The sequence below is a fragment of the Triticum urartu genome, chromosome 4 (genome assembly GCF_003073215.2).
Source record: "Triticum urartu cultivar G1812 chromosome 4, Tu2.1, whole genome shotgun sequence".
In the NCBI taxonomy this organism is placed as follows: Eukaryota; Viridiplantae; Streptophyta; class Magnoliopsida; order Poales; family Poaceae; genus Triticum; species Triticum urartu.
This window is the reverse complement of record NC_053025.1, coordinates 349,333,150-349,405,238: the sequence shown is the minus strand read 5'-3', so window position 1 is coordinate 349,405,238 and position 72,089 is coordinate 349,333,150. Positions and strand designations below refer to the sequence as shown.

General features: G+C 48.7%; 1 protein-coding gene across 3 annotated transcripts; it reads left to right on the top strand.

The window, feature by feature from the left end:
• The first annotated feature begins 43,747 nt into the window (after positions 1-43,747).
• Positions 43,748-58,202, top strand: LOC125551650 (E3 ubiquitin-protein ligase At3g02290-like). Of its 3 annotated transcripts, none has more exons than XR_007302984.1 (6): positions 43,748-44,055; positions 44,202-44,477; positions 45,013-45,418; positions 45,771-45,880; positions 57,209-57,323; positions 57,832-58,202. XR_007302984.1 is itself a non-coding variant. In XM_048714921.1 (6 exons), the coding sequence occupies exons 2-5, from the start codon at positions 44,358-44,360 to the stop codon at positions 57,315-57,317; spliced, it is 705 nt and encodes a 234-aa protein (XP_048570878.1). In that variant the 5' UTR covers positions 43,748-44,055; positions 44,202-44,357; the 3' UTR covers positions 57,318-57,323; positions 57,832-58,202. The 3 variants fall into 3 exon arrangements, 2 of the variants coding, with proteins under 2 accessions (XP_048570878.1, XP_048570879.1); XM_048714921.1 differs by having other exon boundaries at positions 57,249-57,323; XM_048714922.1 differs by lacking the exon at positions 57,209-57,323.
• Positions 58,203-72,089: the final 13,887 nt, after the last annotated feature.

The window sequence follows — 72,089 nt, the reverse complement described above, 5'->3', positions numbered from 1 at the left end:
AAATATTAACTTCAATTCCTGGAACATCTCATATGGTCCATGACGTTCAAAATGTCTTTGAAGTCCCGATTCTAAGCCGTAAAGCATGGCACACTGAACTAGCGAGTAGTCATCAGATCGAGCTTGCCAGACGCTCATAACATTAGCATATGCTCATGCAGCAGGCCTTTCACCTAACGGTGCATCAATGACATAATTCTTCTATGCATCAATGAGGATAATCCTCAAGTTATGGACCCATTCCGAGTAGTTGCTACCATCATCTTTCAACTTAGCTTTCTCTAGAAACGCATTAAAATTCAAGGGAATGGTAGCACGGGCCGTTGATCTACAACATAGATATGCAAAAACTATCAAAACTAAGTTCATGATAAATTAAGTTCAATTAATCATATTACTTAAGAATTCCCACTTAGATAGACATCCCTCAAGTCATCTAAATGATACGTGATCCAAATCAACTAAACCATGTCCGATCATCATGTGAGATGGAGTAGTCATCAATGGTGAACATCTCTATGTTGATCATATCTACTATATGATTCACGTTCGACCTTCCGGTCTCCAGTGTTCCGAGGCCATGTCTGTACATGCCAGGCTTGTCAAGTTTAACCCGAGTATTCCGCATGTGTAAAACTGTCTTGCACCCGTTGTATGTGAACATAGAGTGAGGGAGTCCTGGATTAGGGGGTCTCCGGACAGCCGGACTATATCCTTTGGCTGGACTGTTGGACTATGAAGGTACAAGATTGAAGACTTCGTCCCGTGTCCGGATAGGACTCTACTTGGCGTGGAAGGCAAGCTAGGCAATACGGATATATATATATATATCTCCACCTTTGTAACCCTAGCCCCCTCCGGTGTCTATATAAACCAGAGGGTTTTAGTCCATAGGACAACATACAATCATACCATAGGCTAGCTTCTAGGGTTTAGCCTCTTTGATCTCGTGGTAGATCAACTCTTGTAATACTCATATCATCAAGAACAATCAAGCAGGACGTAGGGTATTACCTCCATCAAGAGGGCCCGAACCTGGGTAAACATCGTGTCCCCTGCCTCCTATTACCATCGGCCTTAGACGCACAGTTCGGGACCCCCTACCCGAGATCCGCCGGTTTTGACACCGACATTGGTGCTTTCATTGAGAGTTCCACTGTGTCGTCACCGTAAGGCTTGATGGCTCCTTCGATCATCGCTAGCGATGTGGTCCAGGGTGAGGCTTTCCTCCTTGGACAGATCTTCGTATTCAGCAGCTTCGCACTACGGGCCAATTCGCTTGGCCATCTGGAGCAGATCGAAAGCTACGTCCCTGGCCATCGGGTCAGATTTGGAAACTTGAACTACACGGCCGACATCCGCGGAGACTTGATCTTCGACGGATTCCAACCCATGTCGGACGAGCCGCACAGTCGCGACGAGCGTGACGTAACTCTGCCGTTGGACAGTGTTTGGGAGATCGCATCCGCAACTACTCCGGCCGTTAACCCGGAGCAAATCGCGCCATCCGAGAGCGGAGGGATATACCCCGCCATGAAGGCCGCACTCTCAGTGGCGATAGAGCCAGATACTGACTTCACCCCTTACGAGAGCCATGTCGCCGAACCACTGGATTCATCTCCGGCCACGGACTCTGAGCCGCTCACATCCGTGCCCGTCGAATCTGACTGGGCGCCGATCATGGAGTTCACCTCCGTGGATATCTTTCAGCACTCACAATTCGGAGATGTGCTAAATTCGTTAAGGTCTCTCTCTGTCAGCACCCCGATTCTAAGTCACACTGATCTAGCCTGTAACACCTCATATCACTTTGCGGCCTCACGCACGGTATTCCCACGGGTGTCGCCTTACCATGGCCCAGGACCGTTTGCGCCTTTTGGCTCACGTATATGATAGTGTCGCTAGCATCCATATGACAGAGAACCCCGGGCCGACATGACTAGTCGTGAACCCAAAGTGGCACTAACTTACGGGGATAGGCATACATGAATCAACATCAAGCATGTTGATCAGCAGCGTGTGAATTCGGGTTGTAGCACTGGGCTAACAGGACTCCGGGAACCCGGGCTGTAGCAGGCTAGACAGGACTCCGGATGTCACCGCGTGACATTTCCCCGAAGGGACAGACACAGGAATGAAGTGAATCACATGCCGGCCAGTCAAGTGTTCCGGAGCAGTAGTGCTGGGCTAGCAGGACTCCGGTGAACCGGGCTGTAGCGGACTACTATGGCTTATGGAAGCACAAGACTACATTTCCCCATAAGAGAGGCTACCAAGGATAAACAACTAGGTTGTCGGATCCACACATACCAAGCATTTCAATCATACACACAATATGCTCGATATGTGTAAATACAACATGGCATCACAACATAACTCTACAACTCAAGTATTTATTCATTAGTCTCCGAAAAGCCAGATAAAACAAACATGGGTCTCATGACCCAACATTCAGATCATACAAGTCAAAGCACATGCGGAAGCTTAATATGTCTGAGTACAGACTTCTACAAAAGAAAAAGGTCGAGAAGCCTGACTATCTACCAGATCCTGCCGAGGGCACAAGATCGTAGCTGAGGTAACAAGCTAAACGTCGAAGTCCACGCGGGACTACTAGCAAGACTGAAGTCTCTCTGCAAAACATAAATTAAGAAAACGTGAGTACAAATGTACCCAGCAAGACTTACATCAGAACTAACTACATATGCATCGGTATCAACAAAGGGGGTGGTGGAGTTTAACTGCAGCAAGCCAGCTTTGACTCAGTGGCTAACCTGAACTACAACTGCAAGTAACTCTTTTGAGGTGGCGCACACGAGTCCACATATTCACCATATCAATACTCCACTATGGATCCGCTCCCGTCTCCCTACGAGAGCGCCATCCATAGCACTCACGCTTATCTTGCGCATTTTAGAGTATCCACTTTCACTTGTCTATGAACTATGCAAGGGGTCCAAGTTTCCATATCCGAGGAATCCGGCTATTCGAATAGATAATGATAACCCTGCAGGGGTGTACTTCTTCACACACGCTCTCGCCACTTATCGCCCTGTACACATCATGTACCTCGGCAACCTTCAAGCGGAAGCCGGGCGAGGGAGTCGGCCACGACCTGACTAATCACACAAGTCTCTCGTCCAGGTTTATCGCCTATTCGGGTTCCATCCACAAGGAGATCCGGCCGGGGTGTCGCTCACCGCCCCAAACGATGTGTACAGGGTTCCCAAGCCCACCATCCGGGTGCCACTTGGTACACCGGGCCACTATGCCTAGTCTGTCCCAAGCCCACCTGTACCGGGTGCCACTTGGTAGACTACTAACACTACCTACAAACACCAGAAACTAGTTGCAACTCCTGGACACAGATCGAGTGGATTAATAAGTCGAGAGGGGTCGAGTTATCGGAACCCAATGTGTGGTAGTAACTGTTCATGGATCACAAACACAGAACTCAGTTCCTGAGGACGGCTGCAATGAGACAACCCACCATGTACTCCTACATGGCCTCTCACCGCTACCTTTACCAAATCGTGTTCACACACTTAGCTCTCAACGGTAGGACATGTTCACCACATTCCAATTCATCCCCGATGAATCAGACCTGACTCAACTCTAAGCAGTAGCAGGCATGACAAACAAACATGAATGAGTAGGCACATCAGGGCTCAAACAACTCCTACTCATGCTAGTGGGTTTCATCTATTTACTGTGGCAATGACAGGTCATGCAGAGGAAAGGGGTTCAGCTACTGCAACATGTAACAGTTGAAACGTTGTTGTCCTAATGCAGTAAAAGAGAGCAGGAGCGAGAGAGTGGGCTTGTATCGGAATGAACAAGGGGGTTTTGCTTGCCTAGAACTTCTGAAGATAGTATAGCTCTTCATCGGTGTCATCGAACTCATCGTCGAAACATACGTCTACTGAGGGGGGAACCACCACTGGCAAACACAAAGGAACCACAATCGATGCAATGCACATTCATATGAATGATATGTCATATTAAAGTACTGAATTGACCTAGTGCAACAGTTATTCATATTCATTAAAGTGGAATTCAAACCTATAGCAAATTCCAACTCCAAAACTAATTACCATTTATTCCATAATCATGAATTGTCCTATTCAATGAGGTTAACTTGTTCAAACATGCATGAAAATGCCATATTTAGATTCTTTGGATTTTTCTGATCATTTTTCATATATAATTTATTTCATTTGGAGTTACGGTTGAATTACTATGAATTTTTCAAGTTTTGGGCATTTTCTGAAAATAATAAATCATTTAAGATTTATTTAAATTCCAGAAAGGAAATATTGCATCAACCTGACATCATCATGACGTCAGCAGGTCAACGGGGCACGGTCCAGGTCAAACCTGACCAGTGGGACCCACTAGTCAGTGACACAGTGTCAACTACAGAGGCTGACGTGTGGGTCCAGTCGAATTAGATTAATTCTAACTAATTACGTTAGCTGGTTAACTAAACCGATGGGGCCCGTCTGTCATTGACCCTTGGGGTTAAACTAATATGTGATTAGTGCTAATTAAGCAAGTGCCATGTCAGCCCGCCGGAGTTTGGCAGGCGGCGACCAAACCCGCGGCGGACGCTCGCCGGAAACGCTGCTCCGGCGTCCATTCGACACGCGGATGGGTGCTGAGGGTGGCTAGCGCTCGCGCGCATCTAACGGAGCAGGTGGGAGGCCGTGGGGTGGACGGAGCTCGCCGGAAGTGAGCTCGTGGCGGCGCCGGAGTTCGGGTGAGTGCGGGGTTGCGGCTGCAGCGCTTGAGCGAGCAAACGGAGTGGCTAGGCGGCCTCCTGGAGGCGCCTGGAGCGTGTCAGTGCCCCTGGTGCAAGTAGGAGAGGCTCTGGAGCGCTGGCTCGCCGGCCATGGCAGACGGCGGCCTCGGTTTCATGGGCAATGAGGGTAGAGGAAGGAATCGAGCAGGGGAGGATGGGGGAAACGACCAGTAGCTCACAGCGGTTCTTCTGGTGCTGCTGGCGAGGCAGGGGAGGCACGGGATCCGGCGAATCGACGGCAAGCATCACCGGCACCCGAGGACGGAAACGACGGCGTTGGAGATGCAGCAGAGCTTCTGGCGCCACGTGACTTGATGGAGAGGACGACAACGTCGTGGCGGAGCTCGGGGTCATGTCGGAGAGGCACGGGGAAGGCTGTGGCCGCGGTGGTGCACGTCGGCGGCGACGGGGCCGCTCGGGTGCGTACGAGGGAGAGAGCAGAGGAGGGGAGAGTGAGCTGCGAGAGAGGGGAAGGACCAGGGGGGCTCGGGTGTCTCCAAGCGCGTCGGATCAGCGTGGGGAGGAAGCAGAAGGTGGAAGCAGGAGGTGGCTTCGCCTCCTGTGCGTGCGCCACGCCGTCGTCCTCCTGGCAAAGGAAGGAGACGACTGGCGCCTGGCTCTGGTGGGCTGGGCCGTGCTAGGCCGTGTCAGGTGAGCGCCAGGTAAGTGCTTTCTCCCTCTCTCTCTTATTTGTTTCAGTTTTCTAATTTCTGCTACTGTTTTGCAAATAAAATACTAACCAAAACACTTTGGTTAATTCTATAAATTTTTGTGAGGAATATTTGAATTATTTTCAAACCACACAACAAATTTCAGAATATTTTGAGCAACCAATATTTAATGGCAAATTTTAAACTCCAACTCAAATACCATAATGATTTAATTCAATGACCAAAATGTCCTGGAAAAATATGCATCATCTCTGGTAGAGCCTTTCACCTTTTTCCATAAATCATGAACATTTTAAAAGGATATTTTGAGGTCATTGAAAATATTTTGGTTGAACCTATATTAATTGCATTTGTGCTAGGGTTTATCAGTCCCCAATTCAAATTTCTTAAATTTAAACACGATGACATGAATGCTTTCATGCAACTAGTTACAAGCAAATCTAGGGCCGTGACACTCTCCTTGTCAGGAGAACCTTGGCCGAACTATGTCCAGCTAGAATGGGATGCGGATGACAAAGAAATTCGCTGCCCACCCACCAGCTACTTAGTAGCCACTGTCGACGACTTAACCGACATGCTCGACTTCGACTCCGAAGACATCGACGGTATGGACGACGATGCCGGAGACAAACAGGAACCACCGCCTGTCGGATTTCAGGTTCCGGCAGACCCTTGAGGTTCGAACACTGGGGTGCACGCGGAGATCTCTCCCCTACCGATCTACGTCTGATCCTCTCGTGCTAACTAAGATGAAAATGATGAACAACACAAGAGACATGAGGTTTATACTGGTTCGGGCCACCATTGTGGTGTAATACCCTACTCCAGTGTGTGGTGTGGTGGATTGCCTCTGGGGCTGATGATGGACAGTACAAGGGAAAAACAGCCTCGCGAGGGGTGTTCTTGAGCTGATGCGGTGTGTTCTACTTAGTCTCTACTGGGTTTTCCCCCTTCTCTCTCTCTCTCTCTCGCTTTTTCCTTCCTTTTCTCCCCCTTTCTGCCTCTCGCCTCCTATGGAGGCTAGCTCTATATATAGAGGCCCTGGGCCTCTCCCCGAATAATTGAGCAGCAAGGGCGCCAACAATTGGCCATTTTGAAGGGGAGCATCTAGTACAAGTTATCCTGACCAAAGGTGGTCTTCGGCTGCCAAAAGCACTGGTGATGACGCCGTCTTGGGCTCCACGGTGACCTCCGTCCGGCCGTTTGGCTAGTCTTGGTCTCATTGCACCGGAATGGTAACCTTTGCCTGATACCTTGGCCTGTGCTTGCCCCCTTTGCACCAAAGGGGAAACAAGGACCCTGCGCAGGCCGGCGCCCGCCTGGCGCCCTCCTGGCCTTGATCGTCATGGCTTGCGTCATGGGATCCTCGCGAGGTACCCTTGCATTGATCTCTCCGCCTCCTCGCGAGCCTGCCTGATGAGGCCGCTCTTGAGGAAGCTTCCTGTCGTCCGCCCCGCGAGGGTCTTGAGCTTGGGCTGATGAAGATGGGCCGCCCTGGGCCCCCACCTGAGCCACGCCGCAGGCCGCAGGCAGGCAAGTCTGGGGACCCCCGTTCCTAGAACACCCACAGTAGCCCCCAGGCCCAAGGCGCACGCGGACTTGGCTTAGCAGAGAAGCGAAGAGGCAAGCGCGAAGCGTCGCGGGCCCTAACAGCCTGCGGCCTTGGGCGTCGCGTGGCGGTTGATTGGACGTGGGCGTCCGCACTTCCCACGACGCCTCGGCAACCGCATGACTTGACAAGTCCCTGCATGCAGAGATATGGGTCATGATTACCTGAGGTCATGGTGCCCGGCGGTTGGCCTTCCCCGGCTATAAGTACGGGGCTGCGTGAGCTCCGCCAGTTCACCCCTTTCCATTACTCCTCCTCTTCTTCTTCCTCATCCTTGCTTCCTCTTGCACCAATGGCACCGATCCGCCGGTTTTTAGCTGAGGAGAAGGGAAAGGCCCCCAGGGAGGGTCCTGCCCCCCTCCCGCCGAAGAAGCGGCCAATCCTCTGTCACCGGGACGAAGGCGCCTGGCAGGAGGTGTCGAGGCCATGGTACGAGCGGCCGCCGCCTGGATTTCCGCTGCCCTTGTATGCCCGCGTCGTAGGCCCCAGAGGGGAGGGCGCCGAGCAACACCGACAGCGTCGCCGCCGACGCCGGCGAGTCACAGTGGTGCGCGTCGTCCCCCTGGAGTCCACGCGGAGCGCTCCTCTCGCGAGCTTGTGCTCCACGCCGCCATGCCTCCAATTTCGTGAATCCGCCTTCCTCCCTCCTTCGCCTTCGAGATGCCGCCGAGCGGGGCCCTGGAGCTCTGGCTGCAGCACGCCGACTGTGGCACCCCTGCAACCGGAGCGAAGGTCGCGGTCATCGCTCCGGGCAAGGTCTTCATGACCCGGGGCTGGGGTGAGATTGCCCGGGTCTGTCGCGCGGATGGAGCCTTGGTGATCCATCTTGAATACGATGGTGCCTCCTTGATGTTCTTCAAGGTCTTTGATGCAGAAGGACGCCGGCTGGAATGCTACCCTAAGGGAAGCGGCAGGGGTGATGAACTGGCGAGGACCAGCCCCGCCCGTTGGTCCTCCTACAGCTCCTCAGGCAGCAGCGGAGGGACTGAGGGCTTCAGCGGCTCCCCCGAACTCCTCACGACCCCGGAGACGAGCGATGACAGCTACGAGCCCCCGAGCTCGCGCCGCGCTCGAAGTGGGGCAGCTGCATCGGGCCGCCGACGCCACTGATCTGGATGGGATTGGCGCCGTCACTGGGCAGCCCACTGTTGATGATGGCGTCGCTTGGGGAGGTGCTAGCAATTAGCGTCCCTTAGGGTTAGCACCTTTTGTTCCCTGCGAGGAATTAAAGCAACACCCCGCGGGGGTATGTAAGGCATCTGCCGTGCCTTTTGTAAATACTATATCCTTAATATGAATTGGCGTGAAGTGTCCGTTCTGTTCCGTCTAAGCTCCCCCTTTCTATCCTCACGAGGACTTCGCGCTCTACGCTGACAGGTCCCAGTCCCCAGGCAAGCTTCAGCCATCGCTGGTATGCCAGGTCGCGATGTTGTGGTCAAGGCCAGGAGGTGAGCGGCCCGAGGTCCGGTAAGAGCCCCCGAGTCGCGATGCTCGGGAGGTCGCCTTTAGCGCTCAAGCAATCCTTGCTGGGCGAGAAAGGAAGGTAGCGTCGCCGTGACAGAGTTGCACTGGGCGGGGATTTAGCGCTGCGTTGGTCTAGCTATTGCGAGGGCGCGACTTATCTTGTGCGTCTGACGTAGTTCCTCGGAGAGGCGCCCGGCCCGAGAGGCGGTGGTCGAGGTACTGCTGGGTTAGGCCCTCGCGAGCTTCTTCCCACTCCCCTGCACTTTCCTTAACGCTCTACGTCCTCAGGTCCCGGCCCTCGAGTGAGCTCAGCCGCCGCTAGTATGACAGGTCGCGATGCCATGGGTCAAGGCCAGGGGGTGAGGGCTGGAGAGCCAGTAGGAGCCCATGAGTCGCGATGAAGGAAATATGCCCTAGAGGTAATAATAAAGTTATTATTTATTTCCTTATATCATGATAAATGTTTATTATTCATGCTAGAATTGTATTAACCGGAAACATAATACATGTGTGAATACATAGACAAACAGTATGTCACTAGTATGCCTCTACTTGACTAGCTCGTTGATCAAAGATGGTTATGTTTCCTAACCATAGACATGAGTTGTCGTTTGATTAACGGGATCACATCATTAGGAGAATGATGTGATTGACTTGACCCATTCCGTTAGCTTAGCACTTGATCGTTTAGTTTGTTGCTATTGCTTTCTTCATGACTTATACATGTTCCTATGACTATGAGATTATGCAACTCCCGTTTACCGGAGGAACACTTTGTGTGCTACCAAACGTCACAACGTAACTGGGTGATTATAAAGGTGCTCTACAGGTGTCTCCAAAGGTACTTGTTGGGTTGGCGTATTTCGAGATTAGGATTTGTCACTCCGATTGTCGGAGAGGTATCTCTGGGCCCTCTCGGTAATGCACATCACTTAAGCCTTGCAAGCATTGCAACTAATGAGTGAGTTGCGGGATGATGTATTACAGAACGAGTAAAGAGACTTGCCGGTAACGAGATTGAACTAGGTATTGAGATACCGACGATCGAATGTCGGGCAAGTAACATACTGATGACAAAGGGAACAACGTATGTAGTTATGCGGACTGACCGATAAAGATCTTCGTAGAATATGTGGGAGCCAATATGAGCATCCAGGTTCCGCTATTGGTTATTGACCGGAGACGTGTCTCGGTCATGTCTACATAGTTCTCGAACCCGTAGGGTACGCACGCTTAAAGTTCGATGACGGTTATATTATGAGTTTATGTGTTTTGATGTACCGAATGAGTTCGGAGTCCCAGATGAGATCGGGGACATGACGAGGAGTCTCGAAATGGTCGAGACATAAAGATTGATATATTGGACGACTATATTTGGACATCGGAAAGGTTCTGAATGATTCGGGTATTTTTGGGAGTACCGGGGAGTTACGGGAATTCGTATTGGGCCTTAATGGGCCATACGGGAAAGGAGAGAAAGGCCTCAAAGGGTGGCCGCACCCCTCCCCATGGGCTGGTCCGAATTGGACTAGGGAGGGGGGGCGCCCCCTTCCTTCCTTCTCCTTTTCCCTTCCCTTTCCTTCTCTCCTACTCCTACTACTTGGAAGGGATCCTAGTTCTACTAGGAAAGGGGGAATCCTACTCCTGGTGGGAGTAGGACTCCCCTAGGGCGCGCCATAGAGAGGGCCGGCCCCTCCCCTCCTCCACTCCTTTATATACGTGGCCAGGGGGCACCCCATAGAGACAACAATTGATCCCTTAGATCTCTTAGCCGTGTGTGGTGCCCCCCTCCACCATAATCCACCTCGGTCATATCGTAGCGGTGCTTAGGCGAAGCCCTGCATCGGTAGAACATCATCATCGTCACCACGCCGTCGTGCTGACGAAACTCTCCCTCAACACTCGGCTGGATCGGAGTTCGAGGGACGTCATCGAGTTGAACGTGTGTAGAACTCGGAGGTGCCGTGCGTTCGGTACTTGATCGTTCGGATCGTGAAGACGTACGACTACATCAACCGCGTTGTGCTAACGCTTCCGCTTTCGGTCTATGAGGGTACATGGACAACACTCCCCTCTCGTTGCTATGTATCACCATGATCTTGCATGTGCGTAGGAATTTTTTTGAAATTACTACGCTCCCCAACAGTGGCATCCGAGCCAGTTTTTATGCGTTGATGTAATATGCATGAGTAGAACACAAGTGAGTTGTGGGCGATATAAGTCATACTGCTTACCAGCATGTCATACTTTGGTTTGGCGGTATTGTTGGATGAAGCGGCCCGGACCGACATTATGCGTACGCTTACGGGAGACTGGTTTTACCGCCGTGCTACGCACACAGGTGACTAGTGGGTGTCAGTTTCTCCAACTTTAGTTGAACCAAGTGTGGCTACGCCCGGTACTTGAGAAGGTTAAAACAGCACTAACTTGACAAACTATCGTTGTGGTTTTGATGCGTAGGTAAGAACGGTTCTTGCTCAGCCCGTAGCAGCCACGTAAAAACTTGCAACAACAAAGTAGAGGACGTCTAACTTGTTTTTGCAGGGCATGTTGTGATGTGATATGGTCAAGACGTGATGAGATATAAGTTGTTGTATAAGATGATCATGTTTTGTTGAAGTTATCGGCAACTGGCAGAAGCCTTATGGTTGTCTCTTTATTGCATAAGATGCAAGCGCCAAATAATTGCTTTACTTTATCGCTATGCGATAGCAATAGTTGCAAGAGCAATAGTTGGCGAGACGACCATGTGACGACACATTGATATAGATCAAGATGATGGAGATCATGGTGTCATGCCGGTGACGATGGAAATCATGACGATGTTTTGGAGATGGAGATCAAAGGCACAAGATGATGATGGCCATATCATGTCACATATTTTCATTGCATGTGATGTTTATCTTTTATGCATCTTATCTTGCTTTGATTGACGGTAGCATTATAAGATGATCTCTCACTAAATTTCAAGATAAAAGTGTTCTCCCTGAGTATGCACCGTTTCCAAAGTTCGCCGTGCCCAGACACCACGTGATGATAGGGTGTGATAAGCTCTGCGTCCATCTACAACGGGTGCAAGCTAGTTCTGCACACACAGAATACTCAGGTTAAACATGACGGGCCTAGCATATGCAGATATGGCCTCGGAACACTGAGACCGAAAGGTCGAGCGTGAATCATATAGTAGATATGATCAACATAAGTGATGTTCACCATTGAAAGCTACTCCATTTCACGTGATTATCGGTTATGGTTTAGTTGATTTGGATCACATGATCACTTAGAGGATTAGAGGGATGTCTATCTAAGTGGGAGTTCTTAAGTAATATGATTAATTTAACTTAAATTTATCATGAACTTAGTCCTGGTAGTATTAGCATATCTATGTTGTAGATCAATAGATCACGTTTAGCTCCCCTGTTTTATTTTTGATATGTTCCTAGAGAAAACTAAGTTGAAAGATGTTAGTAGCAATGATGCGGATTGGATCCGTGATCTGAGGTTTATCCTCATTGCTGCACAGAAGAATTATGTCCTTGATGCACCGCTAGGTGACAGGCCTATTGCAGGAGCAGATGCAGACGTCATGGACGTTTGGCTAGCTCAATATGATGACTACTTGATAGTTTAGTGCACCATGCTTAACAGCTTAGAATCGGGACTTCAAAGACGTTTTGAACGTCATGGATCATATGGATGTTCCAGGAGTTGAAGTTAATATTTCAAGCAAATACCCGAGTTGAGAGATATGAAGTCACCAACAAGTTCTATAGCTAAAAGATGGAGGAGAATAGCTCAAGCAGTGAGCATGTGTTCAGATTGTCTGGGTCCTACAATCACTTGAATCAAGTGGGAGTTAATCTTCCAGATAAAATAGTGATTGACAGAATTCTCTAGTCACCATCACCAAGTTAGTAGAACTTCGTGATGAACTATAGTATGCAAGGGATGACGAAAACGGTTCCCAAGCTTTTCATGATGATGAAATCGATGAAGGTAGAAATCAAGAAAGAGCATCAAGTGTTGATGATTAACAAGACCACTAGTTTCAAAAAAAAGGCAAAGGGAAAGAAAGGGAACTTTAAGAAGAACGGCAAGCAAGTTGTTGCTCAAGTGAAGAAGCCCAAGTCTGGACCTAAGCCTGAGACTAAGTGCTTCTACTGCAAAGGGATTGGTCACTAAAAGCGGAACTGCCCCAAGTATTTAGCGGATAAGAAGGGTGGCAAAGTAAACAATGCTATATTTGATATACATGTAATTGATGTGTACTTTACTAGTGTTTATAGCAACCCCTCGGTATTTGATACTGGTTCAGTTGCTAAGAGTAGTAACTCGAAATAGGAGTTGCAGAATGAACAGAGACTAGTTAAGGGTGAAGTGACGATGTGTGATGGAAGTGGTTCCAAGATTGATATGATCATCATCGCACACTCCCTATACTTTCGGGATTAGTGTTAAACCTAAATAAATGTTATTTGGTGTTTGCGTTGAGCATGAATATGATTTGATCATGTTTATTGCAAAACGGTTATTCAGTTAAGTTAGAGAATAATTGTTGTTCTGTTTACATGAATAAAACCTTCTATGGTCATACACCCAATGAAAATGGTTCGTTGGATCTCGATCGTAGTGATACACATATTCATAATATTGAAGCCAAAAGATGCAAAGTTAATAATGATAGTGCAACTTATTTGTGGCACTGCCATTTAGGTCATATTGGTGTAAAGCGCAAGAAGAAACTCCATGCTGATGGGCTTTTGGAATCACTTGATTATGAATCATTTTGATGCTTGCGAACCATGCCTCATGGGCAAGATGACCAAGACTCCGTTCTCCGGAACAATGGAGCGAGCAACTGACATATTGGAAATAATACATACTAATGTATGCAGTCCGATGAGTGTTGAGGCTCGCGGCGGGTATCATTATTTTCTGACCTTCGCAGATGATTTGAGCAGATATGGGTATATCTACTTGATGAAACATAAGTCTGAAACATTTGAAAAGTTCAAAGAACTTCAGAGTGAAGTGGAAAATCATCGTGACAAGAAAATAAAGTTTCTATGATCTGATCGCAGAGACAAATATTTGAGTTACAAGTTTGGTCTTCAATTAAAACAATGTGGAATAGTTTCACAAAATCATGCCACCTGGAACACCACAACATAATAGTGTGTCCCAACGTCATAACCATACTATTATTGGATATAGTGCAATCTATGATGTTTCTTACCGATTAATCACTATAGTTTTGGGGTTATGCATTAGAGACAGCTGCATTCACGTTAAAAAGGGCACCATCTAAATCCATTGAGGCGACACCGTATGAACTGTGGTTTGGTAAGAAACCAAAGTTGTCGTTTCTTAAAGTTTGAGGTTGCAATGCTTATGTGGAAAAGTTTCAACCTGATAAGCTCAAACCCAAATCGGAGAAGTGCGTCTTCATAGGATACCCAAAAGAAAATGTTGGGTACGCCTTCTATCACAGATCCAAAGGCAAGTTATTCATTGCTGAGAATGGATCCTTTCTAGAGAAGGAGTTTCTCTCAAAAGAAGTGAGTGGGAGGAAAGTAGAACTTGATGAGGTAACTGTACCTGCTCCCTTATTGGAAAGTAGTTCATCACAGAAATCTGTTTCTGTGACTCCTACACCAATTAGTGAGGAAGCTAATGATGATGATCATGTAACTTCAGATCAAGTTACTACCGAACCTCGTAGGTCAACCAGAGTGAGATCCGCACCAGAGTGGTACGGTAATCATGTTCTGGAGGTCATGTTACTTGACCATGACGAACCTACGAACTATGAGGAAGCAATGATGAGCCCAGATTCCACGAAATGGCTTGAGGCCATGAAATCTGAGATGAGATCCATGTATAAGAACAAAGTATGGACATTGATTGACTTGCCCAAAGATCGGCGAGCCATTGAGATTAAATGGATCTTCAAGAGGAAGACGGACGTTGATAGTAGTGTTACTATCTACAAAGCTAGAATTGTCGCAAAAGGTTTTCAACAAGTTCAAGGTGTTGACTACGATGAGAGTTTCTCACTCGTATCTATGCTTAAGTCTGTCCGAATCATGTTAGCAATTGCCACATTTTATGAAATCTGGCAAACGGATAAACAAAACTACATTCCTTAATGGATTTATTAAAGAAGAGTTGTATATGATGCAACCAGAAGGTTTTGTCAATCCTAAAGGTGCTAACAAAATTTGCAAGCTCCAGCGATCCATCTATGGACTGGTGCAAGCATCTCGGAGTTGGAATATACGCTTTGATAAGTTGATCAAAGCATATAGTTTTATACAGACTTGCGGTGAAGCCTGTATTTACAAGAAAGTGAGTGGGAGCACTACATCATTTCTGATAAGTATATGTGAATGACATATTGTTGATCGGAGATAATGTAGAATTATTCTGCAAAGCATAAAGTAGTGTTTGAAAGGAGTTTTTCAACGAAAGACCTCGGTGAAGCTGCTTACATATTGAGCATCAAGATCTATAGAGATAGATCAAGGCGCTTGATAAGTTTTTCAATGAGTACATACCTTAACAAGATTTTGAAGTAGTTCAAAATGGAACTGTCAAAGAAAGAGTTCTTCCCTGTGTTACAAGGTACGAAACTGAGTAAGACTCAAAGCCCGACCACGGCAAAAGATAGAAAGAGAATGAAAGTCATTCCCTATGCCTTGGCCATAGGTTCTATAAAATATGCCATGCTATGTACCAGATCTATTGTATACCCTACACTGTTTTTGGCAAGGGAGTACAATAGTGATCTAGGAGTAGATCACTGGACAGCGGTCAAAATTATCCTTAATGGAATAAGGATATGTTTCTCGATTATGGAGGTGACAAAAAGGTTCGTCGTAAAGGATTACGTCGATGCAAATTTTGACACTGATCAAGATGACTCTAAATCTCAATCTGGATACATATTGAAAGTGGGAGCAATTAGCTAGAGTAGCTCCGTGCAGAGCATTGTTGACATAGAAATTTGCAAAATACTTACGGATCTGAATGTGGTAGACCCGTTGACTAAACTTCTCTCACAAGCAAAACATGATCACACCTTAGTACTCTATGGGTGTTAATCACATAGCGATGTGAACTAGATTATTGACTCTAGTAAACCCTTTGGGTGTTGGTCACATGTCGATATGAACTATGGGTGTTAATCACATGGTGATGTGAACTATTGGTATTAAATCACATGACGATGTGAACTAGATTATTGACTCTAGTGCAAGTGGGAGACTAAAGGAAATATGCCCTAGAGGCCAATAATAAAGTTATTATTTATTTCCTTATATCATGATAAATGTTTATTATTCATGCTAGAATTGTATTAACCGGAAACATAATACATGTGTGAATACATAGACAAACAGTATGTCACTAGTATGCCTCTACTTGACTAGCTCGTTGATCAAAGATGGTTATGTTTCCTAACCATAGACATGAGTTGTCATTTGATTAACGGGATCACATCATTAGGAGAATGATGTGATTGACTTGACCCATTCCGTTAGCTTAGCACTTGATCGTTTAGTTTGTTGCTATTGCTTTCTTCATGACTTATACATGTTCCTATGACTATGAGATTATGCAACTCCCGTTTACCGGAGGAACACTTTGTGTGCTACCAAACGTCACAACGTAACTGGGTGATTATAAAGGTGCTCTACAGGTGTCTCCAAAGGTACTTGTTGGGTTGGCGTATTTCGAGATTAGGATTTGTCACTCCGATTGTCGGAGAGGTATCTCTGGGCCCTCTCGGTAATGCACATCACTTAAGCCTTGCAAGCATTGCAACTAATGAGTTAGTTGCGGGATGATGTATTACGAACGAGTAAAGAGACTTGCCGGTAACGAGATTGAACTAGGTATTGAGATACCGACGATCGAATCTCGGGCAAGTAACATACCGATGACAAAGGGAACAACGTATGTTGTTATGCGGTCTGACCGATAAAGATCTTCGTAGAATATGTGGGAGCCAATATGAGCATCCAGGTTCCGCTATTGGTTATTGACCGGAGACGTGTCTCGGTCATGTCTACATAGTTCTCGAACCCGTAGGGTCCGCACGCTTAAAGTTCGATGACGGTTATATTATGAGTTTATGTGTTTTGATGTACCGAAGGAGTTCGGAGTCCCGGATGAGATCGGGGACATGACGAGGAGTCTTGAAATGGTCGAGACATAAAGATCGATATATTGGACGACTATATTCGGACATCGGAAAGGTTCCGAATGATTCGGATATTTTTGGGAGTACCGGGGAGTTACGGGAATTCGTATTGGGCCTTAATGGGCCATACGGGAAAGGAGAGAAAGGCCTCAAAGGGTGGCCGCACCCCTCCCCATGGGCTGGTCCAAATTGGACTAGGGAGGGGGGCGCCCCCTTCTTTCCTTCTCCTTTTCCCTTCCCTTTCCTTCTCTCCTACTCCTACTACTTGGAAGGGATCCTAGTTCTACTAGGAAAGGGGGAATCCTACTCCCGGTGGGAGTAGGACTCCCCTAGGGCGCGCCATAGAGAGGGCCGGCCCCTCCCCTCCTCCACTCCTTTATATACATGGCCAGGGGGCACCCCATAGAGACAACAATTGATCCCTTGGATCTCTTAGCCGTGTGCGGTGCCCCCCTCCACCATAATCCACCTCCGTCATATCGTAGCGGTGCTTAGGCGAAGCCCTGCGTCGGTAGAACATCATCATCGTCACCACGCCGTCGTGCTGACCAAACTCTCCCTCAACACTCGACTGGATCGGAGTTCGAGGGACGTCATCGAGTTGAACGTGTGCAGAACTCGGAGGTGTCGTGCGTTCGGTACTTGATCGGTCGGATCGTGAAGACGTACGACTACATCAACCGCGTTGTGCTAACGCTTCCACTTTCGGTCTATGAGGGTACGTGGACAACACTCTCCCCTCTCGTTGCTATGCATCACCATGATCTTGCATGTGCGTAGGAATTTTTTTTGAAATTACTACGTTCCCCAACACGCGATGCTCAGGTACCCCTCTTTAACGTGCAAGCGGTCCGTGCCGAAGAGGGGGGGGAGAGAGCTCACGATGCCCCCAACATTGCTCCTGGAGTAGGTCCTGCACACCAATCATGAGGGGAAACAAGGCCTGTCGTTACGGTCGCCGGCCAACCTAGGGTCACTCTGAGGGAGCGGTCAGGGCACTGAGGGCCTGGTGAGGTGGCGCCGTGCGGGGCTGCCACGGCCAGAGCTCGACCACTCAGGTTTATCAACGGTGCAGGGACGGACCCGTGCGCACGCGCCGTGCCAGAGCGAGCGGCTCTTCAGATAGGCGTCGATCGAGCAGGTGATTAGGTCAGGTATGTTAAGCACATAGGAGGAAATCCAATTTCAAGCGCAGGTAAAAGAAACCGCCGCTGGGTCGGGCCCGAGCGGCGTGGGGATGATGCAGCCCGAGGGGCGCCCCCAACAAGGTAAGTAAAGAGCATAAACAAAATGGATACATGCCGCAGGGACGAACCCACGTGGCCTGGGAATGGTGCAGCCCTGTGGGTGCTCCCAGCTGAAAGTAGAACTCTAAAAGATGTCACCTGGTGCTGTTGAAGATGAAATGATGCTGAGGAAGTGAGCGATGCACGGTGAAGACGTCGGCCCTCATGAGCCCCCAGGCCCAGGGGCTTCGGGAGGCTCCGGTGGCACGTGCAGGTCTTCGGGGACCATCGCCACCTCCGCCAGGACCGTGCGATGTCTGACCTCCTGAGCCTCCAGAATGCTCCTCAACAGGCGCTGATGTGCGGCAACCGCGCTCGGCAGGCCGAAGGGCATGCGAACGTAGCTGTGAGGTGGTCCCTCGCAGCGCCCTACGGCCGAAGGCCATAGGCGCTCCTGGGACGCAGCTCGGTTGAGCCTTGGTACGTCGACGCAGACACGCAGTCCCCCATCCTCGCCTGGATGTGGGGCCACGGCAGGTAAGCGGCGGCTGCCGCGCATGACTCTAGACTCTTGTAGCTCATGGGTGTTCCTTGCGATGAACTCATGAGGGTTTGGTCTCCTTTGACTTGTACCTTCCTGAGGGAAGCGTGCTTGAAAGCACCCCTCCAAGTGGTGCCCGAGCGCCTCCCTCGCGACCTTAGCAAGGTCGGCGGCTCTCCAAGAGAGAGCCCCCGAGCCCTGCCTGAGGAGGGAGCCGGGCGCGCCTTCCTATGCATGAGAGGGTGGCTCTCCCTGATCGGGCGCGAATCCTGACGCAATACCTCCGGAGGTGCCTGCCTCCTTGTGGCTCGGGCCAGGTGAGGTCTTCTTCTTCCTGAGGGTCGCCTCAGGAGGCCTCCCACTCCTGTGATCTGGGTCTTCGATTGCTTCGACTTGGAACGCACGCTCAAGCGAGCACACTGCGCCCCTTTCTTCACAGGGTACGGTGATGACTCCACCGCTTCCTGGCATCTTGAGGACATTGTGACCATGGTGAGTCACTGCCATAAACTTGGCTAGGGCTGGGTACCCGAGGATGGCGTTGTACAGCAGGCGGATGTGAGCGACGTCGAAGTCGATGAGCTCGGTGCGGTAGTTGTTGCGTTGCCCGAAGGTGACCGGAAGGCGAACCTGCCCAGTTGGAACAGTGGAACCATCGGTGACTCCTGAGAAAGGCTTGGTCGGCTGAAGCTGGTCGTACGACACTTGGAGATTGTCGAACGTCTCGACGAACAGGACGTTGAGTCCTGCCCCGCCATCGATGAGGGTCCTGGTGACCTGCATGTTGCTGATGACTGTGGAGCAAAGCATCGGGAGGACTCCGGCCGTTGCCGCACACTTGAGCTGGTCTGCGGAACTGAATGTGATCACGCACGTAGACCACCTGAGAGGGCGCGTGGCCTCAAGCTTGGGAAGGACTGCATTCACCTCGTGAGCAAACTGCTTGAAGATGCGCTGTGAGGCTGGGGCCTGGGCGCCACCCAAGATGCAAGCAATTGCACGCGGCTCTTGGAAGCCCCCAGCCCCATCGTCTTGGTGTTGGTCTTCGTTCCTCCTTGGTGGAGGCGGCAGAGGAGGGAGGCCTGCGTTGCCGTGCGGGTGGCCCTCACGAGGCTGGTCCCTCCAGCCTCCCTTGCGAGGCTGGTCCTGCAGCGGTCCTCGTGAGGGCGGTCACGCCATCCCTGGAGAAGGCCACGGTCGTTGCGCTCTGGGCGTCGGCCATAGCCCCTGTCGTTGCGCTCTGGGCGTCGGCCGATTCACCTATCTCGCACTGCTCTGAGCTCTTGACATTCGTTGGTGTTGTGGGTGTGGAGGTCATGGTACACGCAGTACCGTCCGCCCTTGGATGACTCAGGCTGATCCCTGCCTCGCTTGGTGTCCGGTTCCGCTGCTAGCACGGCAGCCCCCTTGCGCTTCACGTCTTTGGCCTTGAACTTCTTTTCTTCCGGGTCGGCTGCCGGGAGCTCGAGGAGGGAGAGACGCCCTTCCTCAGCCCTGGCACACTTGGTCGCCAAGTTGAACAGCTCCAGGGATGTGCACAGGTCTTCATGGATTGCTAGCTCTTCCTTCATCTTGACGTCGCGCACACCGTCGGAGAAGGCTGAGATGATAGCTTCTTCAGTCACCTTGGGGATCTTGAGGCGAGTGTAGTTGAAGCGCTGGATGTACTTCTGCAGGGTTTCTCCTGGCTATTGCTTGATGCGGCGCAGGTCGCTCACGGCCGGGGGCCGGTCGCGAGTACCCTGGAAGTTGGCGATGAAGCGGGTGTGCATCTCGCTCCAGGAGGAGATCATGGCGGGAGCCAGATTCAGGAGCTAGGTGCGGGCGCCGTCCTTGAGCGCCATGGGGAACCAATTTGCCATGACCTTTTTGTCTCCGTTGGCAGCTACGATGCCCAGCTCGTAGAGCTGCAGGAACTCCGCCGGGTCCGCTGTGCCATCGTAGCGGGGAGGGAGGTCAGGCTTGAACTTGCCTGGCCATGTCACACCGCGCAGCTCGGGGGTGAAGGCGAGGCAGCCCGCTGTGGCCACCGGCGCCCTTTGCTGGTGCTGGACTTGTTCTTACGGGTCACCATGCGTCACCACTAGGAGCAACGCGGGGTCTTGTCGTGGAGGCGCTGGGGCGCGACCTTGGCGCGCCGGCGCTGGGAGCGCGTGGGCACCTTCCCGAGGACGTGGGATCTCTTGGCAGCTCCCTTCTTGCTGCGCAGGCGCTGAACGTGGAGGGTCCCGCCCTGCGGCTGCGCGCCTTGGAGCCAAGGCACCTCCTTGGGGAGGAGGCGGCGGAGGCGCCTCCTGATCCTCGCCCCCTGCACGGGACGGAGGGCGAGGCAGCGAGAGGGACCGCAGGGGGGAGCCCCCTGCGGCACTGACGAGCTCGGTGATGCGGGCGATCCAGTCCTCGTAGAGGTCATCGACGGGGCGATAGTGCGGGAGCTCCCGCGCCAAGAGCAGTGAGGCATGCGCATCCATGGGTGCGCGATGGGCATGGGACGATGATCCTGCTGGAGTCAGCGACGGGGTGGCGGTGCGGCCATCCCGCCGCACCGAAGGATGCTGGGACGAGGCCTGCTGCTCGTTCCCCACCGGGCCGGTGGCGGCGTTGGCGGCGGGCGATGGGGAACGACGAGGGGGCCGCCGACGGGCGCTGTCTGGGTGACGCGAGTGGCGCGAGGAGCCCGGTGCTCGGCGCGAGCCCGACGAGCGTCAGCCATGGACACGACGGAAGATCACACGCGAACAGCGGAAGAAAGATTCCGGCGCACCCCTACCTGGCGCGCCAAATGTCGGATTTCGGGTTCCGGCAGACCCTTGAGGTTCAAACACTGGGGTGTGCGCGGAGATCTCTCCCCTACCGATCTAAGTCCGATCCTCTCATGCGAACTAAGATGAAAATGATGAACAACACAAGAGACACGAGGTTTATACTGGTTCTGGCCACCGTTGTGGTGTAATACCCTACTCCAGTGTGTGGTGTCGTGGATTGCCTCTGGGGCTGATGATGGACAGTACAAGGGAAGAACAGCCTCGCGAGGGGTGTTCTTGAGCTGATGCGGTGTGTTCTACTTAGTCTCTATTGGGTTTTCCCCCTTCTCTCTCTCTCTCTCGCTTTTTTCCCTCCTTTTCTCCCCCTTTCTGCCTCTCGCCTCTTGTGGAGGCTAGCTCTATATATAGAGGCCATGGGCCTCTCCCCGAATAATTGAGCGGGAAGGGTGCCAATAATTGGCCATTTGAAGGGGAACATCTAGTACAAGTTACCCTGACCAAAGGTGGTCTTTGGCTGCCAAAAGCACTGGTGATGACGTCGTCTTGGGCTCCACGGTGACCTCCGTCCGGCCATTCAGCTGGTCTTGGTCTCGTTGCACCGGAATGGTAACCTTTGCCTGATACCTTGGCATGTGCTTGCCCCCTTTGCACCAAAGGGGAAACAAGGACCCTGCGCAGGCCGGCGCCCGCCTGGCGCCCGCCTGGCCTTGATCGTCATGGCTTGCGTCATGGGATCCTCGTGAGGTACCCTTGCATTGATCTCTCTGCCTCCTCGCGAGCCTGCCTGATGAGGCCGCTCTTGAGGAAGCTTCTTGTCGTCCGCCTCGCGAGGCTTGGCCCCTCGCGAGGGTCTTGAGCTTGGGCTGATGAAGATGGGCCGCGCTGGGCCCCCACCTGAGCCACGCTGCAGGCCGCAGGCAGGCAAGTCTGGGGACCCCCGTTCCCAGAACGCCGACACCGCCCACAGGGCGCCGGACCACCACTTCATCACATGACGTATACATGGTTGATACACCCAGAGAGGGCAATGGCGAAGAGACAACGGGGGATGCACCCTCAAAGCAACCAAAGCGCCGACGTCAGCGGTGCCGCTCTAAGTCCCGCCATAGCAAAAACAGCGATAACAACACAAGAGGGAATAATGGTCCACTCGACTCTGGAAGAAACGACAACTGCACCACCCCGGTGGCAAAAAACGATCAAGATGCAAACTACAAACATAGTACGGATCCGACGTCCGAACACAATGACGCCAAGGATAAGCCTCATCAAACCCCGTCTAGGGAAGAAAGCAGTCCGGACGAAGATGCACGCATCATCCCGGAAACACACTTGGAGCAAGAGAACCTCCACAGAAGGCTTATTGCCACAGCGAGGAGCCTGAAGAAACAGAAGCAAAGCCTCAAGGTCGCACAAGATACGCTCAACAGCAAGTGGAACAAAGTAATAAAGTATGCTGGAAGTTACCATAAAAATAGCTATCCAAAGCGCAAGATATTACCGGAATTCGACAATGAGGCCTTAGAGCCCATACAGCCGAAAAGTGATATGGCCAACTGGCCGGATCCACCACCCTGCGAACGCGATAGAGCGGCTAACAAAGTCGCGCATAAGTCAACACACGATCTACGTGAGAACTTGCGTCAAAAATCGGCGCGACCATATCTATCTATGGATCTAGGAAGCGCGCTACGGTACACAACCAACACCGAATACTACAACCGTCCGAACACCATGGCGCATCCCAATACAGGGGCGCCGCACACCCCTTATGTTTCAGTGATGAGGTGCTGGATCACGAATTCCCAGAGGGATTCAAACCGGTGAACATAGAGGTGTATGACGGAACCACAGACCCTGGAGTCTGGATAGAGGACTTCATCCTCCATATTCATATGGCTCGTGGAGACGATCTCCATGCCATTAAATACTTGCCCCTCTAGCTTAAAGGGCCAGCTCGGCATTGGCTGAAAAGCCTCCCCGAAAACTCAATTGGAAGTTGGGAGGAGCTCGAGGACGCTTTTCGGGCCAATTTTCAAGGGACTTATGTCTAACCTCCGGATGCAGACAATTTAAGTCATATAATCCAACAGTCCGGAGAGTCCGCCGGAAAACTTTGGAACAGGTTCCTCACCAAGAAGAACCAAATTGTCGACTGTCCGGACGCCGAAGCCTTAACATCTTTTAAACACAGCGTCCGAGACGAATGGCTCACCAGACACCTCGGTCAAGAAAAACCGAGAACAATGGCAGCCCTAACAAGCCTCATGACCCACTTTTTGTGCGAGCGAGGACAACTGGCTGGCCCGTAGCAGCACCAGCGACCCAAGCACATCCGAAGTCAGGGATGGCAATGGTAAACCACGACGCAACAAAAACAAGCGTCGAAATAAAGAAGGTAGCCCAGATAACACGGTGATAAATGCCGGATTCAGGGGCTCCCGACCAGGTCAGCGGAAAAAGCCTTTCAAAGGCAGCAGAGAAGGACAATTTGGCCTAAACAAAATTCTTGACAAACTCTGTCAGATTCACGGCACCTCAGACAAACCTGCAAATCATACCCATAGTGAATGTTGGGTCTTCAAGCAGGCCGGTAAGCTAAACGCTGAACACAAAGGGGAAGAGACACCAAGAGAAGACGAGGATGAACCTCGCCACCAAAACGCCGGAGGACAGAAAAAGTTCCCACCAGAGGTTAAAACAGTAAACGTGATCCATGTGATAAAGAGGAGAAGCAATCACGCACTCTGATGCACACGCGCCATAGAGCCTGTCACCCCTAGGTTCAACCCCTGGTTGGCCTGCCCGATCACTTTTGATCGTAGGGATCACGATACAAATATCCGGCGCGAAGGACTGACAGCCTTGGTGTTAGACCCAATAATAAATGGGTACCATTTCACAAGGGTCCTCGTGGACGCTGGCAGTGATCTAAATCTGATATGTCAGGACATAGTCCGCAAAATGGGGATAGACCCGACACAAATAAGCCACAGTAATACTACCTTCTAGGGAGTAATACCAGGCCAAGAGGCCCGCAGTACGGGCTCTCTACTACTAGAGGTGGTATTTGTTGGAAATATGCCCTAGAGGCAATAATAAAATGGTTATTATTATATTTCTTTGTTCATGATAATTGTCTATTTTTCATGCTATAATTGTGTTCTCTGGAAATCGTAATACATGTGTGAATACATAGACCACAACACGTCCCTAGTGAGCCTCTAGTTGACTAGCTCGTTGATCAAAAGATAGTCATGGTTTCCTGACTATGGACATTGGATGTCATTGATAACAGGATCACATCATTAGGAGAATGATGTGATGGACAAGACCCAATCCTAAGCATAGCTCAAAGATCGTGTAGTTCGTTTGTTGTAGCTTTTCCGAATGTCAAGTATCATTTCCTTAGACCATGAGGTTGTGCAACTCCCGGATACCGTAGGAGTGCCTTGGGTGTGCCAAACGTCACAACGTAACTGGGTGACTATAAAGGTACATTACAGGTATCTCCAAAAGTGTCTGTTGAGTTGGCACGAATCAAGACTGGGATTTGTCACTCCGTATGACGGAGAGGTATCTCTGGGCCCACTCGGTAATGCATCATCATAATGAGCTCAATGTGACCAAGTGGTTGATCACGGTATCATTCATTACGGTACGAGTAAAGTGACTTGCCGGTAACGAGATTGAACGAGGTATTGGGATATCGACGATCGAGTCTCGGGCAAGTAACGTACCGATTGACAAAGGGAATTGTATACGGATTGATTGAATCCTCGACATCATGGTTCATCCAATGAGATCATCGAGGAGCATGTGGGAGCCAACATGGGTATCCAGATCCCGCTGTTGGTTATTGACCGGAGAGTCGTCTCGGTCATGTCTGCATGTCTCCCGAACCCGTAGGGTCTACACACTTAAGGTTCGGTGACGCTAGGGTTGTAGAGATATTAGTATGCAGTAACCCAAAAGTTGTTCGGAGTCCCGGATGAGATCCCAGACGTCACGAAGAGTTCCGGAATGGTCCGGAGGTAAAGATTTATATATAGGAAGTCCAGTTTTGTCCATCGGGAAGGTTTCGGGGGTCGCCGGTATTATACCGGGACCACCGGAAGGGTCTCGGGGGTCCACCGGGTGGGGCCACCTATCCCGTAGGGCCCCATGGGCTGAATTGGGAGGGGAACCAGCCCCTAGTGGGCTGGTGCGCCCCCCCCCCTTGGGCCTCCCCTGCACCTAGGGTTGGGAAACCCTAGGGGTGGGGGCGCCCCCACTTGGCTTGGGGGGAAGCCACCCCTTGGCCGCCACCCCCATTGGAGATCCATCTCCTAGGGCCGGCACCTCCCCAAGGCCCCTATATAAAGAGGGGGAGGGAGGACAGCCGCACCCCTTGCTCTTGGCGCCTCCCTCTCCCTCCGTAACACCTCTCCTCCCCGCTCGCGCTTGGCGAAGCCTTGCCGGGATCCTGCTGCATCCACCACCACGCTGTCGTGCTGCCGGATCTTCATCAACCTCTCCTACCCCCTTGCTGGATCAAGAAGGAGGAGACATCTTCCCAATCGTACGTGTGTTGAACGCGGAGGTGCTGTCCGTTCGGCACTTGGTCATCGGTGATTTGGATCACGACGAGTACGACTCCATCAACCCCGTTCTCTTGAACGCTTCCGCGCGCGATATACAAGGGTATGTAGATGCACTCCTCTCTCCCTCGTTGCTAGATGACTCCATAGATTGATCTTGGTGATGCATAGAAAATTTTAAAATTCTGCTATGTTCCCCAACAGTGGCATCATGAGCTAGGTCTATGCGTAGTTTCTATGCACGAGTAGAACACAAAGCAGTTGTGGACGTCGATATTGTCAATTATCTTGCCGTTACTAGTCTTATCTTGATTCGGCGGCATTGTGGGATGAAGCGGCCTGGACCGACCTTACACGTACGCTTACGTGAGACTGGTTCCACCGACTGACATGCACTAGTTGCATAAGGTGGCTGGCGGGTGTCTGTCTCTCCCACTTTAGTCGGATCGGATTCGATGAACAGGGTCCTTATGAAGGGTAAATAGAAATTGGCAATTCACGTTGTGGTTTTGGCGTAGGTAAGAAATGTTCTTGCTAGAAACCTATAGCAGCCACGTAAAAACTTGCAACAACAATTAGAGGACGTCTAACTTGTTTTTGCAGCAAGTGTTTTGTGATGTGATATGGCCAAAGGATGTGATGAATGATATATGTGATGTATGAGATGATCATGTTCTTGTAATAGGAATCACGACTTGCATGTCGATGAGTATGACAACCGGCAGGAGCCATAGGAGTTGTCTTTATTTATTTATGACCTGCATGTCAACATAAACGTCATGTAATTACTTTACTTTATTGCTAAAGCGTTAGCCATAGTAGTAGAAGTAATAGATGATGAGACAACTTCAAGAAGACACGATGATGGAGATCATGATGATGGAGATCATGATGATGGAGATCATGGTGTCATGCCGGTGACAACGATGATCATGGAGCCCCGAAGATGGAGATCAAAAGGAGCAAATGATATTGGCCATATCATGTCACTATTTGATTTCATGTGATGTTTATCATGTTTTACATCTTATTTGCTTAGAACGACGGTAGCTTAAATAAGATGATCCCTCGTAATAATTTCAAGAAAGTGTTCCCCCTAACCGTGCACCATTGCAAAGGTTCGTTGTTTCGAAGCACCACGTGATGATCAAGTGTGATAGATTCTAACGTTCGAATACAATGGGTGTAAGCCAGATTTACACACGCAATACACTTAGGTTGACTTGACGAGCCTAGCATGTACAGACATGGCCTCGGAACACAGAAGACCGAAAGGTCGAGCATAAGTCGTATAGAAGATACGATCAACATGAAGATGTTCACCGATGTTGACTAGTCCGTCTCACGTGATGATCGGACACGGCCTAGTTGACTCGGATCATGTTTCACTTAGATGACTAGAGGGATGTCTATCTGAGTGGGAGTTCATTGAGTAATTTGATTAGATGAACTTAATTATCATGAACTTAGTCTAAATTCTTTACAATATGTCTTGTAGATCAAATGGCCCACGTTGTCCTCAACTTTAACGCGTTCCTAGATAAAACCAAGCTGAAAGATGATGGCAGCAACTATACGGACTGGGTCCGGAACCTGAGGATCATCCTCATAGCTGCCAAGAAAGATTATGTCCTAGAAGCACCGCTAGGTAACGCACCTGTCCCAGAGAACCAAGACGTTATGAACGCTTGGCAGTCACGTGCTGATGATTACTCCCTCGTTCAGTGCGGCATGCTTTACAGCTTAGAATCGGGGCTCCAAAAGCGTTTTGAGAGACACGGAGCATATGAGATGTTCGAAGAGCTGAAAATGGTTTTCCGAGCTCATGCCCGGGTCGAGAGATATGAAGTCTCCGACAAGTTCTTCAGCTGTAAGATGGAGGAAAATAGTTCTGTCAGTGAGAACATACTCAAAATGTCTGGGTTGCATAACCGCTTGACTCAGCTGGGAGTTAATCTCCCGGATGACGCGGTCATTGACAGAATCCTTCAGTCGCTTCCACCGAGCTACAAGAGCTTTGTGATGAACTTCAATATGCAGGGGATGGAAAAGACCATTCCTGAGGTATATTCAATGCTGAAATCAGCAGAGGTGGAAATCAAAAAGGAACATCAAGTGTTGATGGTGAATAAAACCACTAAGTTCAAGAAAGGCAAGGGTAAGAAGAACTTCAAGAAGGACGGCAAGGGAGTTGCTGCGCCCGGTAAGCAAGCTGCCGGGAAGAAGCCAAAGAATGGACCCAAGCCCGAGACTGAGTGTTTTTATTGCAAGGGAAGTGGTCACTGGAAGCGGACCTGCCCCAAATACTTAGCGGACAAGAAGGCCGGCAACACTAAAGGTATATGTGATATACATGTAATTGATGTGTACCTTACCAGTACTCATAGTAGCTCCTGGGTATTTGATACCGGTGCGATTGCTCACATTTGTAACTCAAAGCAGGAGCTGCGGAATAAACGGAGACTGGCGAAGGACGAGGTGACGATGCGCGTAGGGAATGGTTCCAAGGTCGATGTGATCGCCGTCGGCACGCTGCCTCTACATTTACCTACGGGATTAGTTTTAAACCTCAATAATTGTTATTTAGTGCCAGCTTTGAGCATGAACATTGTATCAGGATCTCGTTTAATTCGAGATGGCTACTCATTTAAATCCGAGAATAATGGTTGTTCTATTTATATGAGAGATATGTTTTATGGTCATGCTCCATTGGTGAATGGTTTATTCTTAATGAATCTCGAGCGTAATGTTACACATATTCATAGTGTGAATACCAAAAGATGTAAGGTTGATAATGATAGTCCCACATACTTGTGGCACTGCCGCCTTGGTCACATAGGTGTCAAATGCATGAAGAAGCTCCATGCAGATGGGCTTTTGGAGTCTCTTGATTACGAATCATTTGACACGTGCAAACCATGCCTCATGGGTAAAATGACCAAGACTCCGTTCTCAGGAACAATGGAGCGAGCAACAAACTTATTGGAAATCATACATACTGATGTGTGCGGTCCAATGAGTGTTGAGGCTCGCGGTGGCTATCGTTATGTTCTCACCCTCACTGATGACTTGAGTAGATATGGGTATGTCTACTTAATGAAACACAAGTCTGAAACCTTTGAAAAGGTCAAGGAATTTCAGAGCGAGGTTGAGAATCAACGTGACAGAAAAATCAAGTTCTTGCGATCAGATGGTGGGGGAGAATACTTGAGTCACGAATTTGGCACACACTTAAGAAAATGTGGAATAGTTTCACAACTCACGCCGCCTGGAACACCTCAGCGTAATGGTGTGTCCAAACGTCGTAATCGCACTCTATTGGATATGGTGTGATCTATGATGTCTCTTACTGATCTACCACTATCATTTTGGGGCTATGCTTTAGAGACTGCCGCATTCACTTTAAATAGGGCTCTGTCGAAATCCGTTGAGATGACACCGTATGAATTATGGTTTGGGAAGAAACCTAAGCTGTCGTTTCTAAAAGTTTGGGAATGCGATGCTTATGTCAAGAAACTTCAACCTGAAAAGCTCGAACCCAAATCGGAAAAATGCGTCTTCATAGGATACCCTAAAGAAACTATTGGGTATACCTTCTACCTCAGATCCGAAGGCAAGTTCTTTGTTGCCAAGAATGGGTCCTTTCTAGAGAAAGAGTTTCTCTCGAAAGAAATAAGTGGGAGGAAAGTAGAACTTGATGAAGTATTACCTCTTGAACCGGTTAGTGGCGCAGCTCAAGAAAATGTTCCTGAGGTGCCTACACCGACTAGAGAGGAAGTTGATGATGATGATCATGAAACTTCAGATCAAGTTACTACTGAACTTCATAGGTCCACAAGTACACGTTCCGCACCAGAGTGGTACGGCAACCCTGTCTTGGAAATCATGTTGTTAGACAACGGTGAACCTTCAAACTATGAAGAAGCGATGGCGGGCCCGGATTCCGACAAATGGCTGGAAGCCATGAAATCCGAGATAGGATCCATGTATGAAAACGAAGTATGGACTTTGACTGACTTGCCCGTTGATCAGCGAGCCATAGAAAATAAATGGATCTTTAAGAAGAAGACAGACGCGGATGGTAACGTAACCATCTATAAAGCTTGGCTTGTCGCTAAGGGTTATCGACAAGTTCAAGGGGTTGACTACGATGAGATTTTCTCACCCGTAGCGAAGCTGAAGTCCGTCCGAATCATGTTAGCAATTGCCGCATTCTATGATTATGAGATATGGCAAATGGACGTCAAAACGGCATTCCTTAATGGTCCTTAAGGAAGAATTGTATATGATGCAGCCGGAAGGTTTTGTCGATCCTAAGAATGCTGACAAGGTGTGCAAGCTCCAACGCTCGATTTATGGGCTGGTGCAAGCATCTCGGAGTTGGAACATTCGTTTTGATGAGATGATCAAAGCATTTGGGTTTACGCAAACTTATGGAGAAGCCTGCATTTACAAGAAAGTGAGTGGGAGCTCCGTAGCATTTCTCATATTGTATGTGGATGACATACTGTTGATGGGAAATGATATAGAATTCTTGGAAAGCATAAAGGCCTACTTGAACAAGTGTTTTTCAATGAAGGATCTTGGAGAAGATGCTTATATATTAGGCATCAAGATCTATAGAGATAGATCGAGACGCCTCATTGGTCTTTCACAGAGTACGTACCTTGAAAAGATATTAAAGAAGTTCAAAGTGGATCAGTCAAAGAAGGGGTTCTTGCCTGTATTGCAAGGTACGAGATTGAGCACGGCTCAATGCCTGACCACGGCAGAAGATAGAGAAAAGATGAGTGTCGTCCCCTATGCCTCGGCCATAGGGTCTATCATGTATGCTATGCTGTGTACCAGACCTGATGTAAACCTTGCCGTAAGTTTGGTAGGAAGGTACCACAGTAATCCCGGCATGGAACATTGGACAACGGTCAAGAATATCCTGAAGTACCTGAAAAGGACTAAGGATATGTTTCTCGTTTATGGAGGTGACGAAGAGCTCGTCGTAAAGGGTTACGTCGATGCTAGCTTCGACACAGATCTGGATGACTCTAAGTCACAAACCGGATACGTGTATATTTTAAATGGCGGGGCAGTAAGCTGGTGCAGTTGCAAGCAAAGCGTTGTGGTGGGATCTACATGTGAAGCAGAGTACATGGCAGCCTCGGAGGCAGCACAAGAAGCAGCCTGGGTTAAGGAGTTCATTACCGACCTAGGAGTCATACCCAATGCGTCGGGCCCGATGACTCTCTTCTGTGACAACACTGGAGCTATTGCCCTTGCTAAGGAGCCCAGGTTTCACAGGAAGACCAGGCATATCAAGCGTCGCTTCAACTCCATTCGTGAAAGTGTTCAAAATGGAGACATAGAGATTTGTAAAGTACATACGGACCTGAATGTGGCAGATCTGTTGACTAAACCTCTCCCTAGAGCAAAACATGATCAACACCAAAACTGCATGGGTGTTCGGTTCATCACAATGTAACTATACTATTGACTCTAGTGCAAGTGGGAGACTGTTGGAAATATGCCCTAGAGGCAATAATAAAATGGTTATTATTATATTTCTTTGTTCATGATAATTGTCTATTATTCATGCTATAATTGTGTTATCCAGAAATCATAATACATGTGTGAATACATAGACCACAACACGTCCCTAGTGAGCCTCTAGTTGACTAGCTCGTTGATCAAAAGATAGTCATGGTTTCCTGACTATGGACATTGGATGTCATTGATAACGGGATCACATCATTAAGAGAATGATGTGATGGACAAGACCCAATCCTAAGCATAGCTCAAAGATCGTGTAGTTCGTTTGCTGTAGCTTTTTCGAATGTCAAGTATCATTTCCTTAGACCATGAGATTGTGCAACTCCCGGATACCGTAGGAGTGCCTTGGGTGTGCCAAACGTCACAACGTAACTGGGTGACTATAGATTCCATAGATTGATCTTGGTGATGCGTAGAAAATTTTAAAATTCTGCTACGTTCCCCAACAGTATTCGGTTCTCCCGATAACTTCCGAAGCGAAACGTTAACTTATCACATCGCTCCATTCCGAAGTGATTATCAAGCACTACTAGGAAGGGCGGCTTTCGCTCGTTTTAACACAATACCGCATTATGCTTTTCTCAAGCTCAAGATGCCCGGTCCATGTGGCATCATCACAGTTAGCGGAAATACCGAACGTTTTTTACGTATGGAAGAGGACGCGGCGGCTCTAACAGCCGCGAACTAGACGGCCTCACCAACCAGGAAAAATGGAAGGTCGTCAAGACCACGTACACGGTTAGTCAAATCCGGCGTTCCATCATAATTTCATGAGATTGGTTTTCGAACCCTCATAAAACGATACCAGGGGCTTCCCGCGTGTAATTAGGGCCAACCCGGCTCAACTTGGTTTCTCTTGAATTTTCATAGTTCATTGATAATAACCAGCTCTTCTTTTTTGGCACGGCAACTTTCACCTAAGCTCTTTCCTTTTGCAGATGACAATCGTGCTACACTCGTCCAGGACACGGCACAACGGAGACGCAGGCGCAGACGTGCAGCAGGGACCCGCCCAAAGTTTCTTTTTAGATTAAGAACCTGCGTAAACCTTTTTACTGTCTCTTGTTGCTCACATCCTCCGGATACTCCACACAACCGAGAAGGATGCCGGCGTTATTGGCATGTGGCCACGCCAGGATTTTGGACGTACCTGGACACATGGGGTTTCTTATTAAGGGCACTGTTTAGCCCGGTATATGTTATAAAGACCGAACACCTTAGGGAGTGTTCGGCGTCGCGAGTTTGGCCCTATATGCATCAGCTCCGAATCATGTCTTTGGTCAAATGTTGGGTTTGCCCGGCTCCCACATTTTGGTACCTTACATTCCGTTATATCGGCTAAGGTAGCACTGGGAGAACTACTGCGATTGTGCCCTGGTTCATCCGGATGAGCACCTCAGTAGAGAAAGCCGAAAACTGACTGTCATGATATAGTGGGAGACTGGTCAACCACTCGATGACTCATCGGAATCTTCGGGATTCCTCCACATTAACGAAGGGTCGTTTCCCGGTCATGTACGTATGCGCCCCGTATTCGGACGAGCACAGAAGTACCAGGGGCTATATAGTAGCCCCACTATCAAACTCCTATGGCTAAGTGAAAGTGTTAAAGCAATATAGTCCGATTGCCTCGTTCGCTACGCTATCACCTCCTTAACGGACCAAGACATTGGATCAAGTGTGGATATGCATCTTTTGCGAACACCCCCGCATTATATGCGTGGGGGCGGAAGCCGACGACTGCAAACTTTCAGGTTATACACATAGATACATAAACGGCCACACAGGAGGCACCATAGTACTTTCGGGCAAAAGTATAAATACAACCTTGATAATTCAATAAAACATTGTTTTTACAATGGGAATACATGTCACTTGAACATAACATTCTTCGAGCATTGAGCCTCTATCGAACAAGCGCCTTCAAGAACTTCTTCAAAGTAGTGCTCGGCAGCCACTCGGCCTACGGCCGAACCCTGTGTCGCAATAGTGGTGGCCTCCATCTCCGCCCAGTATGTCTTGACATGGGCAAAGGCCATCCGCGCACCCTCTATGCACGCCGATCTCTTTACAGCATCGATGTGTGGCACAACACCAAGGAATTGTTGCACTAAGCTAAAGTAGCTATTCAGCCTTGGCCCTCCCGGCCACAGGTGATCCACAACGGACCTCATGGCAAGTCCGGACAACCTATGGAGCTCGGCCCACTCATCCAATCGCTCATTCAACAGCAGCGGATGGACTGGAGCGTGGAACTGTGACCAGAACAGCTTTTCCACTTCGGGACCTTTCTGATCCTTGAAGTACTCGGCCGCATCAGCAGCACTTGCAGCCAAATCCATGTACGTGTCCGCAGAACTCCATAGCCGGTCCAGAGGAGCATACTTCGGATCTCCAAACTTAGTCTGCAACAAGAAGGGCTTCCCAGACACGATATCTGCAGCTTGATTCAGCTCCTCCTTTGTCGCTCTAATTTTGGAGCGGGCTTCCTTGGCAACCACCCGGGCCTTCTCCAGGTCCGTCGCCTTCGCCCGGTTCTCTTCTTCAAGAAGCTGGTAACGGTCAGCGACATATTTTAACTCTACAGCCATCTTGGCTATTTTTTCCTTGCTCTCGCAATGCACGGCCTGTTCGGCCCTTAATTCTTCGGCCGCCTTTAAAGCGGCCGCGTTGCTACTCCTTGCTTGCTCCTTCGCTCGGGCAAGCTCCGCCCAAAGGGTCTCCACGGTGACAGCTCCATCTGCAGTCACAACACATTAAAGATACTGACATCATGCTACTCTTATTATGTGACGATCACCAGAAAAATCACTCACCCTGTGCCTCGTCAAGCCGCTTGTTGACAAGCACGATGTCGGCGTCTGCTGCATCAAGTTGCCGCTTTAGCTCGGCAAAACCATCAGTCCGGCTAGCCACCGGAGCTTCAGCCACCTACACATAAAGGCGGTCTGGTTATTACCTGGGACTATGATCCTCTGTTTGCCGCCGTTTTCGATGACAACCAGAGTCTCAGGGGCTACTATCTGCATAGGGCATATCTAACGTATGCGGTACTATTAAAAACATACATTATTTCACGTACCTCGAAGCCTTTCAGCATACTCATGAAGGCTTCATGCAAACCGCTTTCAGCGGATGAAATCCATTCAATTACCGTACCCATTAGCGTACGATGCGCTTCCGAGACAGCCGCTTGCCCCAGAAGATCCTTCAGCACATTCGACCACACACTGTACGGACCCTTGTTGTCGCTCTCCTTAGGAGCCGGATACTGGGGATTCCGGGCAGCCAAAGGGTTATCCTCTGGCCCTAGTGGATTCGGAGATACCCTTCGCGACGAAACTTCAAGGTCGCCCGCTTCTTGAGACGGGGTGTCTGGGGGAGGCGTTTCGCTCTCCATCATCTCCGGAAGAAGATCCCCCAGAGATGAACTCTGTCGAGAAGGGCTACGATCCGGACTACAATTTATAAGCATCGGTTATTGTCTTCGGAAGTAAGGTAGGATGTTTTCACTATTAAGTACTTTTCGATTACTTATAGCTCGGTAGAGGGCTGATCCCTGTGCGGACATTGTGCGGCAAGAATACCCTCTGAGGCAGGACCCTCTAATGAAGATTTCTTCTCCCGTTTTGAAACCTTAGTTTCCGGATCTTCAGAGGTAGTCCTCTTCCTTCCCCGGGGAGGGAGAATGTCAGATTCTTCCCTTTGATTGTCCTCCCTCGCGGAGGTGCTCATTCCCCCGGCTGGAATAAGTAGCGAGTGAGGCCCGCTTTCGCCCTCTTTATTCCCCCCATCATCTTCCTTTGAAGACACTGGATAAGGTGCCGGCTCGAGCATCTTGTCCAATACCGGATTGTCCAAGCCCTGAGGAAGGGGGGCCGAACACCTGATCATCATCGCCTTTGTTATCCAGTCCTGGTCAAAGAGCGGCTCTTTAGAATGATGCCATGATAAGTGAAAGGACAGCAGGTTCGGCATGGGATTACTTACTTGGGCAGCAGGGCGGTTGCAGCTCAGGCCCACGTCCTCGGTGGTGTCCGGACACTCTATCTGGGGTCCGAAGAACGATTTGTACATCTCTTCGTGCGTCATGCCGAGGAAATGCTGAATAACTCGCAGTCCTTCCGGGTTGAATTCCCACATGCGGAGGGGCCGGCGTTTGCAAGGTTGGACTCGACGAACCAGCATAACTTGCATTACCATAACCAGACTGAAGTCTCCCTTGAAGAGATCTTGGATACGGCTCTGCAGTATTGGCACGTCCTTGGCTGGACCCCAGCTCAGCCCCCTGCTGATCCATGACATCAGTTGTGGTGGGGGGCCCGAGCGGAAGGCGGGGGCAGCTACCCACTTGGCACTTCAGGGAGCTGTGATGTAAAACCACTCCCGCTGCCACAATCCGGACACCTCCGAGAAGGAACCCTCTGGCCATGGAGCATCAGCGATCTTGCTTATTAAAGCACCTCCGCACGCTGCGTGCTGCCCCTCAATCATCTTCGACTTCATATCGAAGGTCTTGAGCCACAAGACGAAGTGAGGGGTAATGCATAGGAAGGCCTCACATACAACAATAAATGATGAGATGTGAAGAAGGGAATTCGGGGCCAGATCGTGAAAATCCAACCAGTAATAGAACATAAGACCCCTAACAGAGGGATCCAAAGCGAGGCCTAGCCCTCGGAGGAAGTGGGAGACGAACACAACGCTCTCGTTGGGTTCGGAGTAGGGACGACCTGCCCTCGGGTGGGCAGCCTATGCGGAATTTTGGCGGTCAGATATCTGGCCTCCCTCAACTTCTTGATGTCCTCCTCTATGACGGAGGAAGGCATCCACCGACCTTAAAGGTTGGATCCGGACATAGTTGAAGGTCTGAAGCACCTGACCTGAGATTTGGGTGCTAGAACTCGAGGCGGGGGAGGGATTCGATTGAGCATGGGAGGGAAAAAAGAAAAAGCCTCGTCCCCTTTATAAAGAGGGTGAATATCAGGCATCCTCCTCGTGGCCGTTTGGGACTTACCTAAGATCTAGGAGTCATACCAATAGGCACGGTTGGGTTACCCACGTTTGTATTGATGAGAATCCCGTGATAAGGGGGACACGATCTCTGCTTTGACAAGACGTGTCAAGAAAACCGCCTCGCGTTATGTGCGGAGCTGGTTGAGGGAAACGGTTTGAATAATGACCAGGTCATGGCGTGATGTCATGCTGTCAAAACGTGTAAGCAGATTAGATTTTTGGAAATATTATTCTCTCTACAGTGGTATGTGGAACTTATTTTGCAGGGTTGGACACTGTCCTTGTATTCAAACTCTTCCATGGTGTATTCGGAGGAGGAACCCGCCTTGCAATGCCGAAGACAACATTGCGCACCGGACTCATCATCATTGAAGCCTGGTTCAGGGGCTACTGAGGGAGTCCTGGATTAGGGGGTCTCCGGACAGCCGGACTATATCCTTTGGCCGGACTGTTGGACTATGAAGGTACAAGATTGAAGACTTCGTCCCGTGTCTGGATGGGACTCTACTTGGCGTGGAAGGCAAGCTAGGCAATACGGATATATATATATATATATATATATATATATATATCCACCTTTGTAACCCTAGCCCCCTCCGGTGTCTATATAAACCAGAGGGTTTTAGTCCGTAGGACAACATACAATCATACCATAGGCTAGCTTCTAGGGTTTAGCCTCTTTGATCTCGTGGTAGATCAACTCTTGTAATACTCATATCATCAAGAACAATCAAGCAGGACGTAGGGTATTACCTCCATCAAGAGGGCCCGAACCTGGGTAAACATCGTGTCCCCTGCCTCCTGTTACCATCCACCTTAGACGCACAGTTCGGGACCCCCTACCCGAGATCTGCTAGTTTTGACACCAACATAGAGTCTATCACACCCGATCATCACGTGGTCTCTCAACACGATGAACTGTCGCAACGGTGCATACTCGGGGAGAACACTTATACCTTGAAATTTTAGTTTTTAAGGGATCATCTTATAATGCTACCTCCGTACTAAGCAAAATAAGATGCATAAAAGATAAACATTACATGAAATCAAAATATGTGACATGATATGGCCATCATCATCTTGTGCTTTTGATCTCCATCTCCAAAGCATCGTCATGATCTCCATCGTCACCGGCTCGACACCTTGATCTCCATCGTAGCGTCGTGGTCGTCTCGCCAACTATTGCTTCTACAACTATCGCTAACGCATAGTGATAAAGTAAAGCAATTACATGGCGTTTGCATTTCATACAATAAAGAGACAACCATAAGGCTCCTCCGGTTGCCAGATATCTTACAAAACATGATCATCTCATACAATAACATATATCACATCATGTCTTGACCATATCACATCATAACATACTCTGCAAAAACAAGTTAGACATCCTCTACTTTGTTGTTGCAAGTTTTACGTGGCTGCTACGGGCTTCTAGCAAAAACCGTTCTTACCTATGCATCAAAACCACAACAGTGATTTATCGAGTTTGCTGTTTTAACCTTCAAAAAGGACCGGCCGCAGTCAAATTCGATTCAACTAAAGTAGGAGAAACAGACACCTGCCAGCCACCTTTATGCAAAACTAGTTGCATGTCTGTCGGTGGAACCGGTCTCATGAACATGGTCATGTAAGGTTGGTCTGGGCCGCTTCATCCAACAATACCACCAAATCAAAATAAGATATTGGTGGTAAGCAGTATGACGATCACCACCCACAGCTGATTGTGTTCTACTCATGCATATCATCTACGTATAGACATGGCTCGGATGCCACTGTTGGGAAACGTAGCATGCAATTTCAAAAAAATTCCTATGCTCACGCAAGATCTATCTAGTAGATGCATAGCAACGAGAGGGGGAGAGTGTGTCCATGTACCCTCGTAGACCGAAAGTGGAAGCATTTGACAACGCGGTTGATGTAGTCGAACTTCTTCTAGCTCTGACCAATCAATCACCGAACGTACGGCACCTCCGAGTTCTGCCCACGTTCAGCTCGATGACGTCCCTCACCTTCTTGATCTAGCAAGGTGTCGGGGAAGTAGATGAGTTCCGTCAGCATGACGGCGTCGTGACGACAACGGTGAAGTGATTCTCGCAGGGCTTCGCCTAGGCATCGCAAAACTATGACCGGGGGTGTAAACTGTGAAGAGTGGCGCCGCACACGACTAACAATTGTTGGTGTGTGTTCTAGGCGCCCCCTCCCCACGTATATATAGGTGGGAGGGGGAGGGGAGCAGCCATGGGCCGCCCCAAGTAGGAGGAATCTTGCTTGGGGTCCTCCCCCAATTCGGCCTCCCCCTTCCTTTTTTGCCGGAGAGAAAAGGGAAGGGTGAAGGGAGAAAGGAAAGGGGGTCGACCCCCCCCCTTGTTCCTACATAAGGGGGGGCACCCCTTGTGGGTCGGTGTGCTCCCCTCTTATAGCCCATATGGCCCATATCTTCCCCCTGGGGTTCCGGTAACCCACCCCCCGGTACTCTGATAAATACCCAATACAATCCGAAACACTTCCGGTGTCCGAATACTATCATCCTATATATCAATCTTTACCTCCCGACCAGTTCAAAACTCCTCGTCATGTCCGTGATCTCATCCGGGACTCCGAACCACATTCTGTCACCAAATCACATAAGTCATATAATACTAAATCATCATCAAACATTAAAGCGTGCGGACCCTACGGGTTCGAGAACTATGTAGACATGACTGAGACACCTCTCCGGTGAATAACCAATAGCGGAACCTGGATGCTCATATTGGCTCCTACATATTCTATGAAGATCTTTATCAGTCGAACCGTAATGACAACATACATTATTCCCTTTGTCATCGATATATTACTTGCCCGAGATTCGATCGTCGGTATCTTCATACCTAGTTCAATCTTGTTACCGGCAAGTCTCTTTACTTGTTCTGTAATACATCATCTTGTAACTAACTCATTAGTCACTTTGATTGCAAGGCTTCTTATGATGTGCATTACCGAGAGGGCCCAGAGATACCTCTCCGATACTCGGAGTGACAAATCCCAATCTCGATCTATGCCAACCCAACAAACACCTTCGGAGATACCTGTAGAGCATCTTTATAATTACCCAGTTACGTTGTGACGTTTGATAGCACATAAGGCACTCCTCCGGTATCCGTGAGTTGCATAATCTCATAGGCGAAGGAATATGTATTTGACATGAAGAAAGTAATAGCAATAAAACTGAACGATCAATATGCTAAGCTAACGGATGGGTCATGTCTATCACATCATTCTCCTAATTATGATCCCGTTATCAAATGACAATTCATGTCCATGGTTAGGAAACCTCAACCATCTTTGATAATGAGCTAGTCAAGTAGAGGCTCACTAGGGACACAATGTTTGTCTATGTATTCACACATGTATTAAGGTTTCCGATCAATACAATTCTAGCATGAATAATAAACATTTATCATGAATAAGGAAATATAAAATAACAACTTTATTATGGCCTCTAGGGCATATTTCCTCCATACCCAGCATGTACGAGTATAATAGTGGGCCAAAAGGCCCAATTTGAGAAAACCATAGTGAATCTAAAAAAGAATAAACTAACGTAAGAATTTCCATGGCCCGCTACAGAAAACTACAATGTGCACATGATTTCATACGAACACAGGGCACATAATTCTTTTTATTATGAATCAAAAAACATCCGGGAACTAAAAGCCAAACTAAATTGCGAAGCCTCCGAAATAAATTTGTAATGTTTCTGGAAATAAATTTGTCATGGTCCAAGAAAAATAAATTGCCATGGTGAAAATAAATTTGCCATTAGCTAGCAATGTTTGCTTAAAATTTGTATTATACCGTTTATCTAGATATTGGTGAAAAACATAAAAAATAGGGTGTTTAACATGTCAAACTAACAAAAAAATTGGTTTCCCTGAAAATTGCCATGTTTTTATATTTTCATTGTCAAGAAACAAAAGAAATCACACACATGAAATTTCCATGATAAAAAAATAAACAAAAATGCCATGCCACTAAAAATAAAATTGCCATGTTATTAAAAATAAAATTGCCATCCACTACAAAATAAAATTTGCATCTTTTAAAAAATAAAATACCATGCTCCTAAAAAATAAAATTGCCATGAAATAATTGATAAGTTTTTATTTGTTCCAAAGAATTGCCATGAATTAGAAAGTTTTATGTCACGATTGAATTAATGAAATTGCCATGTTACATACATGTATATTTGCCAAGGTAGGTCTACTATATTTGCCATGGTAACTCTAATATATTTTCCATAATCCAATTAATTAAACTTCATGACATTAAAAATGAAAATGTCATGTTATTAATGAGTAAGATAAATTTAGGAAGTTGCCATGGGCACATGAAAAATATTCTATTTGATCCAAAGAAATTCCATGAACTAGTTTATGTCATGCTACATACGTACATATATTTGCCATAATCAAATTAATAAAATGCCATGATCCAATTAATAAAATTGTCATGCTATATACATGTATATTTGCCAATGTAAGTTTACTTAATTTGCCATGGTAACTCTAATGTATTTACTATGATCCAATTAATAAAATTGCCATGACATTAAAAATAAAAATTTCGTGCTATTAATGAAAAATTAGGAAGTTGCCATGGGCGCATGAAAAATTCTGTAGGAATTTTGTTTTCTCAGAAACAAGGCAAAATTAGGGATTTGCCAAGCTACATAAGATAAATTTGCCGCATGTCCGATAATTGCCAATAGTATCTACAAATGAAAATGACATGATGGAGTGAATTTGCCATGGAATCTAGAATAAAAAATGTCAAGATGAATACAATTTTTTTCCATGGTCCAATTCAAACAAAATACAGCCCTAGAAAAAAAACAAAGAAAACTAGATGGTATGATGCCATGATCCTAAAGAAACACATCATGGCAAAGACGTGAATAAAATTGCCATGATGCACACACCACTTGGCGTGATGCAAAAACACACCATGGCAACAAAAAATGTGTCTAAAATACGAAAAAGGGTTTCCCCCGCTTTATATTATAAAGTAACAACCATTTACATCCAAAGCATCGATACAAACGCACACCATACAAACCCAAGGCGAGATACAAGAAAGCCGGGCAATGAAACACACCCTCAGTGACAACCAAACACCTACAAGATGTGCAACAAGGAACCGCTTAGCGCCGACGGAGACCACCAAGAGCAATCGTTCGGGAGGGTATGTGACGAACCACGCCGGACCGAGGGCTCCAAGACGATGCCTCCAAGAAGAGTACGACCACGGAACGTCGCCACCGTCCGATCCTCAGATCAAGTTTTCACCCGGAGCGAGACGAAGGAGAATGAGCACAACGACGGAGCCTACAAGGAGGAACACGACATCCGCGAACGCCGCCACCGTCGGCCAGTGCACGAACTGGACAGGTGATGAACCCCGATACTTCAAACCCTTCGTCGCATCCCCGATCCGCCAACCACTCGCAGCCATGCCGCCCAAGCAGCCATGCTTGTGTGCCCGCAACCGAGACGCGCAGTCCGCCCACGACATACGCACCTCCCACCGCCAGGACCGCCGCCCTGCCACCAGACCACCGCGACAGCCACCAAAGAGCACACCTTTGGCCAGATCTACGCCCCCAGCCGACTCTGAAGCCACCGGCGGACACCTTGCCACGAGAGGAACCACGACCATATGCCGGTCCGGGGGAAGGGGGAGGTGACGGAGCAGCCCAAGGCCAAGATCGGCGACGGGGCACACGGAGGCGTCCCCGTCCACCAGCCAACCTCCCCCCGAAACCATGTTCGCCCCTGAAGCCACAGGCCCGGACTAGCCGGGGCGCACCGGTCGCCGCTGGACGCCGAAGAAGGGGAAGGGGACCAGATCGGCCGCCGCCGCGCCTAAGGGAAGCCAGCAGGAAGGTCTCCCCGTGCCGAGCGCCGCCGTCCTGCCGCAAAGGGCCCGGCTGAAAGGGGACGCCCACCGCCACTGCTGCCGCGCCGCCCCCCCTCCCCCACCCGAGCCACGGAGAGAGGGCCGCCCGCGACCCGATCGAGCTCGACCCGCAGCGCCAGAGTCGACGTCGGGGCGCTGCAGGGGAGCAGCCGCCGCCGACACCACCCACCGGCCTGCACCGCCTCCATGCCGCCTGTCACGCCGCCGCCACGCCACCGTCGCTGGCCCACGCCGGAGCACAGTTGCGCCGCCGTGCCCGGCAACGAGCACCTCGTCCCGGCCCGAGAGATCCGGCCCGCACCGTTCCCCCCGCGCGAGAAGACAAGAGGACCTCGCCGCCGCCGGCGACGACCGGGCTTCGCCCGCTCGCGCCCCCTGGCGGCGGCGAGGAGGAGGGGAGGGTGGGCGGCGACGCTAGGTTTAGCCTTCCGGACGCTCGCGGGAACGTCGCGGAAGGAGGGGAGGGGAAAGACCCTCACAACCAATCCTGGATACAGCAAATGTGTCTAAAATTGCCATGATGCACACACATTACTTGCCATAATGTGAAAAAACACGTTTAGGCAAATTGTGTGTCAAATTGCCATGGTAGAAAAATGTATATAAACTTGCCACATGCTTACAAACTGGAGTATTTGCCATGATACTCGAGGAACACATCATGGTGACACGCTAGTTCATCACAATGCTCAAAACATGGCAAATTCAAAAATTATGTGCTATGTTCATATGGCAAAAACAAAAAAAGATTGATAATTTTGTCACTAAAAATTTCAACTGCTCACAAATGTCGTCGCTCCTTTATACACAATGCTAAAAAATGCCACTAGACATCATTACTGTTAGCTCAAAACCCATTTACTATATATTATAATAATCAAAATACCCATGGACCAACATGTCAGCTCTCCCTCTATCTCACTATGATAAAGCTTAGGTCCCACTCGATTCCCAACAACATCTTATTTTTCTCTAAAATTATTTGATTGCTTACTGCTGACAAATGAGGCTCTCCCTCTATCTCACTATGATAAAGCTTAGGTCCCACTCGATTCCCAACAGCATCTTATTTTTCTCTAAAATTATTTACTTGCTTACTCCTGACAAGTGAGGCTCACATTTATCATTGTGAAACAGATAGAGCTGACATATGGTCTAAAAATATTTTAATCATATAACATGGTTAACGGGTCTGACCTGCCAGTGTCGATGTCTAATGGAATTTTGAGCAAACATCTAATAATATGATGGCATTTCTTAACTACCTAACGCATTTTTGAGCAAACGTCTCATGAGACGATGATACTTTTGACCAGCTGTAACTTTCCTGGGCACCCGTCAGCACCTCACTTGGGCACCTCCGTCCCTCTCCTTGTGCACTGTTCGATTCCGTCCCACAAAAGTCTCTCGCCTCCCTCAATCCCCTTTGCCCCGCGTCGCCGAAACCCCCGCCTCCTCATCCTCCTCACGCCTCCAAGCCAAGCCAAGCCAAGGCCGTCGGTCTTCGCCGCCTCCTCCGACGCCCCCCTCCTCTACCCGTTCCTCATGCCCTTGAAGCGCCGGCCTGATGCGATTCTGTCCCTCGCTGTAATCAAGCCCTAGTCCGCTTCGATTATTGGCTCTCCGTGGGCAATCGAGAATTCCGCCGGATATTTCTTCTCCAATAACCTACCCAAGGTATCCCGAGCTAATGCTACTCCTACTACCCGTCTGTTTCCACCAAAAATTATTCGGGGGTTGAGCTCAGTCATCGGATTGGACGACATTTCTCCACTGATACGATCGATCCTCTCTCGCACGGCCTGATTTGCCTCCATTGGCAGGTATCGTTTCCAGGAGCCCTGCCCCCAGAGTAGCCAAGAGGCTGGCGTCGGGGGCCGATTTGCTGCTACTTTTGAAGAGTTGGTACCCTGTAGGTGGCCCGTCGGCTGCAGGGTCTTGGTTCGTGGAGTTCTTTTCAGGGCTTTTCTTGGGGAGTCATGGGAGCTTTCTGCTCGTGTTTGCAAGCCGATTACTCCGACCGCCATGGCAACCAGACTTCTGGTGCGTTTAGGAACTGCATGTGCCTCAGGTGTTTTACCCAGCAGCTGATCAACGCTGTAAGTCTCGTCCCCGTTGCTTGATTGCCATAGGGTTGGTGTGATAAAGATTAGTTCGTATGGCTGACTTCTAATTTTGGTCCTAGAAGATCACAATCTTTTAACGTCCAAGTACACATCCTTCTGTTTTTTGTTAAGCACAACCCGATGTGCAAAAGTAATTAAGCATCTGTATTGGATATCATTATACTGATTTCGATGGTAACAATGTGCTCTTCTGTCGGATTACATGGAGTCTCGGGCAAGATTTATCTCATTGTACGAGCACAAGAAAGAACAAATCAACAAGTATCTAGTTAACTACTGTCGCCTTGTTTATACACAACCTTTAGTTCTCTAGTAACTAGCCTTTTGCGGTGAACACCTGGTGTGAATGATAGCTGAAAGAAACCAAAAACATGACACAACCATTGCAAATTGTTTCTTGTTCCACTCACCTGCTGAATTTTCTGTCCCTTGTAATAAGTTAATTACTTTAACATGAATTGAGATTATACAGGCACAAAACCATTACATTTGTATCTCCTTTTTTCAGTACACTGTTCTATTCCGAGTTGGAACGGTCCACTCTGTTTCTCAAGCTATAGAAGCCACCCCGCTTGATTCATCTGAAAGTTCATTCGATACATATCGTTCACCTCCAAGACCACTGCCATATGATGATCCTAGATTCTCCCCTCCTCTGCGTGACTGGTTTGCATCAAGGCAGGATCCTTCAAGCCATTCACCAGAGGAATCAGAACCACTCAGACCAAATCATGATGAGGAAATAGAAACGATGAGTTCAGTCGACAAGCCAAGTAAAACAAACTATGACACAAAAATGAAAAGAAGCAGCTCTGCTTACGGAGATAAGTTGTCCCGAAAGGAATCTGGAAATTATTTCACCTACTTTTCTCCATCTACTGAAGATGAAGATGTCTGTCCAACATGTCTTGAAGGTAATGCTCACTAACTTTCAGTATATTAGTCTACCAGGAAGATGTCAAGTGAGTTTTGTACAGCGCATTAGTTTCATACAGTTAGCAAGACTTGAAGTAGAGCAGTCTAGAAACAATAAGCATTAGTTATGTTATATTGCATGACCGAATCTGATTCATCTTTCTGAACTTTTGTGGCACTAATTTAATTTCTTGGGTAACCCAATCATTCTATACATATTCCATTGCTTTAGAACACCGTGGATGTTAAATAAATTATTCAAATGTGTCGTAAATTTATGTTTATGCTGGTTAATTGAAATAAACTCCCAAATCAGATAACCTGATAGACCATTACCTATCTAATTTGCAGATTATACTTCGGAGAATCCTAGGATAGTAATGCAGTGCTCACATCACTTCCACCTTGGCTGTATCTATGAGTGGATGGAAAGAAGTGAGGCATGCCCTGTTTGTGGAAAGGTAACTTGGTTTTAGCTCTTTGTCCCAATGATCTATTATTACTATTTCCATATGCTGTTACACTTTGTTCTACTATGAGGTCAGTAGTCCATATCTACTTTGGAACAGTGTTGACATTACAGGACATGCCTTTGCATTTTACTTATTTAAGGTGTTGTATTTCTGTGTTTCTTTTTCGATAAAGGGGGACTTTATTATCTCAAAATGTAGCATCAAGTGGATACAAAGCATTATGAGTAACACCCGGCCTCTGCATAACTAGGATGCACACAGCCAAATCCAGAAGTCTGACAAAAATTCATAAAATAAAAACCGGCAAATCGGCAACAAGTAGAGTCCTATAGACCGACACTATGCCTATGTCGAAGGGGGTGGCGGATCGATCTGTAGGTTATGCTGCCACCCATGTTGGGAAAAAACCTCCGTAGCCACATGCTCCAATCGCGTACACACCGCCATGAACAGCGGTTAGTACTTTGGCCGTTGTAGCATGGACCACGTACGTAGCGACTGCGTACACCGGAAAATAACCTGCAGAGGAGAAGCATTTTTGTCATTAAAAACCAAATCATGTCTACATAGCCAAAGGGACCAAATTAAGGCATACACTCCCACCTTGATTAGCGTTTTGAACCTATTTGTAATACCGTCCAACCAATGACCAAAAATATTGGCAACACTTGTGGGCGGATACAAATTTGACGCTATTTGGATGACTGACCACGTAGAACGGGCAAACTTGCATTGGAAAAATAGGTGTTTGATTGTCTCGTCATGAGTACAAAAAGAACACTTCTTACTTCCTGGCCAGTTGCGCCGTGCGAGGTTGTCTTTGGTTAGCACAACTCCCCTACGAAGAATACCACATGAAGATTTTCACTTTTAGTGGAATCTTAGACTTCCAAATTTTCTTATTATTACACGCTGGTACCTCAGTGTGCGTGAGTGCACAGTACATAGTCTACTGTGAAAGACCCTAATATTGTAAGGATCCAGTGAAACACATCCCGGCCTTGTGTCAGGTTAATCGAATCCAGTCAGGATAAAAGATTATGCCATGACACAAGTCGGGGGCCAATCAAATCCCGCCTGAACGAAATATTCGGCGGTGAAGATGTTAGGATCTCACTGGTGTAGCTCGATCTATTGCACTAACTCACGAATTCGTGTCTTAGGTAGCGATTACAAGCTCGGGTACAAGAATGGAAGAAGGGGATCGGGGACTGGAGAGGAACAATGCCGCCGCCGTTCTGATCCACTGGATGACCTAGTCTTCGTGGGAGACGCCTTAAGTAGCCGGGTGGTCGCGTGGGCTCATCGAGTCCACTGTGGCCCAGTGTTGGTTGGGTTGGGCCGCCGGATCCTGGTGGGTCGGGAGGCAGTGATGGAGTCACTGCCGGCTGGGTCCCCCTTGTCGGTGACTGGCAGCAGTAGGGGCGCTGACATCCCCTCCTCCTTGCGACAAGGCTTGCCCCCAAGCCTTTGCTGCTGGAAAACGGGCTTGTAGCGCCACTCGGTCCTCCCAGGTGTCTTCCAGGGCCGACGTGTCGGACCAGCGCACACGAACCTGCTCGATCATGGCACCATTTTTCTTGCGCCAGCGCCGCTGGAGGACTGCGACAGGAACCACAGGAGCATCAGTACGACGCGGGAGTTCAGTTTGAGACAGCGTACCCGGGCGCAGGCAGTGGCGTAGTTGGGACACATGGAAGACAGGGTGCACTTGAGCCTGAGGCGGCAACTCCAATTTGTAGGCCGAATCGTTGATCTTGGCAATGATTTGGTACGGTCCGTAGTACTTGAATGCCAGTTTGTGGTTGGTGGTGGGCGACTGAAGTTTGAATGTAGGGTTGAAGTTTGAGGTAGATCGAGTCGCCCACAGAGAAAGTGCATGGAGATCGTTGTTTGTTCGCCTGGGCCTTCATGTGCTGCTGCGCTCTGTTCACGTGTTGTTGTAGCAGGTCCTGAATGACGGCGCGCTCGTCCAGCCAAGAATGCAGCGCCGGCACGGTGCACTCACCTGTAGAAGTGATCCCCCAATGCCTTGGTTCATGCCCGAACATTGCTTTGAACGGCGACATCTCGATGCTGGAATGATATGAAGTGTTGTACCAAAACTTTGCTAGTGTATCCAGTGGCTCCATCTGGTTGGGCAAGCATGCACGAAACAACGAAGATAAGTTTCGACACACTGATTGACTCGCTCTGTTTGCCCGTCCGTTTGCGGATGGTTGGCCATGCTCAGCCTCAATTTCGTGCCAGCATACTTGAAAAACTCCTACCAGAAGTGACTGGTGAAGACGGGATCGCGATCCGACACAATAGAAGCTGAGAATCCATGGATCCTGTAGACACTGTTCATGTAGAGGAGCACAACTTTGGGTGCAGTATAGGGATGCGCCAGGGGAAGGAAGTGGGTGAACTTGGTGCGCCTGTCTACAATGACCCAAAGGCTGTTGAATTTACCGGACTGCGGAAGCCTGTCGATGAAATCCATAGTGATCATCTCCCAGGGTTGTTGCAAGATCGGTAGGGGTTGGAGCAAACTTGGGGATGCTGCTATGTCCGGCTTGGCTTGCTGGCAGACTGGGCAACAACGCACATAATGCAGAACATGTGTTCATTTTGGGCCACGCGAAAAGACGACGGATGCATCGAAAAGTTGCAGGAAATCCAGAGTGCCCGCCAAGGGGGCTGTCATGAAATGCTGACATGATCTTCTGCTGTAGTGCGGTCGAGCCTCCCAGCCAAATACATCCACGGAATCGGAGAATCCCATTCTGCAAAGTGAAACGGCCTTTGGGGCCTTCCTTCACAGCCAGTTGCTCCAGCAGTTTCTGTGCCTGAGGGTTACAGTTATAACTTGCTACTACATCTTCAAGCCAAGTTGGTTGATAGGAAGTGACAACAGAGAGCATCTCTGAGGAACCCGCACGCGACAGGGCGTCTGCCGCGGTGTTTTGAATACCCTTGTACCGTATGGTATAGCGTAGACCCAGGAGCTTGGTGAAAGCGCGCTGTTGCCAGGGAGTGGAAAGGCGTTGTTCCTCCAGGTGTATCAGACTTTTTTGGTCGGTGTGGATGACGAACTCGCTGTGCTGGAGATAGGGTCGCCATTGGTCGGTGTGGATGATGAACTCGCTGTGCTGGAGATAGTGGCGAGGAGCTGGAAGGTCTTGGGTGAGACGCTGCCGTCCAGCGCCGAACAAGAAATGGCCATAGCGGTGTCACAAGTTGAGGTAGTGACCGTGCTCTCGTTTTGCTCGACGTCCACACCGAAGAGCTCGAGCATTTCCTCCACCACGTGGAGTTGGACCGTGGTGGGGCAGACGTGGTCCTGTCCCTAGCGCTCTCCGCACTTGAAGCAGAGACCCCGAGCTCGGCGGTAGTCGCGAAGCGTATTCACCTTTGGACGTGTCCGCACGCGCCGCCTCAGTGCCGCGACGATCCACGATGCCACTTGGAGGAACTGGGCGCGGTGGAGGTGGAGGTAGTGGCAGCGCTATGCCCGGCCTGTAGTGCACCTTAGGTGGTCGCGACAGCGAGCCAAACGCTCCGTCCGCCACCTCTTCTTGTAAGAGCGCGAGCGCGCATGCTCCAAGTCTGGTGGTCGCTCCACCAAGACCACCGCATGGATATCCTTCCGTAGCCCCTCGACAAAACGAGTGAGAAAATAAAATGGGTGAATTGTGTCAGAATAAGAGCTGAGATGATTAATGATGACTCAAATTGCTCAATGTAACCTGCGACCGTGGATGTTTGGCGCACGGTGTAAAACTGACGAATCAATGTTTGATGGCGATCACGCCCAAAACGCGTACACAAAAGAGCGGTAAACGATTCCCAATCGAAATCCGCAAGTCGCTTCTGAATAGATTGCAACCAAATGGATGCGGAGCCAGAGAAGTTCAGCGCGGCCATAGGCACCCAGGAAGATGGTAGGATGGCAAACATAGCAAAATATTGTTCGCAGAGAGTTTTCCACAATTTTGGGTTATCTCATGCGAACTGGGGGAATTGGATGGATGGGTGTGCCTGGCCTAAGCCGCTGAGTAGCTGACTGGCATGCGCGAATGGGGAAAGGGCAGGGGTGATGAGGGGGCATCGGACTGATCGTTTGCCGGGAGCGGCGGCGGCGTCTGGAAGGACGCCGCGGGCAGCCCTCGTGTGATGTTGTAGACGTCGTGGCCATCGGGCCCTTGCGAGTTTGCTGCCGCGCCAAACACGGTCCCGATGTGGGTACCGGTCGTCGCAGGCGGATGGTGACTCATCGCTAGCGCCTGGTGCGATGCGCCCTCCGGGCGCGGTGGGGGTGGAGGTGCGTGTTGCAGGGCCGCCATCGGGTCGGTCAGATCGCCGACGTGTCGCTCGAGATCGGGGCGCCACGCCATGAGGTCGTCGACCTTGGCGTTGGAAGCCTGGATCGCGGCGGTGTGCTCCTTGAGGGTGGTCTCCAGGTGCTCCAGGGACGACTGTACGGACGAATCCATGGCGATGAGTCGAGATCGCGCTTGGCGCAGGGATCTCGTCTCCATAAACTGGGCTAGATCGACGCGGAGGAAGGGGGTGGGAGTGGTCTTTGATACCAGATGTTAGGATCTCACTAGTGTAGCTCTTGTTCTATTGCACTAACTCACGAATTCGTGTCTTAGGTAGCGATTACAAGCTCGGGTACAAGAATGGAAGAAGGGGATCGGGGACTCGAGAGGAACAATGCCGCCACCGTTCTGATCCACTAGATGACCTAGTCTTTGTGGGGGACACCTTAAGTAGCCGGGTGGTCGCGTGCGCTCACCGAGTCCACTGCGGCCCATTGTTGGTTGGGTTGGGCCGCCTGATCCTGGTGGGTCGGGAGGCATCGATGGAGTCGCTGCCGGTTGGGTCCCCCTTGTCGGCGACTGGTTCAGGGTTAGCAGCGGTAGGGGCGCTGACAGAAGAACCGAGCACATGCGCAATAGTATTACTCTTTTCACGAGCAATGTTGTATAAGGCTGGATATTGTTCTCTGAGGCTGGCATTGCCTAGCCAGATGTCTTCCCAGAAACAAATCTCCGACCCATCCTTTATTGCGAAAGACCCAAAGCGAAATAGATGTTTCTTTGCCGCCATTAGGCTAGCCCAAAAGTGCGAGTCACCAGGTTTCCAGTATGCCTGAGAAACCGCCTTTTGGCCTAGATACTTGTTGTGTAACATGGTTTGCCAAACACCATTCCCAGTAAGAAGTTTAAATAGCCATTTGCCGAGAAGGGCCTCATTCTTGACCTGCAAGGTCATGAATTCCAAAGCCACCTTGGTCTTTAGGCCTACAAACCACGCTCCATTTGGCCAGCTTGTATTTTTTCTTTTCACCATCTCCTTGCCAAAAGAATCTGGATCTAAAGTAGTTTAGTCTTTGTAGGACCCTTTTTGGGAGTTGGAAGAAAGAAAGCATATACAGAACCATGTTTGTGAGGACGGAGTTAATCAAAACCAGCCGACCTCCAACTGAGAGCAGTTTTCCTTTCCAGCTGCTCAACCGTTTCTCTAGACGCTCCTCCACATGTATTCCCAGATATTTAATCGGGAATTGGCCAAGTGCGCAACCAAACAAGTCAGCATAATCGGCCGCCGCCTCAACGACTTCTCCAAAGCAAAACAATTCGCTTCTATGGAAGTTAATTTTGAGGTCCAAAATTTGCTCAAACACCGAGAGCAAGAGCTTCAGATTTCAAGCTTTGTCCAGGTCATGTTCCATAAAAAGAATTGTGTCATCGGCATATTGCAAAATAGAGAGGCCACCATCCACAAGGTGCGGCACTACTCCCGCAATCTGTCCATCCTGCTTGGCGCGCTCAATCAGAATAGCCAACATGTCAACAACACTGTTAAATAACATTGGGGACATGGAGTCACCCTGTCGTAGTCCTTTTTTTGTCTGAAAGTAATGACCTATATCATCATTGACTTTGATGGCCACACTACCTCCAGTTACAAAATTTTGGATCCACTGGCGCCATTTATCGGAGAAACCTTTCATCCTTAGGGCCTGTTGGAGAAAAGACCACTTGACCTTGTCATAGGCTTTTTCAAAGTCAATTTTGAATACCACTCCACTCATGTTTTTTCAGTGCATCTCATAGATGGTCTCATGAAGGATTACTACACCATCTAGTATATTCCTTCCTTTCATGAAGGCCGTTTGAGATGGCCATACAGCATGGTCAGCTATCAAGTTTAACCTATTTGTAGCCACTTTGGTGAAAATCTTGAAGCTGACATTAAGGAGGCATATGGGTCTGAACTGCTGGATCCGTTCGGCCTCCTTAATTTTTGGCAACAAAATAATCTTGCCAAAATTTAGCCTAAATAGGTCAAGTCGATCGGCATGAAGACACTTAAACAACTCCAAAAGGTCAGTCTTGATGATATCCCAGAAATTCTGATAGAATTTTGCGGGGAAACCATCAGGGCCTGGAGCTTTGTTGTGTTCCATTTGGAACACCGCCGCTCTCACCTCCTCTTTCGAGAAAAGTGTCGTGAGGATATCGTTCTCTTCCGCCGTGACTTGTGAAATATCATTTGTTCGGGCCTCGTCAAGGGTGACATTCCCTTCATCTGGCGCCCCGAATAGAGATTTGTAGTAGCTGGTGATATACTTTTTGAGCTCCTCCTGACCTTCGATCCGCCCCTCATCCTCTTGGAGACTATGAATACATTTCTTCCTATGTCGACCATTGGCAACCAATTGGAAGTATCTTTGTATTACTATCTCCCATTAGGATGAAGTCAGCTTTGGACCTCTGGTAGTATTTGATCTCCTCTTCGCGCAATAGACGGGCAAGCTTCTCATTAGATTGATTTTTCAATTCAATCTCTTGTTAAGATAAGGTGCGTGTCTCTGCAATTTTGTCGAGGTCATCAATGATGGTACAGAGGTGCTGATTTTCTTTTTTGTACAATCCGTTGGTGTGTTTCGCCCATCCAGAGAGGTGTTGCCTCATGGCCCTTATTTTATAATTCCATCTCTGAATCGATGTACGACCAACGGCGTGCCTCTTCCAAACATTCTTGATTATGTCTACAAAACCATCCCGATGCAGCCATGCCAATTCAAATTTGAAAGGGCGACGGGCAGAATGGCTTGTAGAATTTGAATCAAGAATGATTGGCGCATGATCCGATAATGCCTCGATTCGCTCTAGGGCTCGCGCGGTTACCATAGGAAATTTTAGCTTCCATTCGGTATCCATGAGTATCCTATCAAGCTTCTCGTACGTCGGGACAGAACCCTATCAAGCTTCTCGTACGTTAGGACAGAACGGTTATTAGCCCAAGTGAACTGCCTCCCCGACATACAGGCCTCCTGAAGATCCAAACTGTCAATCACAACATTGAATAGGAAAGGCCAATGAGTATCGAAGCGGTCATTATTTTTTTCTTCTCCTGGTACCTAAGGATATTAAAATCCCCTCCAATAAGCATTGGGTACAGATTATCCTTAGCCAGGTTCACTAGTTCACGGAGAAAAGCAGATTTATGCTCATCTTGGGCAGTCCCATACACTGCGACCAGGCTCCATGTAAAATTATCGGCCCTGTTTCGTAGGTGAAATTTGATATAAAAATCACCGGTCGAAAAAAGCCAACAAGTCCATGGCCGTGGTCTGTATCCCAAGAAGGATTCCTCCGGACCTTCCACGAGCTGGTAGACTGCCATGTGTAGTCGAAACCACTTGATAGGTGATCGAGGACGTGCGGGCGGGAGTCACATTTACCAGCCTCGGAAATTGCCACAAAATCCAATTTGTGTTCTCGCACACAATCACCGACGTGTTTATGTTTAGCCAAGTCTTAGAGACCTCCGCTATTCCAAAACATGCCTCATGTGAAAACCTGAATTGGTGTGGAACTTTTCGCCTTCTTGGGCGGTTTTTGTTTCTTTTTAGAGGACTGCGATTTAGATTTTCGCGAAGACACTGTGAAGTCACAAAACATTGACACGGGTCTTGCATCATCTAAACCCACCTCGGTAACCTCACCAACCAAGTGGGAGATTAGCAGACCATCATATTTGGCATCCGCTTCATCATCGTCCTCGGTTTCGGGGGTTTCGGGGTTTGATAGGGCGTTATTACACTTCGGAGAAACCTTTAAACGGTCAATCTGCAAGTGTTTAAGTGCCCCAACCGACAGATTAATTTCATTATCATTCTTTCCCATAGATACACCAACATTATTTAAGCTACTAGTAATACGAGTGTCTGAAAAGGAAAGAAAAGATTGAGCGGATGAGGTACCTGACGTGGGGTCCAAATTCCTCAAGGCTTGACGACAATCGCCTTCTCAAGGGAGTGCTCATCAGTCGCAGAGGAACCATCAGCAACAAGGGAATGACGGTTACTACGTCGAAGGGGTGTGGTCAGGCCTCCAAACATAGTACCCATCGGCGTCGATAGAGTAGCCGTTGGTGCAGACTTTAACAATGGCGAAGGTGTCCGTACAGTCCCAACGGTTGGCGAGAATGAACGAGGTGTTGAGCCCAGTGGAACCATGGCGACAGCCGCACGAGCCGGTGACGCGACTGGTGGCGCGACAGGACCCACGACCAGCTCTATCGGCGCCGAATCCTTGGCAGAAGCATGTGCTGCAGCTGCATGCTGCATCGGGGCAGCAGCATCTGCCTCCTTGAGCGCCATGCTCGTATGGGCGGCTGGGCCAGTCTCTGTGAGTGGTGCATGGCGCATGCAGCCGAGAGCCATAGGCCGGCCCTCCACGGCCGCTGGCTGTATGGCACATGCAGCCGTGGACCGCGCTTGGTCCACTATTCACGTGAGCAGCAGCGGCTACAAGCAAACCCGTTGCTGCCACATTCACGTCCGGCCGGCCGAACAACCTAGATCTGCTGCCTGTACTGATCTCTGTACGTACTTCATGGGTACTTCATGGGAACAGCCGAACTAGTTTGAGCATCTGACGTCGTATTTTCACCAACAGCTTGGACGTTTTTAGACCTTTTGCTAGCATCTCTGTCAGGCATATCCTCATCCCGGTTAGCGCCGTCCTCATGGTTTTCCCAAATACGTGGGATAAAGTCAACATCCGGGACGTAGTCCTCCTCCTCCACAGCAAACCGAAGCGAATAGCCATTAAGTTTAACATAGACATCTGAGGAGACCGAAGCATCCACTTGAATTCGCACAATACCATGCCGGTGCAAAGAAACCAAATCAACATCTTGTGTGGCTCCTATAACTGATCCAACCGCCCACAAACCGAGGAAATGGCGGAGAGGTGGTGGAATGCCAGTGACGTGAACCCATACAGGCTGCAAAGGAAGAACGGATGTGACCTCCTCAGCTATCCATTCACTGAATGCAACCTTCACTTCAAAAGCTGCCACATGTTTCAAAATCTCAAGGGACGGGAAACAAACTAGGAAAGCATTGTCTCCATGCGGCACGGCTTCCCAATTTCAAGATGACTGGACCGAGGCGATCTTAGTGACCTCTACCTCCACCTCAGCAGCGCACAAAGAACCACCAGAGATCGTGACCAGAGCAGTCGGCAGTGTTGGTGGTGCTAGATGTTCCTTGAAGAGCGAGTCAGGTAGCTGCACGAACATAGCGTTTACCAGACCGCATCCACCGAGCGACGCAATGGGCCTTGGTTGCTTGAGCACAGGACAACGATGCATAGGGTGCTTGTAATTGTCGCAAATATGACAATAGTGTATCACCATGCAGTCCTTGGAGAGATGATCATCTGAACGACATTTGAAGCCCCAAAACCTGCTGAGATCATCGGGTTCGTCGTTGCTGTCCTGGCCAGCATGGGTCCTTTGGTAGCGTTGTTGTTTCGGCCAGCCATTATCGGCGGGGACGGCTGTCGCAGGACGACGGTGTAGGAGTGAAGCGGCGCGACCAGGGAGGACGGGCGGCTGAGCGATGGGTATCGCGTACTAGGGCGACCTGAGCCTTGAAGCAGATCGGCCCTCCTGAGAGTATGGCCCAAATGTGGAGTCGCACGCACTCGTGGCCCACCAGCCGCCGTGAGAGTATTGGATCCAGCGTCCACGTGATTGATGCATGCCGCTGACTTCGCATGATCGATTAGCCGATCCGCATGGAGCGCCTGATTGGAGCATGCAGCTGCGGCAGTTTCGTCCAATGACGCTGCAGCAGTTCCATCCATTGACGCGTTCGTTGCCACCGGCGGCTCCAGCCAGAACACCGCCAGCGCGACTGGCTGCAGTGGTCTCGGCCGCGGGAGAGGCCCTTTCCGAGGGCGGATGGGCACGCCTCGGCGAGCGGGCTTCGCAATCTCCGTTGGTTTGGCGTCGACGGTCCCCTGCTGAGACCTGCATCCATCCGACAATTGATCGGCGAAAAACGAACCAGAATGAATCTGACCTGAAGACGATGATGGTGACTCGGAATCCCGACGTTCCAATACGTGCGATTCCTTGGTGGGAAATCCCATGTCCTCCCAGAATTCCTGGACGATTTCTGCCTTTGATTTCTTCCGGCGAGCAACCGTCGACCAGGGATCCCCGGACCCATCCTGATCTTCACATCAGAGCAGGGCGTTGACCGATTGTACCGGCACCGATGTCTCCTCTAACTGACCAGCTTCGTCTTCATCAATTTGCTCTGTCAGCTAGGATGTCGAATCTTGATCCGGAGCTCGGAGACCCCACTGTATTGGAGAGTTCACCCAGAGCCAAGGTAAGCCGCCGTCGCTCCAGGAAGACACAACCACCCACGCGCACGACACAATCCAGTAACACCATCTCAGTCCCGCTCTGAATCCTCTCCCCTGCCGGTAGATGTTGACCTTCCTGGACCTTGCCGTCGCCATTCCGCAGAAAGCAGAAATCAGGCCGATCTAGGAAGAGCGAGCCGGGCTGCCAGTCCGTCCTGCCGTCGAGGAAGGCCGACGAGAAAGTTGCCGCCCAACACAGCGGTGGCGGTGGATCGGGCGACCTCACCATTCGTAGTTCTCTTTTTAATTGGGTAGGACTCTAATTACTTTATACAATGATTGTGACGGAGCATCTGGTTATTCGTTGAAGTTTGTTCAACAGGGTGTAACTTGATTTCTTAGTACCATTGTGGTGTGGTGTTGCACTTTATTCTACAACGAGATTCAGTAGTCCAAGTTTACTTTGGAACGGCGTGGGCATTGCAGGAAGTGTGTATTACTTCCTTTAGGTGATGTATTATGTGTTTAAATAGGGCCAACTTTTAATTGCATTATGCACCATTTCTACTAGTTTGTTACTTTACTTTATTTTCCCTAAATTCATGATATGAAACTACAGTTACATGATTAACCTACTATATTAATGTAGTGTTCAGATCACCATTCACCGCAAACTGTCCTGATTGCAGGTTCCACACGTGGAACCTGAAAGCAGCTGTATCGCCACAACACTAATTTTAGGAAGTGCCATATCATAAATATGGGTAAGGCTTTCAGCTTATTCCTCGCTCATATTAGATAGGTTGTTAATAGTTCTCATGCATCAGAATACCCAAAAATATGGCGGCTAATAGTCTGGGATTTCTCAGTTTGTTAACCTCCTCATAACCCAAGGCATGGTGTGTGCGAGGCAGCTTACTGCGGGCCGGGTTTATACTTGCATAATTATACAGGGACTATTAAGCCTCTTCGGCTAGGATGATCGGTATTTTTCCTGGGAAGGGAAATTTAACATCTACATTGGAAGATACAGAAAGCAAGGAGAGTGTTGTTTGGGGCTGAATAATTTCTACCTAATTCTGATGTTAAGTCCAGAAAATTTTAAAACTAACAATGGACAATCGCATTTGTTGTTTGGTAAGCTGATTTTGCTGATTTGATGTAGTAAAAAACTCTGATAGATGTGTATTGCTGTCATCGCAATCTATTTCACTGTGTGTTTTCCCTGTATTGACTCTTAACTGATTTGTGCTCCATCGTGATCCTGTGCAGAAAATGGAGTTCAACGAGACAACTTAGACCTCAGACTGGACTAAGTGTCTTGAATTAACATCTCATATGGGAACCTGAAAATATAGGTACCTAGTCCTGCAAATACTCTGTAAATACACCTTTGTAAGTATCGAATCAGCAGCGTGCTCTATTTAGTATACTGGAATTCTTGATATGTTGGAACGGTGCATATAAACATTTATTTCTTTTATTTTTCTTTCAAATGGCCGGCAGGGGAAACTTGTTCCCTTGGTTTGTGCCTCAGCGTTGTTGCGACATGTTTTGATTCTCAAGTGATAGTCACTTGGAGGCTGTAAGTTGATGATATTTGTTAATATAATAATCATATGAATCCCATGGCTCTGTGGAAATCTCTTGTTTCTTGCTGTAGTGTTAGCTCCATGTCTGCTAATCGTGCCGGAGATAACCGTCCAGGAGATTACTTCAGACCTATGTCACATCTTTACAACACTCTAAACCTCCTACTGGCATGGACCCTCAAACCGCATCTGTCCGGGCCACACACGTTTCGCCACGCATGCGTCTGACAACCCTGGCCACCCAAAGCCCTCTCCTTTGCTAGCACACTTTCCTGCATGAAGCGGTCATTGCTGGCAACCCAAAGCCATCTCCTGGCCACCCAAAGCCCTCTCCTTCGCCGGCACACTTACCTGCATGAAGGGGGCAGTGCCGATAACCCTGGCAACCCAAAGCCCTCTCCTTCGCCCACACACTTTTCTATAACCCTGGCAACCTAAAGCCCTCTCCTTTGCCCGCACACTTTCCTGTATGAAGCGGTCAACGTCACATTCATGCTGGCCCAGAGCGGATCCGGCAACTCTGGCCACACAAAGCTCTCCTTCGTCGTCACACTTTCCTGCATGAAGCGGTCAGTGCCGACAACCCTAGCAACCCAAAGCCCTCTCTTGGCCACCCAAAGCCCTCTCCTTTGCCGGCACACTTTCCTACATGAAGTGGTCAGTGCCGACAACCCTGGCAACCCAAAGCCCTCTCCTTCACCTGCACACTTTCCTACAACCCTGGCAATCTAAAGCCCTCTCCTTTGCACGCACACTTTCCTGTATGAGCGGTCAGCGTCGCATTCATGCCGGCCCAGAGTGGATGCGACCTCTTATTGCAGTTGGCATTGAAGCAGTGTACCGTCCCAAAGTGGATGCGACCTCTTTGGATCCGACATTGAAGCGGCGCGCCAACCGAGATCATCGCCCACGTTGCTTTTCGGTGCATGCGTCGTCTCTCCGTGTTCATTAAACATGTGTGGTTGGCGAGGAACCTACTCCGCCCTCGCATATGGCCGTCACTCGTTCGTCCGTCTGCACCACCATTAACCACTCCATTGCATGGCCTGTTATATGCCTGCTATTTAAATGCCAGGTTCGACAACAATCGCATCCAACCTCCTGCGTTCCCTATCTCCTCTCGGCACCATACCTGCCATGGCCTCGAGTTCCAAAGCCTTGTGGGAGGGCCCGTTGACCGAACATAAGAAGGAGATTACTGGCATTGCCATCAGTTAGTAGTTCGGCAAATGGATGAGCTCTCCGAAGGCGAGCGGTGCAGACGAGCCAATGGAAGAGGCGGTCGTCGATGAGTCGGTGCCACCGTCCTCGCCGGCATCTTCCGGCATCACCATGGGCGAGGCGTGAGCTCACTACACTGACATGGTGTTGGAAGAGTGGCAGTCTATGTTCCGGCACGCGCAGGCCGACCAGGTGTACAACCTCCGCCTCCTCGACGAGCACCGACGTCCGGACGAGCAACTTGCCACCGGCATCATGGCACACATGGACATGGACGAGCAGGAGGTGCTTCTCCTATCCTACCGCATCGTCCGTGACATATGCCACAAGCGATGGCGGCACCGCCTCCTGCAGGCGGAGAAAGAAGCCGCCTTCACTCACATCGATGAGGCGGTAGAGGAATTTTACTAGGGCACCAAAGACGTCGCTAGCTCCGCATTAGCCGCGCCCCGACATCACGACGACAATGTCGCACGTGCACGGGCACCGCTGGCAGCGAGGAAGAATAGAGCATGGGAGGGCGCCGGTGCTTGGGTCCCACGAAGGCCACCACTCCACCCCTCCCGGCAGGCAAGCGGCTAATCGACCTATAATGATGAGCCTACCTAGCTTAGCTTCAACGGGCTTTAGGCCGACAGAATGCGGCGCTGACCACTTCGGGCGGAAAAGTGCGCAGGCGAAGGAGAGGGCTTTGGGTGTGCCAGGGTTGTTGGACACGTGCGTGATAGCGGTACAGACACTCTCACATCTCTTCTCTCTCATCTTCTCTTTCCATCAACTCAGCAAAACTACAATATTTAAAGCCTTACAACCAATGTACATCATCTTATTATACTTGTTCTTATAGAAGGCAGAGGGTAAAGTACAAGAAATTAGGCAAGCTCCCACCACAGACCAGTGAAAAGTAAACACCACACATCTCGAACGCACCCAATACAACTCCAACACAAATGGGTCTGCCCTAAACTAACCAACAAAGCCACGTCTCAACCAACGCCCGACCACCTCCAAAGGGCAACGGCTCCAAGGATCTCTCCTTGCCAATGCTGAGTAAATAGGCAGTTTTTTGATTAATCTAATCCAAGAAATGATCATGAACATGGTATTGACAGAATTAACAACATATTGATTACGATCTAGATAAACACATATTACGCAAACAGTAGACACATCTACATATAATGCTAGTATAGCTAACACAGAAATAAGCAGGGGCAGGATAAACGGGTTATACCCTCCAATAGGCTAGGTAGAAGTCGCGGCGGCAGTGGCATCCTCGGCGGCCTTCTTGTCGGCATTCAAGTTTCTCGGCGGCAGCCTTCTCGGCGTCGGTGGACATGATGACGGGACGACGCGGACGATGTAGAGGAAGTGGACGAACGGCGGCGAGCAGTCGCGTAGGAGACGCTCCCCAAAAACCTAACCGCCCCTCTCCCGTACAAGATCTAGAGAGGCGGGGTTTCTGAGGCCTGCTCTCCCCTTGACCATGTATGAAGCGGACATGATGGGATCACTGGCGGCAACAACATCAATGGAATGATAGTGGGGGTGGAGGCTGAGATGCGATTTGTTTCATGTATGGCTAGGGTTAGTGAAAGCGCAGGTTATCTCCCAAAGGGGGGGGGTGAATGGGAGATTTCTAGAAATTCGTCAAATTTTGAAGAATTTGACGAAGGTCAAAGTGAAGAAATAGAGACGCAAGGGAAACTAAGTCATCACAGAATTAGAGTACATGCAACCAGGATATGTAAGAGTGAAGAACATGCAATCATACAATCATACAAGCATGAGGAATAAGAATTGAGGAAATGAAAGATAGCGTGATGAAATTCTTCAGTTCAACTTCGTCAGAGCATAGATCACAAATTCTTCAGCAGCGGAATAATGTAAGGGACGGTGAGGAATTTGAAACCAGGTTGGCTCGATGAAGACAACGCAATTTGGTAGACCAGTTCCAGTTGCTACATCAACTATACGTCTGGTTGAGGTAGCTGAGTCGCAACTCAAAGGACGCATAGTCCTCACCGTATTCCTCTTGATCTAAGGTCACTAGTCCTCGCCCAATCACTCGTGCTAAGTCTTCAAGGTAGACTTCCAAAACCTTCACAAACTTGTTCACCGGTACACCACAATGACTCTTGGTGTACTCAGACCTTGATGCCTATTGGAAGAATGACAGTCTTCAAAAGTAATAGGCGTCGGATTACATAGATCAATCTCTTTAGTGATGCTCAATCACTTTGGCTCTAGGTTTTTCCTCACTTAGGATTCTCTCAAAGTCGTCGGATGATGGGATGCTCTCAAATGACAAATGTCAAGTTCTCTTGGAGCAGCCAACCAACAAGTAGTTGTAGGGGGCGGCTATTTATAGCCAAGGGGAAACCCAACATGAATTTTCATAAATGCCCTCCTCTGATTCGACCATTGTTAGGATAAGGATCCACTCAATAGTTGGCCCGCGACGCAGCAACGGTCGGAATTTGAACTCTCAAATTCGTCGGGGCACTCAATTTCCTCACTTTTAGGCAGATCACACTAGCGAACTCCTAACTCCTTAGCCTAGCCAAATTCGTCAGTGACCAAATGAACTTTGTCACCGTCGCTAGCAAATGCGTCAGCTGTACTGGAGATTTCCAAAGGCTTCACTCGAAGCGGCTTTTGTGTGTATAGGTTTGATTACGTTTGAGCATCACTTTGGAAATGTGAAATATGTTTCACCTAGACCCCCTTTAACAATACAATTTTTCCTACGACTCAAATAAGAAAAAAACTACAAAACAAAGTCTTCAAGCTTCAAAGTCTTCACATCAATTTCTTTAAAGGCCGTACCAATTTCATCACCAAATTCTTCACTCGAAGAAATCCATTTTTAGGGGTAGTCTTCCATGTGTTAAACCAAATCTTTAGGGACTCTTTCTCCTGTGTACACTCACAAACACATTAGTTCCTCAACCTATTTGTCTTCAATACTCCAAAACCACTAAGGGGGCACTTAATGCACTTACAGTTAGCCGACACCTCACATATATAGGCGCGTCCGGGTGGAGGGACATGGGTTGGACCCATGTCCAAGTCGGCAACAGCCCATGATCTAACGTTTCATATCGTGGTCCACCTGTCAAAGACTCTCCGTTCCTGGCCGGCAAAAATAAGCACATAGGTGTGAGCTTGGCTCGGCTCATTCCAGCAACACGCGACACGTCGTGACGAGGCGTGGCATGGCGAGGCTGGCGGCGAAGGAGGAGCATGGGGGAACCACTTCTCTTCTCAAGCTCTAATAGCATGTGGAAGAGAATCCCTTATGATGCAGGGTGGAACCCTAATGGTCGATCTTTCACGATTTGGAGGGGGATTCCCGAAGAACACGAAGAACACATAAGAAGAAAACACACAAATCAACTAGATCCGATCACACATACGCTAAATCCACATACATAGAGAGGTCACAAAGATCCAAGGACAACAAGGGATGATACAAAGGAACTAGGTCTTCTCAATCCTTGAAGAAAGGAGGTCTTGAATCCACGAAGGATCTTCCCACAAGGGGGTCTTGAATTCACTTGGGGAATCTTCTCCGAGGAGGCCTTGGTCTCCAATGGAGTAGGGGTACAAGTGAATGAGCAAAGCTCTATCTCCAAAATGAGCTATCACAATGCTAACCCTAAAACGTAGGTAGAGGAGGAGTATATATAGTGTAGGGGGCGAAGGGGTACATGGGCCTCGGCCCAGATGCACTGGACGTAGGTAGGGGGGCGGATGTCCAGGTGTCGGGCCGGATCTTCGTGCTGGCACCGGATGTCCGGGGCTGGCACCGGATGTCCGGGGCCAGGCCGGATGTCCGGGCCATGTAGCATGTCAGCTGATGGGCTCCTACTGTTGCTGGAGTTTCCAGGGCCCGAATGTTCGGGGCTGGGGCCGGATGTCCGGGTCCTGGGAGCTTTCTTCATCTTCTTTCGTCGGTCCTCTTCATCCGTGTACTTGGGGACTTGTCCATCTTCACGAGCATCTCCGAGAGGGTGTTTTTCATACCTAACCACACATAACATTCCGGCTTTAGGTAGTAGCCATGTCCCACGCGGGTCATATGAAATATAACTAAGGAGAGATGTCACCTCGGTCACAAGAGCTTTTGCACATGCTCGTTTCATCGGTCCACTTGGAACTTGGTGAGACATAGGTAGGTCCATGGGGATGACCGTAGGATGCTCCGTATCATCTCCCCCCCTTGGGAAAGATCTGACCTCAGATCGAAAACCTCATCACCATGGTAGGGAGAGAGATCCTTGATGTTGAAGATATCGGTCACCGTGTACTTGTCGCGTGGTCCATCGGCTTGAGGTAGTAGCTTGGACTTGTGTTCGTTGGGGAAGCGGTCCTTGCGAAGGCAAAGCCACACAAGATCTTCAATGTTGAATATCATGGGATGCTTGTTGATGTTGAGCTTGGCCACGAGGCGGTGTACTTGACGCTCGATTGCTTGCCTTGTATCTTCATGCACCTTCTTGAGATAGCTCGTTCATGCACTCGCGTCCATGTTCATGTGCTCTTGTAGTGGTAGCGGTAGAATGTCCAATGGGGACAACAGATTACAACCGTAGACGACTTCGAAGGGGGACTTGCCGATAGTCGAATGTCGTGCTCGATTGTAGGCATACTCGGCGATGGGTAAGCATTCCTCCCACTCCTTGATGTTCTTCTTGATCAACACGCGTAGGAGAGTAGATAGCTTCTGGTTCGTGACCTCTGTTTGGCCGTCGATTTGCAGATGGGAAGAGTGAAAGATCGTGGATGTCGCCTAGAGGGGGGGGTGAATAGGCGTTTTAAAATAATTACGATTTAGGCTTGAACAAATGCGGAATAAACCTAGCGGTTAATTTGTCAAGCACAAAACCTAAAACAACTAGGCTCACCTATGTGCACCAACAACTTATGCTAAGCAAGATAAGCAACTATGCGATAGCAAGATATATGACAAGAAACAATACGGCTATCACAAAGTAAAGTGCATAAGTAAAGAGCTCAGGTAAGAGATAACCGAGGCACGCGAAGACGACGATGTATCCCGAAGTTCACACCCTTGCGGATGCTAATCTCCGTTTGGAGCGGTGTGGAGGCACAATGCTCCCCAAGAAGCCACTAGGGCCACCGTAATCTCCTCACGCCCTCGCACAATGCAAGATGCCGTGATTCCACTAAGGGACCCTTGAGGGCGGTCACCGAACCCGTACAAATGGCAACCCTTGGGGGCGGTCACCGAACCCGTACACTTTGGCAACCCTTGGGGGCGGTCACCGGTACCTGTCAAATTGCTCGGGGAGATCTCCACAACCTAATAGGAGACCCCGACGCTTGCCCGGAGCTTTACACCACAATGATTGAGCTCCGAACAACACCAACCGTCTAGGGCGCCAAGGCACCCAAGAGGAACAAGCTCTAGGGTGCCCAAACACCCAAGAGTAATAAGCTTCTCAAACTTCACTTCCACGTATCACCGTGGAGAACTCAAACCGATGCACCAAATGCAATGGCAAGGGCACACGGAGTGCCCAAGTCCTTCTCTCTCAAATCCCACCGGAGAAACTAATGCTAGGGAGGAAATTGAGAGGAAGAACAAGAAGGAGAACACCAAGAACTCCAAGATCTATATCCAAGGGGTTCCCCTCACATAGAGGAGAAAGTGATTGGTGGAAATGTGGATCTAGATCTCCTCTCTCTTTTCCCTCAAAAACTAGCAAGAATCCATGGAGGGATTGAGAGTTAGCAAGCTCAAAGAAGGTCAACAATGGGGGAAGAACACGAGCTCAAAAGGTTGGGGTCAAAGGGGAAGAAGACCCCCTTTTATAGGAGGGGGAAAATCCAACCGTTATGTGCTCAGCCCGCACACGAGCGGTACTACCGCTCCTGGTCCCGGTACAACCGGGACTCATAGTATACGTGCAGAACCCTACCAGGCAGTACAACCGGGCGACCAGGCGGTAGCACCGGTTGAGAAGAACAACCGGACCAACCGCCCAGCCACCGCTCAACCACCGCATAGGAACAAAAGGGAGTCACCCCTGAGTGCGGTAGTCGAGCGGTACCGGGCCGGTGCAACCGCATGGCCTTGAGCGCTCAGGCGGCTAAGTCCTGAGCGGTAGAACCGCTCCGGACACCGGTGGTACCGGTACGACCGGACCAACCGGGCCACCACCGCCCGAGTACCGCATCAAAACAGAGGCCTGACCGGTACTTGGGCGGTGCCTGGCCGGAACAACCGCCCAAGACTTTGCTGAGCAAGTTGGCGGTACCACCGCCCGGAAGCAGCGGTACAACGGCTGAGAGCTCCAAGCGGTACTACCACTGGGGCACGCGGTACTACCGCTGGGACCAGACAAAAACCACTCTCAAGAAAACCAGAACTGCCATAACTTCTGCATATGAGCTCCGAATTGAGCAAACTCAAGCTTGTTGGAAACAAGACGACGAGTAGCATCAAAACAGCGACTGGATATAGTAAGAAGAGGCAGGGGAGGTATGCCAACAAATAGAGGAGTGAAACCTCCAACCGAGAAGAACCGGCAAAACCTCCAACATCGAAAACATCATAGAAGATGCATGTGAACTCCGTTTTCGATGAACTCAAGCTTGTCATCAAGATGACCATAAGCTCTAAGACTCTCAAAGAGAACCAAACAAGAACCAAGAAAGATGATTCAAGGATGCAATGGTTTGAGCTCTCAATGAACGATACGATCAAGCTACTCATCGAAAGCCCCCCTTGATAGTACGGCAATCGATCCTATAACCCGGTCTCCCAACTACCATCATGAGACCGGTAAAATATAAAACCTATCAAGGGCAAACCTTTGCCTTGCACATGGTCCACTTGAGCTAGATGATGACGATCTTGACTTCCTCAAGTTGGACCACCTTTCTTGATTGTGTTGGCTCGATGAAGACTAGTTGATTGCTCCCCCATACTCCACTATAGGTGAGCCTTTCTTCCGCACATCTTCACAAGTCCATTGTCACCACAAAGGACGGCAAGCTTAAAGCATTTGATCTCTTCGTGATGCTCCACTTGAACTTGCACACCGCAACCTAACCCCACAAAGAACTCTCACAAAGACCATGGGTTAGTACACAAAGCGTAATTGACAATTCTTACCATACCATGGGATCACTTGATCCCTCTCGGTACATCTTCTGTGCTTTGTGAGTTGATCAACTTGATTCACTCTTGACTTAGTCTTGATCAACCTTGAACCTTTCCAATTCTCTTCATTTGAATGATGTCTTGAAGGTAGACATGAATGATCACACAATCTTCTTCTTCAAGACATGCTTGCAATAAGCTCAACTCTCACATGACCAATCTTTGGATAATTCCTTGAATAACACCTTGGTCGACACAAACTCTCCTTGAAATCAACACATGCACTCCAAGAAAAGCCTATGGACAAAACCTTCAAATATAACTCAAGGAAACCATTAGTCCATAGAGATTGTCATCAATTACCAAAACCAAACATGGGGGCACCGCATGTTCTTTCAAAGAGTAGCTTGATTCCAAGCTTGGCGCACAGGGTCTTCCAAAAGTAGCTTAGGAACTTGACGTCGTGGTCTGAGACAATAGTCTTTGGCACTCCATGTAGATGCAAGATTTCCTTGATGAGGAGGACGTTGTAGATGAGCGGATGGCCATCATGGCTCGAACATTGTCCTTGAGAGTTGCCATTGATGTGTCGAAGTAGTCGCTTGTTCGTTCTTCGGATTGTCACATGTCAGTGGCGAGTTGATCGATGCGGTCGCCCAATGCTTCATTCGCTTGGTGCAAAGCTCTATGCACACCGACTAGTTGAGTCTTGGTGACGTAGTTGTCGGGCTCCTCTTCTTGCTCGATGAAGAGTGGGTTGGTAGAAGTACTTGGCATATCCATCATCTCAAGAAAATATGTGAGTGGAAGAAAGGAAGGACTAGACCAAATGTACCTTATCCGATGATGAAGATGGATCAATGATCACTCAATAATGTATTACGAATTGGTACTAGATCTTGTCAATTCTCACACCTACACAAGTAAATCTTTTGGAGTAGCTTGGTGAGGATGGTGGCACAAAATTTATGCGTTTTTAGCAAGATTCAAATAATGTTACAGAAGATTCACAAATATGCAAGTGAACAAGTAGACCAATAGGAATACGAGGCACACGGAAACACACACACTAATAGATAACTAGGGTCGTGCAACCAAGGAATGAGCTCAAAATGTGGAATCCACAGAAAATGCTCTTGTTGCACAACACTAGAGAGACGCTAGAACGATTGCTCAATAGGTGGATACGAACTTGTGCACTAGTTATAAGAGACAAAAATGCAACGACTTCTATCGCAAGTATGCTATTATGTATGATGTTCCGGTGAGTTTTCTCACGATGATCCAAGATGATCGAGTATGGCAATTTTATGTGCAATGCGGTATGATACTATGGTCTTGCTTACAAGCTCTTTGATCTCTTTTGCTTAAAAGCTCGTTGGCTCTTTCTCTTTTGATCTATTTCTTTGGCAACGTTTGCAAAATGCTCCAACCAAGATAGCAATTGTGTATGCGGGAACAATTTATGACACTAGTGTTGATAAGATGATACCAAGATGAGGTATGTACGCAATTGAAGGTGCGGAATCGATGATCACTAAAGTGCACAAGTAGCATTGCCCGTCAATACTCAAATGGCTAGTCTCGATAGGAAAGCGACGCAAAAGTTTGGCTCGGGGGTTAACAATGCAATGGCACGGAGAATGTACAATGCTGTCATCGATGTTACTGTCCGTGCATATGGTTGGGGTGTCAAAATGACAAAGTGGTCATGTCGATCATGATTCCATGGCGAAGATGAGTGGCGGTGATCTCGGTGTTGAACCATCCCTAAGTAGCCGAAACACGTTAGGAAATGGAAACCGCAACTCAAATTCTCAAAACGAATGTGTCAAAATTGTTTGTGGTGGTAGTGGAAAAACAATGGTGGTATGTTGAAAAATGTGGTGGAAGCTAGTCAAAATTCGGGGAAAATTGGCGAATGGGGTGATGATTTCGGCTGACAAGCGCCAGATGTCCGGGGCTACGGGCCGGATGTTTGGGGGCCCGGTGTTGGGGAACGCAGTAATTTCAAATTTTTTCCTACGCACACGCAAGATCATGGTGATGCGTAGCAACGAGAGGGAAGAGTGTTGTCTACGTACCCTTGTAGACCGTAAGCGGAAGCATCATGACAATGCGGTTGATGTAGTCGTACGTCTTCACGACACGACCGATCCTAGTACCGAAAGTACGACACCTCCGTGATCTGCACACGTTCGGCTCGGTGATATCCCACGAACTCACGATCCAGCAGAGTGTCGAGGGAGAGCTTCGTCAGCACGACGGCGTGATGACGACGATGGCTACCGGAACAGGGCTTCGCCTAAGCACCGCTGCTATATGACCGAGGTGGATTATGGTGGAGGGGGGCACCGCACACGGCTGGAAACAATCAACTTATGTGTTCTAGGGTGCCCCTGCCCCCGTATATAAAGGAGCAAGGGGGGAGGCCGGCCGACCCTTGGGGTGCGCCAGGAGAGGAGGAGTCCTCCTCCTAGTAGGAGTAGGACTCCCCTTTCCTACTCCTACTAGGAGGAGGAAAGAAAGGAGGAGAGGTAGAAGGAAAGGGGGGCGCCGCCCCCCTTCCCTAGTCCAATTCGAACCAGAGGGGGAGGGGGCGCGGGGCCTGCCCTGGCCAGCCCTCTCTCTCCACTAAGGCCCATGTGGCCCATTAGTTCTTCGGGGGGGGGGTGTGGGTGGGGGTTCCGGTAACCCTCCGAGACTCTGGTTTTCTTCGAAATCACCCGGAACACTTCCGGTGTCCGAATATACCCGTCCAGTATATCAATCTTTATGTCTCGACCATTTCGAGACTCCTCGTCATGTCCGTGATCACATCCTGGACTCCGAACTACCTTCGGTACATCAAAACACATAAATTCATAATACCAATCGTCACCGAACGTTAAGCGTGCGGACCCTACGGGTTCGAGAACTATGTAGACATGACCGAGACACGTCTTCGGTCAATAACCAACAACAGAACCTAGATGTTCATATTGGCTCCCACATATTCTATGAAGATCTTTATCGGTCAAACCGCATAACGATATACGTTGTTCCCTTTGTCATCGGTATGTTACTTGCCCGAGATTCAATCGTCGGTATCTCAATACCTAGTTCAATCTTGTTACCGGCAAGTCTCTTTACTCGTTCTGTAATGCTACATCCCGTAACTAATTCATTAGCTACATTGCTTGCAAGGCTTATAGTGATGTACATTACCGAGAGGGCCCAAAGATACCTCTCCGACAATCGGAGTGACAAATCCTAATCTCGAACTATTCCAACTCAACAAACACCATCGGAGACACCTGTAGAGCACCTTTATAATCACCCAGTTACGTTGTGACGTTTGGTAGCACACAAAGTGTTCCTCCGGTATTCGGGAGTTGCATTATCTCATAGTCATAGGAACATGTATAAGTTATGGAGAAAGCAATAGCAACAAACTAAACGATCATCGTGCTAAGCTAACGGATGGGTCAAGTCAATCACATCATTCTCTAATGATGTGATCCCGTTAATCAAATGACAACTCATGTCTATGGTTAGGAAGCATAACCATCATTGATTCAACGAGCTAGTCAAGTAGAGGCATACTAGTGACACTCTGTTTGTCTATGTATTCACACATGTACTAAGTTTCCGGTTAATACAATTCTAGCATGAATAATAAAAATTTATCATGTTATAAGGAAATATAAATAACAACTTTATTATTGCCTCTAGGGCATATTTCCTTCAGTCTCCCACTTGCACTAGAGTCAATAATCTAGTTCACATCGTCATGTGATTTCTCACCAATAGTTCACATCTTTATGTGATTAGTTCACATCTTCATGTGACTAATACCCAAAGGGTTTACTAGAGTCAATAATCTAGTTCGCATTGCTATATGATTAATACCCAAAGAGTGATCATGTTTTGCTTGTGAGAGAAGTTTAGTCTACGGGTCTGCAATATTCAGATCCGTATGTATTTCGCAAATTTCTATGTCTACAATACTCTGCACGGAGCTACTCTAGCTAATTGCTCCCACTTTCAATATGTATCAAGATCGAGACTTAGAGTCATCTAGACCGATGTAAAAAGCTTGCATCGACGTAACTCTTTACGACGAACTCTTTTATCACCTTCATAACTGAGAAATATTTTCTTAGTCCTCTAAGGATAATTTTGACCGCTGTCTAGTTATCTACTCCTAGATCACTATTGTAATCCCTTGCCAGAATCATGCTAAGGTATACAATAGGACTAGTACACAGCATAGCATACTTTATAGAACCTATGACTGAAGCTTAGGGAATGAATTTTCATTCTCTTTCTATTTTCTGCTGTGGTCGGGTTTTGAGTCTTTACTCAACTTCACACCTTACAACACAGGCAAGAACTCCCTCTTTGACTGTTCCATTTGAACTACTTCAAAATCTTGTCACGGTATGTACTCATTGAAAAATCTTATCAAGCGTCTTGATCTATCTCTATAGATCTTGATGCTCAATGTGTAAGCAGCTTCACCGAGGTCTTTCTTTGAAAAATTCTTATTCAAGTATCCTTTTATGCTATCCAGAAATTCAGTATCATTTCGGATCAACAATATGTCATCCACATATAATATTAGAAATGCTACAGAGCTCCCATTCACTTTCTTGTCAATATAGACTTCTCCAAAAGTCTGTATAAAACTATATGCTTTGATCAACTCATCAAAGCGTATATTCCAACTCCGAGATGCTTGCATCAGTCCATAGATGGATCGCTGGAGCTTGCACACTTTGTTAGCACCTTTAGGATTGACAAAACTTTCTTGTTGTATCATATACAACTCTTCTTTAAGAAATCCATTAAGGAATGCAGTTTTGACATCCATTTTCCATATTTCATAAAATGTGGCAATTGCTAACATGATTCGAACAAACTTAAGCATCGCTACGAGTGAGAAAATCTCATCGTAGTCAAAACCTTGAACTTGTTGAAAACTTTTTTGCGACAATTTGAGCTTTGTAGATAGTAACACTACAATCAGCGTCCGTCTTCCTCTTGAAGATCCATTTATTCTCAATGGCTCGCCGATCATTGCAAGTCAATCAAAGTCCATACTTTATTCTTTATACATGGATCCCATCTCAGATTTAATGGCCTTAAGCCATTTCATGGAATCTGGGCTCATCATCGCTTCCTCATAGTTCGTAGGTTCATCATGGTCTAGTAACATGACTTCCAGAAAGGATTACCGTACCACTCTGGTGCAGACCATACTCTGGTTGTCCTACGAGGTTCGGTAGTAACTTGATCTGAAGTTTCATGATCATCATCATTACCTTCCTCACTAATTGGCGTAGAAATCACTAGAACTGATTTCTGTGATGAACTACTTTCCAATTCGGGAGAAGGTACAATTACCTCATCAAGTTCTACATTCCTCCCACTCACTTCTTTCGAGAGAAACTCCTTCTCTACAAAGGATCCATTTTAAGCAACAAAGATCTTGCCTTCGGATCTGTGATAGAAGGTGTACCCAACAGTTTCTTTTGGGTATCCTATGAAGACGCACTTCTACGATTTGGATTTGAGCTTATCAGGTTGAAACATTTTCA

Coding starts and splice junctions, on each gene's coding strand:
- LOC125551650 (XM_048714921.1), top strand. CDS start 44,358: ATGGGAGCTTTCTGCTCGTGTTTGCAAGCCGATTACTCCGACCGCCAT. Junction 45,419..45,770: donor CTGTCCAACATGTCTTGAAG/GTAATGCTCACT, acceptor TCTAATTTGCAG/ATTATACTTCGGAGAATCCT. Junction 45,881..57,248: donor CATGCCCTGTTTGTGGAAAG/GTAACTTGGTTT, acceptor TCCTGATTGCAG/GTTCCACACGTGGAACCTGA.